A 72,089-nucleotide genomic window follows, 5' to 3' on the forward strand; every position below is an offset into this window, starting at 1 on the left:
CTCCACACCTCTCTCATGCTGTTCTGCTGGAGTTTCCACTCCAGCTTCCTCCTATAATTGTCCTTAGCCTCTCTAATCTTGTCCTTTAGTAACACCTGGACCCTTCTCACCTCCTCTTTGTTACCCTCTCTGAAAGCCCTCTTCTTGTTGTTGAGGAGAGCTTTGATGTCCTTAGTCACCCACGGCTTGTTATTTGGGTAACAATGAACAGTCTGAGTTGGAACAATGGAGTCGGTGCAGAAAGTTATGTAGTCTGTGATACACTCAGTTAGCCCATTGATGTCCTCAGCGTGAGGCTCACAGAGTGTCTCCCAGTCGGTCACCTCGAAACAGCCCTGTAGTTCCACTAAGGCCTCCTCTGACCACCTCCTAATGCTCCTCATGGTCACAGGTTCCCTCCTCACAACTGGCACATAGCGGGGGATGAGGTGAATCAGGTTATGGTCTGACCTACCAAGTGGGGGGAGGGAGGAGGAGCTGTATGCATCCTTTACATTAGCATACAGCAGATCTAGAATTTTCTCTCCCCTGGTGGGACAGTCCACATATTGTTTGAATGTTGGTAATGTATTGTCCAGTGATACATGGTTGAAGTCACCCGAGATCACAATAAAGGCACTCGGGTGCTGAGTCTGTAACCGGGCTATGGCAGAGTGGATAGTGTCACATGCAGCTGTGGGGTTAGCAGAGGGAGGAACATAAACAGCCACCAAGATCACGTGAGAAAATTCCCTGGGTAAATAATACGGCCTGAGTCCAACAGCACACAGTTCAATGTCCGGGTAACAAATCCTTTCTTTGATTGTTATGTTGGCAGGGTTACACCACCGGTTGTTAACTAAAACAGCAAGCCCACCTCCTTTCCGCTTACCGCTAGCGATGGTGTCCCTGTCCGCCCGAACAGTGTGGAAGCCTTCAACTGAAGCATTCTCATTGGGAATATCCTGGTGCATCCATGATTCGGTGAAACACATCAGGCTACACTCTCGGTATTCCCTCTGACTCCGTACCAGCGCTGAGAGCTCGTCGATTTTATTTGATAACGATCGCACATTTCCCATCACGATAGACGGCAGACACGGTTTATACCTCCTCCTCGCTTCTAGCCTCCGCTGTCTCACCGTCTCCTTCTTTTTTCTCTTCTGTCCTTGACCTCTGCATCCCCGATGTGTTTTCCTCCAAATTTCAGCTGGTACTTCTGCGGGCCTGGCCAGCGAGCCGGCCGGCATCAGGGCGATCAGCTGATCTCTGGAGTAAACAGTCCGTGCGTGTAGGAGATGTGCCGCGGTCCTGTTCCTTGATAAAAGTAGCAGTTCCACGGCCACCAGAAGAAGAAAAACTCTCTCAATCCACATGATTGAGTAAAATATAATAAACGGATGAAAATCCAAGTCAGGAAAAAAAGAATATGTAAGAAAAAGAGCTAAACTAAGAGAAAAGGCTGGAGCGACTGTAACAGGCTGCACGCTGGTTGGCGCATGCGCACTGATTTGTATGACATGTATATAGTATGTATATACATGTTTTACAAATGAAATAAAGTAAACAATAAAATAAGATATATAAAATATACAGAGGTTGGTATGTGCAAAACAGTGGTATTTATATACAGTATGGAGTGCATAATGTTGAAGTTCCAGTAGTGAGGGTGAGGTGTCTATGACGTGTTCAGCAGTCTGATGGCCTGATGGAAAAAGCTGTCTCTCAGTCTGCTGGTACGGGACTGGATGCTGCAGAACCTCCTTCCTGATGGAAGTAGTCTGAACAGTTTATGGCTGGGGTGACTGGAGTCCTTGATGATCCTCCCCGCTTTCCTCAGGCACCGCTTCCTGTAGATGTCTTGGAGGGAGGGAAGCTCACCTCCAATTATCCGTTCAGAGCACCGCACTACTCTCTGGAGAGCTTTGCGGTTGTGAGCGGTGCTGTTGCCGTACCAGGTGGTGATGCATCCAGTGAGGATGCTCTCAATGGCACAGCGATAGAAGGTCCTGAGGATGCGGGGGCTCATGCCGAATCTTTTCAGTCTCCTGAGAAAGAAGAGGCGCTGCTGCGCCTTCTTCACTGTTTTGTTTATGTGTACTGACCACGTAAGATCCTCAGCCAGATGTACACCAAGGAAGCGGAAGCTGCTCACTCTCTCCACAGCGGCGCCGTTGATGGTGATGGGGGTGTGTACTCCTCTGCACCTCCGGAAGTCCACTATCAACTCCTTTGTCTTTGCGACGTTGAGGGTGAGATGGTTGTCTTGACACCAGTGGGTCAGGGCGCTGACCTCCTCCCTGTAGGCCGTCTCATCACCGTTGGTAATAAGACCCACCACTGTAGTGTCGTCCGCAAACTTCACAATGATCTTGGAGTTTCTAGTGGCCGTGCAGTCGTAGGTGTAGAGTGAGTACAGGAGAGGGCTCAGTACACACCCCTGTGGAGCACCAGTGTTCAGTGTGATGGGGGATGAGGTGGTGCTGCCCAGTCTGACCACTTGGCGTCTGTCAGACAGGAAGTTAAGGATCCAGCTGCAGAGGGAGCTGCTCAGTCCTAGATCCTGCAGTTTCCTGTCCAGCTTCGAGGGAACGATGGTGTTGAATGCTGAGCTGTAATCTACAAACAGCATTCTCACATACGTGTCTCTCTTCTCCAGGTGTGACAGGGCAGCATGGAGTGTCAGGGCTATGGCATCATCAGTGGACCTGTTGTGGCGGTATGCGAACTGTAGAGGGTCCAGTGAGTCGGGTAGTGCAGAGCAGATGAAGTTCCTGACCAGCTTCTCGAAGCATTTGCTCACGATGGGGGTCAGGGCTACGGGTCGCCAGTCGTTCAATGAGGAGATGGTGGAGGATTTGGGTACAGGGACGATGGTGGCCATTTTGAAGCAGGCTGGGACTACAGACAGAGAGAGGGAAAGGTTGAAGATGTGTGTAAACACTCCAGCCAGCTGAGCCGTGCATGACTTGAGGACGCGGCCGGGAATCCCGTCCGGACCAGTAGCTTTGCGCGCGTTCACCCTCCTGAAGCACTTCCGCACATCCTCCTCAGACACAGTGTGCGCACTGACGTCATCCGCGGTGCGCACACTGTCCGGTCTCATGGTGTTCGCTGTGTCGAATCTAGCGTAGAATACGTTGAGATCCTCACACAGAGAGGCCGTGGTCTGCGGTGTGCTGGTTTTCCCTCTAAAGTCTGTGATCGTGTTTAGTCCCTGCCACATACTCCGAGGGTTGTCAATCTGTTGCTCCACCCTGTCCCTGTACTCACGTTTGGCTGCTTTGATCGTCTTCCGGAGTTGGTAATGTGCGTGTTTGTAGTCCGATGTGTTCGTGGAGGCAAAAGCGGTGCTCCGTGCCGCCAGCGCCGTGCGAACATCTCCGTTAATCCAGGGTTTTTGATTTGGGAAGGATTTAACTGTTCTGGATGGGACGACATCTTCCACGCATTTTCTGATAAATCCGCAGACTGAGTCTGTGTACTCATCAATGTCTTTAGCAGCCACGTGAAACATTTCCCAGTCCGCGTGATCAAAACAGTCCCGCAGCGTAGACTCCGATTGGTCCGACCAATGGTGCACCGCCCTCAGGGTTGGAGCTTCCTGTTTCAGCTTCTGCCTGTAGGCGGGCAGGAGCAGGATGGAGCGGTGATCTGATTGGCTGAATGGGGCGCGGGGGAGGGCTTTGTATGCATCCCGGAAAGAGGTGTAGCAGTGGTCAAGAAGCCGGTCTCCACGAGTGTTGAAATGGATGTGTTGGTGTAGTTTTGGTGAGACTTTCTTCAGGTTACCCTTATTAAAGTCCCCGGTCGTGATAAACGCCGCCTCTGGGTGTGCGGTTTCCTCACTGCTGATTGCGCTGTACAGTTCCCTGAGTGCTCGGTCAGTGTCGGCTTGTGGGGGAATGTAAACAGCCGTAATAATCACTGCTGTGAATTCCCTCAGTAGCCAGAATGGCCGGCACTTAATCATCAGGTACTCCAGGTCCGGTGAGCAGAAGGATTTGACCGGGTGCACGTTCGCATACTTGTAATATCTGCTCGATTTATCAAGACATCACATATTTGCATAAGTGCTCTAACGTTTTGCTCATGCATTAACTCAGCCAGTTAATGCGAGACAAATCCAGCTGCTCATTAAAGCTTTCTGGTTTGATCAGAAACTAAAACATTGGTCCATACACCTGAAAGTCCCAAAAACGCATTGTATCCGTGTATTTCCGCGGTGCTGATGCTGCGCTGAGCGGAAAGCTCCTGAAGCTTTTGAAGTGTTGGAATGTGGAAAGCTAACAACGTCCCTCTCACCGGTAGGCTAAGTGATTTTTAGCCAATTACAAGTTGAGTCTGGTAGTTGGGGTTGTTAGCTAAGATACCGTCATTAAGGAGTGGCACAACTAATTTGTGTATGCGAGCTGATTTGCGATGTGCACCGCTGGCCCGGCCTGTTATTTTTTAATGCACCTTCTCAGATTAATTCACTGCGTGTCGTGCCCAGGGCTGGACTGGGACAAAAAAATCGGCCCGGGCATTTTGACTAGAGACTGGCCCACCAGGTATTAAAGCCATAAAGCCTTTGAATGAAAACAAATGCTGTTGTGACTAGGGATGGGTACCGGTATCCGGTGCCATTATGGTTCTGACACAAACGGTAGTAACCAGACCGAAAAGCAGCGCACATTTCGGTGCTTTATTTCGGTGCTTTTTTTTCCTAAGATGTCATGAACTTTGGATTCTAGCCAATCATTTTATGTTTCCGAGGATAGTAGGCGGGTCCAGGTACATACGTTCTTTTAGTGGAGAGCTACAGATTGAAAATGCCCAAAGCGAAGCGGTCAAAGTCTGGCTGTACTTCACAGCAAAAGATGCAAACTCAGCAGCCTGCAACAAGTGCTTTAAGGTGATACTGTGCAAAGGAGGTAACACCTCCAATCTGATGAAACACCTGGTGACGTATAGCATTTTGTTAAAAGCCGAGAAATGCACCGTATTTGATAGCTTGCTGCGAGACCTCACGTCGTGCACATCTACTGCGGGTGTGGTGCCTGTTATCGGTCCCGGAGTTAGCAACATCCCCCAAGAACCCGAAGAGGAGAGTCCTGGCCCCTAGCCGTGCCAGTGTAGCAGAAATGATGAGGATGATGATGGCAGCAGCAGCCGTTCTTCTCTGCGTGAGTAGCTTCATGTTGTTCGTGTGTAATTTACGTTGAGTAGGCTAACCACGCTATTAAATTAATGCATGTAAGGTGAACTAGCAAACACCCTCATAACTACGAGTAACTACATGCAGCTGTCTTCTTGTTTGATGGCAGATGCTCCTTTCACCCTGGCCAAAAAGGCTAAAATGACCAAAGAAAAAGTGGGAAACAGCTAAACATGAGAGGTTTTTGGACAAATTTGTATTTTATTCCATTGTTTAAGCACTGCTTCCAGCCAAGAGTGATGCCATAAATCCCCTATAGCTGCAGAAAAGGCTAACATTGTTATCTTTTTACAAAAAAAACAGCTGAACATGAGAGGTTTTTGGACAAAGTGTGTGTTCTCCATTCTTTAAGCACTGGTTCGAGCACCGTTTAAGCACCGGCACCGTTTCAAAAGTACCGGTTTGGTACTGGTATCGGATAAAACCTAAACGATACCCATCCCTAGTTGTGACAGTGATGTACAGTCTTGTTGGTATATGTATGATTTCTATACATTTTACATCAGATTAAAACTTTGGGTGTAAGATTCAGATAATTATTTAATAACAGCCAGACATTTTAAATGAGAATAAGAAAGAAAGTATTTCTTTGTGCCCCCCTCTCCCTGTTACTGCCCTACCTGCCCCCCTGGCAACACTTTGCTAGATCCGCCCCTGCACGGTTACCAGCTGTCAGCTACTTAGAAAAGGATCCTGGTGTTATTTGTCTCTCAGAAACAGTTCATAACTTCCCTTCAACTCATCCATGGCACCTAAAAGGTAAACCTGTTTCTCCATCACCTGTTCATCTCTGATGATTCAGTAAGGACATCTCCTGGTGTCATCTTCATGTTTCCCTCTCACCAGATATCCAAACCGACATCATGACCAGCAGCTTTACAGCTGTGGCTCCAGCAAACATCAGCTGATACTAGAAATTAATATTAACAACAGCTGATCAAGCTTAAACGTGCTGCTGTTGTTTAGCGCGACATCCGCTGGTTTCTTCTTTCTGGTGCAAAACAAACAAGAGAGAAAAGCCGATCAGCTGATCATTGATCAGTTTCATGATTGAAGTAGCAACAGGAGAGGGAGGGGGGAGAATGAGAGAAGAAGAGGCAGCTGTGCAGCATAATGACAGAATAAATCCACCTTTGTGTCTTTTTCCATTCTAGCTGAAGTCCGGGACAAACTGCGTCCCCTCTCAGCTCAACACGAAACGCGTAATATTTTCTCTGAATGCGGGACGATTCCATCTTTTTATGGGACGGTTGGCAACTCTACTAACTAACCTTATGAATAAAATAAAGTTCACTATCACATCAAAGCACCCACCCAGCTGTATAGAAACTCCGTCATGCTAGCTAGTACGCAGTACGAGTTATTGTAACTGACTGTAATAAGTGTTACGAGTTCAAAGTATTGGAGATGGATACAAGAGGAAAACCACAATAACAACACTGGTCCGGCCGGGTTGAGTCAAATGATGATTTTAATGAACACACGTGTGGGAGACCCTCACTGTACGCAGACAGCATCAGATCTCAAAATGGTGGAGCATTGCTCAAACTCTTATAGCCTCTAGTGGCCCCCACCTAGTCATAAAAGCCTAAACATTCACATTCTTTCTCTCACACGGCGCCTAAGCCATGACCTCGGCTCCCTGTTTATCTGCTCCTGCTGAGATGGGGCAGAAAATCTCTCTGGCACATTCTGCTCCCTTCTAATCAGACAAATAAGACCATAACTCTCTGAAAACAGTATTTCTTATAATTCAGCCGTATAATGCATCATAAAACAATATCATTCATTCACAATAAATCAACAGTCTAATGTAATGCAAATCAGTTTAACAAATGTAATAGTTATCACCTTCTTCTAATTCAGGAGAATAATGCAACTAAAACTACATAATAATTTCACCATCTTTAATTAGGGGTATAACATGGCATAAGGTAATATTATAATCCCACATTTCCCCCTTTTGAACTCTTTTTTTTTTTAAAAAGAGATCACTTACACCCTGCAATCCAGTGTTGCAGGGTTCATTTCTTCTTACCCCTAAGGCCCTCTGTCCCCCTTTAACGGGTGAACCATATGTGAGATGACCTCTGTGTTTGCGCAGTTCAGATGCAAGAAAAACTATGATTACAACAACAATAGTAGGTACAGATGACACCCCCATCACTCCCCAGTTCTCCCACAGCTTTATTTTGGTGCTACCTTATACCCTTCAAACGTACTCAGACTAGAACCTCTGTCCGAGGGGCTTTTAGCCTTTATTTTATTGCTGCAGCTACCAGTGTCTTCCAGTCGGGTGATTCTCTGCTCTTCTTTCTTCAACCTCAGGGGTTAGACCACCCTTCAGTCGGTGCACAGATCAGGGGATTATTCTGCCCCGATTTCAAACGACGATCTGTGTATTCTGGGGTCACAGCTGTGTCCCCCACAGAAAGGAACAGGAACGTGTCCCCCTTTTTACCAAGAGCCTCTCAAACCTCGTTGGCCTGGTGTTCCTGGATTTCCGCCAACCCCTTCATGGTTATTGCTGTGTTTATGGGATCCATCCTCTCCAGGTCACTAGTCGGAGCCCAAACGCCATGACATTTGAACCCAGTTGGTGTCTTGGCAGTCTCTGTGTCTGTCTCTCCTGCGAAGGATCCTCGTATCTCTGTGACCTCGTCTGGTGTCCGTTCCTTTCTCTGTAAAAGACAGAAAACCAAAACACCTCTCTCCCTAGCCTTGATAATCTAATGTTGTTATCCATTGTTCCTCTAGTGATTCAAAATCGGTTTAGCACATCATGTTCAGGACTTCCTTACCCAGCGACTTATTCTAATCATAATTTATGTGTGTGTAAGCGTGTTTGCATTTAGCCCTCTGCACTCAAGGCATTTCAGTCCGGACATCACGCCGAACGAAGCTTATGACCTTCAAAAGATTGAGCGCCAACTCATCATGAGCACATTTGCAATGTCTGTATGAAAATAATTAAAACCACTCATTTTAATAAAAGACATCAAAAACAAATTAACCATTTTTACTTCTAACATTTGCCCCCCTTTTCACAAAAATCATGTGTTTCCTTCAGCCTACCGTCCCAGGGTTTCCTCTCCAGTGTGGTACTCAGCTTCTTGTGAACACAGGCAGGTTATCTTCTAAACGCTATTCAGTTTATTTCAATCATTAATGCTTAAACATGAAAACAATGATTTATGCTTCTCACTGGTTCTCTAGACAAGTCTGGGATCCTTTGGGTCATTATAAGCTTAAGTTTTATACTTAAATTATTAAACACACAAATAAAGTCATAAAATGTTCATAAACCATTGTTTGATGTTAAAACTCAACTTCCCCCCCTTTTTGACACACTCCCATGTGTCAATTCATCGGAGCTAGAAAATTAAAAGGTTAGTGACATCTTATCTCAGAAAGTATCAGAAATTCTCCTCTCCAGTGTCGTTGCTCCAGTCTTGTCATGCTGTGTTAGGGAATGAAATCAATTTAATTGTCATGTTAGATCTGTTCAACTCCTGGCACCGCCCAGAGCCTGCGTCTGCAGAATTGCCTAGAAACAAAACCTGTATTAATATGAATTTCACATATAAAAATGCCCCTTTTTTAAAAAAAACTTTATTTCCCACTGTTTTTCCCTCACTGACCACAGCAGGGGAATCTATGTCTTGATTCAGCCATGAATCCAGCTCAGCTGATTCATCACTGAGCCCCACCGCCACTGGCACCTGATAGTGTGACGCTGCATATTCTTCCCTTAATGTCACTATCTTCAATCTGTTAATTACAGTTCTTCAACATCAAGTAGGCTGAGTATATAACAAGTCAATACAGCTGTAAATGTGGCCAATTATCAATCTATTACCAATCAATAACAGAATGATAGCTTTTATTTTATGCATGCTTTTAGTTAACAGCTCACCCACAGGATCTTCAATCCCAGAAAATTCCTTCTCCTCATTTAATAAGTCTGTCATCCTTCCATGCCCTGGTAACTGGTCCATCCAGAGCCGTATCATCTTGAAATATACATACAACAAGCCAAACCACACCTTGGTCACACCTTAAGATGTCCAACGCCATCTTAGTCTGGACTGTCAAAAGTGACTTTAACGCCGACTGTTCTGACAATCCATTTTATAACATTTCCCGGTCAGATTAGTCAATCTCTGCACACTGGAATAAACATAATCAACATGGTCAACATGTTACTGCGTGTTACTTTACCATCTTATCGATTCCAACGCTCCATCCTTATGCGGTTTGCTACATTATGTTTATCTAGAACTCCACTCAGTCTCTAAATGTTTGAAGAATTTTTGCTTGGTGTCAAATTTTAAGAATTTGACCATAAGTGAAATTTATGGTGTTATCAGCCCCATCGGGGCTTACCTTTCCCACTTTTGATGGTATTCCTCCCTATTCTTTGCAAGTACCCCCTTTTGGTGGCGAGAAACTGTTGGTGTGGTCAAGTGGGTGCTATAGGAAACAAAAAGCTCAGGACAGAACAGTCATCAGTCATGTACTTCATACAAAATCTGCGTATGTTTGATTTCATATTGACCCTCTGAGTGTAATGGTACATTTTAATTTGAATTTATCAAAACTAAACACAATAGTTTCCTCTTTCTTGACCTTGCTCTTGTTTTTTGCAGTACCACATCCTATCACATGCCCCTGTCGGTTATATCCTACTTTTTAAATTGCCGACCATTTCAAGAAAGAACCTAAATCAAGTGGACCCGTGTTTGTTATTACATATCTCCATTTTGAATGTGACAAGTCCACCATTTCCCTGTTGTTCATAGATATTATTAGAGTTTTTGGCTTTTTTCCTCTATAAAAGTTAATTGACTTTTTACAGTGGCCTGCTATGGTTAATAATAACAGTCATGAGTGAAATCAAACCTTTTCTTCACTTCAGCATTTAACATTCTCAACAATATAATGTGAGACATTAATTGAAACACAGCTAATAAAACACAATTTTCTTATTGCAAACATCAGTAACTCAAAATTAGCCACCAAAGGGTTCAGTCTGCAGTTCCACACTCTCGTGTGAAGCTACATTCTCCCCCTCCAGTCTCTCTCTTATCCTCCTGCTCCTGCAAAAACAAAACAAAGTATCCACCCATCTGTTGCAGGCTGGGTGAATTATTGCTCAACATTTACTAATCCTAAAGTCTGTGTCGTTTTTGTCTCAGTATTGAATCAGTCAAAACTTTTAGTCCGTCCATCACAGTCCAGTCACATGCACACATTCACACACATTCATACCAGATATTGCTGATAATGGAGTCTTTAACTTTTTCATATTCAGTAAACCTGTGCATTTTGTGTTCATAAAACACAATTGAAACATGTTCAGATGAAGTAAGTTAAGCTCTTGTAATATTTTAATCCTTCACAATTCTGTCATTTTATTTCAACACTATTCAATAACTTTTATCCAAATACTACTTGGTCACTTAAATACTACATGTTGTCTTCATATTACATACTGTTCAACAAAGTCTAGATCCTGGTTACCATAAAAATTGAATGGGTCTACAACAACTACCATCCTCCTATCTTTATCCTGGTTGCAGGAGGGCTGGGAAATAACCCTGAAGTGATAGGTTACGAGGCGGGGTACACCCTGGACAGCTCACCAGTCTATCACATAAAGACAAACAACCATTTACACTTACGGGTAATTTAGAATCGTCAATTAACCTAGCTCTAATAACTGCATGACTTTTAACTGTGGCAGGAGACCAGAATACCCAGAGGGAAACCACTGCAAACTAGCCAGACTGTGGACTTGAACCCAGGACCTTCTTACTGTGAAGCAACAGCACTAACCAGCATGCCAACAATCTAGGAAATACAGGAAAGCTATGATTTCCTGTATTGATGCAGAATTCTTTTGTTCTTGCCCTTGACAGGTTAATCCACAATAAATAGCAATAGCATGCATGTGGTGTGTGTGTCATTGTCTGCCTCTTTTTTTTTCCAGTGTATTCCTCCTTCAATTAAGTCTCAATCACAAACATGTGGCGCTCTGAAATAAAACTCACACCGTTAATTCATCATTTTCACTCTGTACCACTGCTCCTTATCAGGCTGTGTAAAGCACAGTAAACAATTCAGTCGAGGCCCTGAGCCATAAACAGCGCTCCCCGGGCGCTGCATTGGTGGCTGCCCACTGCTTCACTGGGTGAATGGGTTAAATGCAGAGAAAGTAATTTCCCTACGGGGACTAACACATTATTATTATTATGTCCATCACATTCAGATAAAGAAATCTCTGAGACTTCATTGGACGTCTAACCCTGCACCTGGTGACCTGGTGGATGTTGACAGGTTAAACTATGTTTGTGAGAAAGTATTTTCCCCATTCCACATTATTTTGCATATTTGTCATACTTACATGTTTCCAATCAACAAACTATTTTTTAATATTGAACGAAGATAAACCAAGACAAGAGTTATCAAACCCACCTGCCCTGTGTGCAAAAGTAACTGCCCCCTAAATCTGATAACTGGCTGTTCAACCCTCGGCAGCAGACCTGCAGTCTCATGTTTGTGATCCATTCAGGGAGTCTTTCACATCACTGTGGAGGAATTTTGTCTTCTTTTCAGGATTATTTGAATTCAGACACACTGGAGGTTTTCCAGCATGAACGCCTGATGAAGGTCACGCTGACGCACCTCAGTCTGATTGAAGTCCAGACTTTGACTCGGATGCTCTTGGAGTAATTTTGGAAGGTCGGTCACTCCTGGCACGGCTCAGCTCTGTTCCAGGTTCTCTCCATGTGTGGATAACGGCTCTCGCTGTGGTTCACTGAACATCTTTATAAGTGATTTCTGACTCAGCAGGTCTGGCTGAACCAGGCCTGGGTGTGGCAGTGAAACCCAGCTTTACAGAAATGTGGTTAATCACAGTTACTTCATGATGTATTAAGAGTAGGACAGTTATTTTTTCCACATAGGGAAGGTAGGTCGGGATAACTTTTTTCTTTTTAAATAAAGTTATCATAAAAAAAAGTTGTTTGCTTCAAAGCACAGGCTGCTTGAAACCAAATCATCTTTTCAAAAAGTCTTAATTCAGTTCTTCAATCGGGATCCTCAGTTGGTTCTAGAAAAATCCAGAATTCTGTTTCATTTTGGAGCAAAAGAGACGTCCAAATTTGTGAGTGTGGTTAATTATTTTTCAACAGTTTCTTTAAACCTGGATTTTCTGCTTCTCCAGCACTGAGAGAAGCGCCATCACGAACTAAACTGAAGAGTCTGAAACAAGAATGAGGTCTGGAGCGGCTGAACAAGTGTTTGCTGTAAGTGAGTAAATGTGCAAAGGTCACAGTGGGAATCCACAGAGGTTCAGTCCTGAATAAAGAAAAGTACAGCTATGACATATTTCTGATTTGAAGGATAATTGTTTCTACGAGGACACGATGAGGGTGAAGTCAAAGCGCTGAGACCTAGACGTTGGTTTCGGTTTGCACGTGAGATTTCTCCATAAATATAAAAATAGAGACACTCGTTCGTCCTGTCTTCCCTCCTTAGCTGAAGAAGTCTTTGGAAATGGCTTGCACAAAGTTGGGGGCGGACATGAGGATCCCGATGGTGCAGAGGATGGTGAAGAGCGAGAACGGCACCAGGCAGAGCCGGTCGATCACCGCCGCGGCGAACTTCCACTCGCTGCAGACCGTCTCCTCCTCGTCTTGGCCGCGGAAACGCCCGGCGATGTATCTCACCTCCTCCAGGATCTGGTTCAGCTCCGTCTCCAAGGCCGAACCCCCAGCTGCTCCCCCTGCTCTTCCTCCAGCTCCAACCTTCCTGCTCTCAGCGCGTCTTCCTCAGCACCGACGCCGCCTCCAATGAGCCGCAAGCACATGAGCTCAGGGTCAGCGGGGGATCCGTAGTGGAGTCCTTCCACACCCCTGAAGCCGACGTAGAGGAGGTTGCCGTTATTTACCTGTGGGTTGTGCTGCAGCGAGCCCTGGCTGACGCTGAGCTCCAGGCTGGACAGGCTGCCGCGCCGACGCTTGGCGGCGTTGTGACACGCCGGCGCATCCTCAGGAACCAGGCACACCAGTTCAACAAAATCACATGAGTCTAAAGAAGAAAGAGAAGAAAGTCATTATTTCAAAGTAAATTTGATTTATTTTTCTGTTATCAGAGTTCCAGTTTTGCGATTCTGTGTTTTGGTTCCTTGGAACTTACGATTGCAGTGCTGCTGTGCACTGTGGACAAACATCTGTGCTTTGTTCAGATGCAGCTTTGCAAACCTCAGCTGTTCTTTCTGTGTCTCAGGTTTAGTTTTTTAATTGAACCATTCACAGTATTTTATTGTTCTCTGATCACAGACATGAGGATGCTCACTAAGAGCACAACCAGTGTGTCAGTCTGTCATTACACCGCCATGAGACTGTGATGGTGAAACAGAGCAGGGCGATATGGCCAAAAATATATATCACGATATATATTTGAAAATTTGCGATAACGATATAATTTCTGCGAGACAAAATACAACTCCACAACTTTACTAGCGCAAAAAAACCCATCCATTTAACAGTGCAAATGCAAATTCCTTGCTGAAACTTTAACCAAAAGGCATTTCCAGTAGAAATGGGCTGACATATCCTGAGCATAACCATGTATAATATCCACTGAAGTTAAAAAGAGTTGCTTTGCAACATTAAACTGCAGTGTGCCAAATAAAAAAGTCAAATACGTATTTTTCGGACCATAAGGTGCACGGGATTATAAGGCACATTAAGCGAAACAAAGCAGTCAGATAAATCAAACTTTATTCAACTCATTCTTTTTGCTTCCTCCACTTCTGTACCATTGATTCATTAATGCTGTATTCTATCACAGCTGCTCTGTTTCCATGTTGTTGCAGTATATTAAAGACTAACCTCGTATTGTGGATGGATTATCTCAGTTGTTCTCCTGACTGAAGTTTGGTCCGTTTACAGCATCCTGCCATGCGATTGCATTTGTCCCTAACCATCAGGAACCTTCATGTTAACTTTTATCGAGTGGAAAAGTGTTAGCGTTCATCCTCCAGCTTCACTGTTTATGTTATGCTAACACAGCTGTGTCGCTAGCGAGCACGTAGCACAGTGGTTCCCAAACTTTTTTTGCTGGGCCCCCTTTGTTTTACAAGAAAAATGTTCACGCCCCCCCGCGCACACACAAACACATCCTCCAACCACACACACCCATATTTTGCTCCATTGCGGTTTATTTCACACCTCAAACATTTAGTAAACAATTAAGCAAATACAAGTAAACTGCAATAAATCACAGGTAGTAATAAAATAAACTACTAACTCTTTTACGCTACGTCCGCACCTACACGGGTATGTTTGAAAACGCAGCTGTTTCGTCCACACGTAAACGGCATTTCGAATCACTGAAAACAGAGATTTTTTAAACTCCTTTTTCGCGTCTACGTGTGGACGAGGAATACAGAGTTCGTCACGCAACGTCAAAGGTATGTGCCTTTTTTCACGTCACGCTGTGCGCCACGTTATTGTTTACATGAGATGAATTGCAGAATGGCAGATAGAGACACAATACTGTTAATCTGACTATCTGCAGGTTTTACACGCTTACATTTACACACACAGTTACTGTCCCTCCATTTACAAAGGCAGAGGCGTCACGGTGTGATTATTTTACATGTAGTTGTTTTTTTCCTGTGTAATAATATTCAACATTGCTGTCAATAGATTTTTCAAAAAATGCCTCTCTGTGGAAATTGGTTTAAAAACATAAAAAACTGTGGGATACTGTTTGTCCGTGATTTGGACAGCGGGGGACAAATCGTGGCAGGATCAGCCTGATATTATTTGTATCCCACTGTAACTTTACTGTATAAAGAGCTAACATCGCCAAAATGTCAGGAGTAGTTAGTCATTACAACAAGTGTTTGTGAACTAAAAATCAAGAATGTGGGATACTGTTTGTCCGTGATTTGGAGAGCCCAGCGCTGCTCCCGACGCAGGGAAAACCAATTCAGCAGATGAGACCTACCTCAGCACTTGTGCAGGTGAAGCCAAAGGGAAGATATGCTTCACCATATTTTATAGTCTTTGCTTAGAATGAAGTTGGTTTGGAAACATATTCAGCGATGCTTCATCTCCTGCTTTGCGTTTGTGTGGGAGCCCCGTCAAAAACCTGTCCATGATGCTAGCAGTGTCCAAGCGTTGTTTTTTGTTTTTTTTCCCCCTTTTCATACCCCCCCTGCAATGGCTCTGCGCCCCCCACACTTGGGAAGGTCTGACGTAGCACATCGTTGTATACCACCTAGTCCAACTTCAGTAACCCTACAAACGTCACTGCTGTTTAGTTTTCTGTCTTCATTCATGTTGGAAGTGACAGCAGAGCTGTACGTTTGAATTTTTTCAGAAATCTCTCAGTCAGAACATGCTATATCATGCTTAGGTAACTAGCGAAACTAGCGAGCTAACTTCCGCTAACTTCCTGCTAACTTCTAACTCCGTTGAATGTAGTAAATTCTGTTTTCATGGATGCCTGGATGTTAAACATCATAGTTACACCTGGTAAAGCAGCAACGCTGATTGTTTTATTAAAGATGGAAGAATTTAGACAGTTTTTAACTCTCAGTGATGTTCGTTTGACTTCGGGACCTTAAAGGACGGAGTTTAGGACCCAGATTGCTCCCAGATTTGCGAGCACCTTAGTCCGACAAATACGGCAATAACGACGGCCTGCTTGCATGTTCTACAAAAAAATGTGCTTTGTTGTGTATCTGACGGACAAACACCAAACCAGTTCAGTTGCACCATTTTTACAAACCAATTCTGGTTCATCCATTTCACTCAACAATCTGCTTGTCACAATCAGCAGGGCTGACTGTGTGTAGAGTGAAGGGTGGACCCAAATGCAGACGGAAACAAAAAAAAAAAGAAACAGAAAACGAGCCGTTTATTGAGGCTGGCAAAATAACTGTAAACAAAAGGCAAAAGGCAAGGCTAACAATAAACTAAACTGGGTGAGCTAAATTAACTTAAAACCTACAACAGGAACATGGACTTGACATGAGGAAACTTGACACAACTTCTTGGCTTGCAAACAAAGCAGATGATCTGACAACGACACACTGAAAACAGAGGACTTATATACACAGGAGGTGGTTAGGGGAAGTGGGAACACATGGAGGAACAGCTGACTGACATGAGCCTAATGACAGGACAGGGGAAGTGAAACTAAATACAATGAACAAAGAACACATGACTCCTTCAAAATAAAACAGGAAACACTGAAACTAGACATGACAACACAAGCTTAACAGACCTAACACGTGATGAACGATACAAGAACTCAAACATAGAAACCAAGGAAACAATAAATAATAACTGCCTTTCCTTAACTAAAGCTAAACAGGAATGACACATAAACTAATCACAAATCTAAAATGAGACAAATACAAAATGAACTCAGAGCGCTGGGTCAGAGACCCAGCCTGTGACACTGCTTTCCCCATTCTCATTCTCCGTTACCGCTGTGCTTTTTCGGCACTGCGCATGCGCGTTTTACCCATATTCTATCGCGATATTTCATTTTCTTATCGTTGCCTAGCATTGTACCGGTATTACCGTGAACGGTATAATATGGCCCAGCCCTATGGTGAAACGAGGAAATTTCTTCTTCAGAAGAAAAATGAACTCATTAACAAGCAGATCCTTTATACCAAAATGTTTTTCCTCATTTGTTAATTACTGATCGGGTATCAGTTTGGATTTACTTGCTTACAGTGTAGAAGAGTTGCAGAAATATCTGGGAAATCAGAAGCTCATTAATATACAAATGCAAGCAGAGAGAAGCTCTGAAGTCTGATCAGATCACCTCCTCCATATGCATGTATGAAGCTTCACATGTTCACACGTTCACGAGAAGTCAGAGAGCAAAAGAGTCACGGAGAGGCAGACTAATTACAGCGTACTTATCTGAAAGTTGACTTTACAGGGTGCGTAAGTAAGGAAATATTTACGTGATTAAAATTCATTTATGCACAAACGTGTTTATGCGGAACAAATGTGCACGAGTGAGAGAAATACGAGCTCCGTGTGCGACGCAGGAGGAGTGGGCAGATAAAAACAGAGCATGAATAAAGTGGGAGGGGGGGCTGCTCACCTCTCCGAGGAAATCTTCTCCAGCAGTCCAATATCTCACTGCACACACACACACTCATTAAATATTTAGCTGTCAAACACAGTGTTGATGGACGGAGTCTGAACATCAGTCGGTCCTCAAACTGCTCAGTCTGAGTCATCCTGAGGAGCACGGACAGCACCTTAAATTACAGCCATTTCATTTCTTTCCTGTCCGCGTCCGTCACAGTCTGCCTGGATTTCCTTTCCTTTCACGTTCTTTAAACTTCTCTTCACTTCCCACAAAAGCACTGAAACCCTCCAGACTCAAACTTCTGCTCTAAAGCCGTTTCCTTCTCCCTGAGACTGATGGTCACACAAACCTCCACAGCAGCCGCTCACACGGTTTGAATGTCAAACTTTCTGCAGGTTTAAAGAATAATGCAACATCTCGAACACCTCTTCTCAAAATCTGCATTCGTAGTTCTGCAAAAGCTGTGTGAAATATTTTATTTCTAAATATCAAATCTGGAGTATTTGAGTAAATATTTGTTTCTTCCTGATTTCTTATTTTTGTATTTGTCACATTTTCATAAACAAACTTTACATTTTAGACAAAGATGATCAGAGTAAAAACAAAAAACAAGACGCTGTTTCCGATGACATTTGATGAGTCATCATGTTTTCGCACTATCAAAAAGCTAATATGAATTTTTTCCCCTCATAACTCCATAACTACAGGCAGGAATATATTTAAACCAATTTTACTTCGACTCCTATCATACTGCTGACTGACAGCTGTGTTTGGATTTTAAATTCTTTCAACAGCATTGGAACTGACCCTCCGGACCCCAGGAAGTGTCCCGGCGATCCTGAGAGGCAGACCGCCACTGCAGCCGTGTATATATGAACCATTTCTGTCCTGACCCCAGCCCTGTGCAACGACACCAGAGCAACACTTTGATTCAGAAAAATGTTGACAAGTCTTAAACCTCAAACGAGTCCTCTAACACAGCGGTCCCCAACCCCCGGGCCTCGGACCGGTACCGGTCCGTGAGTCGTTTGGTACCGGGCCGCGAGAGTTGAGGTTCAGGTGTGAAATGTATGCTTTTCAGGGTTTTTATCGGTTTTCAGCGTTATTTTGTTATCGTTTTTATCGTTAACTCGGTTTTCCTGGGTCTTTTCGCGTGTGTTATGAATAAATCTTCCTTTTTTCGGTACCGGTACTAGTTTTATTTTGTTGTATTTATCCACGACACCTTAAAGGCCGGTCCGTGAATATATTGTCGGGCATAAACCGGTCCGTGACGCAAAAAAGGTTGGGGACCGCTGATCTAACAGATGTGAAAAGACAAGTTTTATAAAATTTCATCACTCTGACGGTCTTACGCTCAGAGAGGTTCTCACAAAGACATCTTAAGCCTTTACAGCATGCTCAGTACTGGAAACTCAGAGTTTCAACCCTTAAAGGGTTTTTGGAGAATTTACAGGTTCAGCTAATAAACATTTAACTTAGTCCCCATCGCTCTACGTGATCCATATGATTCCTGTAGAGACCTGTACCCTCCTGTGCATATGGGGTCGTGCACAAGTTATGTGACCTGTGCTTTGCTCCCATCTGCTCAGCCCTCGGACCAGTTACAGAACAAGACAAACCAATAACGTCGGGTTTGTTTGTTGGGCTCGGCCTCAGTCCGTATCATAGGTCTGACTGTTACTGATGAGAACCTGAAACCTGTCAAGGATTTGACTTAACCTGGCAGTCCAGTCAGGACAGAGCCCAGCAGGACTACATGCTCAGGCTGAACGAGGCACAGGCTGTTTCTAGAAGGCTCTACTCCACCTGGAAACCAAGCAGGAGACCAAGACAACAGCAGTGCTGCATCCTCCTCTGTGGCTCTGAGTGTTGACCCATCACCAAGAAGGGCTTCACTGAATATGCGACATCTTCCATTCAGACCAGTGTTCAAAGACTGAACTGCACAGAAGAACTGTTTGCAGAAACATCTCAGCACTTCAGATTGTTCCAGAAGAACATTTGTGAGAACAGACGCTGATGTTGGACAAGAACACCTCAGTCTGCACTCTAATTTAATCTAAATGTGTTCTGTCGGGTTGGGGCCAGGACTCTGTGCAGTCAAGTTCTTCTGCGCCAAACTGACTCATGGACCTGGACCTTGCTTTGTGCACTGGTGTGCAGTCATGTTGGAACAGGAAGGCACCATCCCCAAACTGTTTCTACTTTACTTTCCACTGACTCTGCAGGAAGTTGGCGACCTCTGCGTCTCAGCATCTCCTGACCCCGCTCTGCGATTTACGTGGCCTACAGCCAGTGTTGGGAAGGTTACTTTTAAAATGTATTCCACTACAGATTACAGATTACATGCCCCAAAATGTATTTTGTAACGTATTCTGTTAAGTTACTCAATGAGAGTAACGTATTCTGAATACTTTGGATTACTTAATACATTATCATGCTTTTTACAACCACATGAATGTACTATTGCTGTGGGATTTATTACTATTACTGAAGGCTACTCACCATACCAATACCAACTAGATGTTTAAATCTTAATATAAATGAGTAACAGTAGGTGGACATTAGGTAAGGCTGCACTTTTAGCAGCGATCTCGTATAAAAACTATTCGGCGCGTATATAAAACAGGTCTGCAGCTCTGAACCGTAGTAAAGGGACCTCTAGCTAACACGTCGGGTTCGTGTCGGGCTCGTAGCTGAAAACTAGCTTTACTTTGTTGTCTGGGTCAACTTTGCTAGCAGAGACAGAGAGAGGCGTTGAAAGGCTGCTCCAACAGAACTTATTGTTTCGGAGGAAAACACGAACACAGTGTACAGTCGAGTCTTAATAGCTTACTTACAGCTGGGCTCGTCAGGCACTCTTCTTGGCTGCAGTGGTTATTATTATATTTACATGCTTCCAGCTCCCGTTTCTGCTCGGTGACAGCTCGTACGTTTCCTTTCTCTCCCTCCCTCGCTCACAGACACATAACGGGTATGGCAGTCCATTCTCCCTGCAGCACGGACTACACTACCCATGAGGCTACATGCTTTAGGGCGATGCCTGTAACACTCTGCCTATTGCCTTCATATTAGATCATTTTGTGAATAATAATTTTAAAAATATTTCTTCACTTCATTATGTGGGGTGTAGTAGAGGTGACATGGGCCACGAGACTGAGACACAGGCTTTAGAGCCTCTTAATGCTGTTTTGTTTGGGGCGTGGAATTACCAAAGATAGAGAGACCATAGCCTAACTTATGAAACAGGAAAAGACCGCCATGTAATCCATTTATTTCAACAGAGTAACTGTATTCTGAATACCACATTTTAAAACAGTAACTGTAACGGATACATTTACTCATATTTTGTATTTTAAATAAATAACGGTGGTACATGTGTTCTGTTACTCCAACACTGCCTACAGCTTGATGGCTGGTTGCTGTTGTTCACAGTCCCTTAATCCCACTAACAGCTGACTGAGGAATATTTAGTAGTGAGGACATTTCCTGACTGGACTTGCTGCACAGGCGGCGTCCTATCACGGTACCACACGGCAGATGCAGTCTGCCTAGTTTCTGATTTTATTCACCTGTGGCCATGGAGGTGACTGGAACCTGAATTCAGTGATACTTTTGGCAATATTTGAATATTATCTTTGGCATCACCATCAGTCATTCATGTCATCTGAGTTTGAGAAACCTGCAGCCAAAACTCTGGCTTTACTTTGAACACACGTTCGGTGAGTTCATCTGTGCAGCTTCTTGTTTGCCTGTGTGTGACACGTGTGGGGGGACGCCTGTGACAGCCTGTTCTCAGGTGTCTGTTCTCCTGCACGCTTCATTCATTCAAACTGAAACAAACAAACTGCTGGACTCCTCGTGTGATCGGAACGCACAGCCTCGTCCTCCTCACAGCTTCACCTTCACACCTCAGCGGTCGTCCCTCCTCTTCCTCAGCAGGAACATTCACATTCATAAGAGGTCACCTTCACACACCCGACCGTGACACACACACACACACACACACACACACACACACACACACACACACACACACACACACACACACACACACACACACACACACACACAGGTAAGAGTTCTGACCTTCAAACTAAATTCTGCTTTAATGGAATCTTGTTCAGAGCCCCAAGTGTGTGTGCGTGTGTGCTGTGTGTGCGTGCGCGTGTGTGTAGTCATTCTTTCTGAAGTTTCTGAAGGAAGCTGCTGTAAAATAAATAGGGTCTGTATTGATAGTCAATCACAGAGCTCGTTAAGGACCTGGAGCTCATTAAAGCTGACTCGGCACAACGTAGAGACCAAACTGGACTCCTCGCTGAGAAATCAGCGCATGCTGGAGCTACATAATTAAAATGGAGAAGAAGAAAAGAAGCGGAGTGACTGACCCACTGTGGCATGTGTTTAACACAGTTTAGAAAGCTCTGTTTATGAGTTGTGGTTGTGGAAGCAACAGTCTAAACTGAGAATCCAAGGCCTGCCTCTACCCAGGGACATGCGGTCACCAAACCAAAAACCATCTGCCCCTTGGTAATGCCTATAAACTATGTCCATAAAAGCTCTAAGGTGAATGAGTGACAAGGGAATACATCTGAGTGCCAGAAATACAGGCACAGGTGCCAAATAACCTATAATAACAGACCTGAGTCTCCATATATACCAAGGGACCAGGTTCACAAAACTCATGTAGTCTGCTCAGGCACCCTCAGGTATCCACGAGAGGATAATGCCAATCAGAAGTCTTGGTCCACGGTTTCACTGAACTCCTCCCACACCTGAAGTTTTGCTTGGCCTCCCAACAGGGTAGCAAACTGTGCAAAAATGTAATAAGAGCTTAAAACATGACCCTATTTTAATTTTCAGGAGGACAGATTTGTTCAGGCAAGGCTGAAAGGAAAATCAGCACCTGTGAGCCTGATTCCACTCTTTGTTCAGCCAATTCCTGTCGGATGTTTTTCAGAGTTTTTGTCCAGCATGAGTAAAATACATCATGGATGTACTGGCAAACCGAAAGTAATGATGGAGAGTAGGCCTACAGCACAGGAGGGATTTTATATGGTGATTATGAGCAGCCAGCAACAGATTTCCAGTGCTGGCTTCCAATTATAACTCCATCACAGGAAGAGATAAGATGATGGAGGGATTAAGGATGAGCAGCGTAATCTGAGGGAGGCTCACCTATGAGCGGAACGGAGTTTGAGGTTGTTGGCATGATCTCGGCCACGAGCAGCATGAAGACGGTCAGAGAGAGCAGCACGGTGATACCTGCAGGCACAAACGTGTCATCAGCTTCATGTTTTTAGTGCGCTCATCAATTTCACAGTGTTCTGACATCTTTTATAATTTTATATTGAATACAAGCTTATTCGTTTTATTTTGTTTTTGTTTTGAACCTTTTTGGAAATGTGGAGGATCTAATCTGCTGGTTTCCATTAACGAGGCTCCAGGTTAGCGTCTCTGTCAGAATCATCCACAGCTCAAATTCATCACCATTTGCTGCTCATTCATATAAGAAACGACTTTAAAGCTTGAGTAAGTGTGCAGAGATCCATCATTACCTTTTCATGCCTTTCTGTTCTCACTTATGATGATGGGTTTGGATTGCAGCGATGGGCACAGATTATGACAAAACAAATGAATCTCCTTCTAGCGCGGCCACTGCTTAGGCCTGTTTTGAGAGGCTAAAACGATCTGCCGTGTCTCCTATGAATATTGTGAGAATTCTGTTTGGATCCTTGTTTCTTCTTATTAAACTCGGCCTCACGCCGTTTCCTCCCAGGTGGAGTCCTTTCTACAGTCTGCTTTTGCAGAGACGATGTGTAAAAGGTCCTGTTCAGTCTCGACCCACTGGCTCAGTGAAAGTCGGATGAACTTTGGGAGATGTGAAGAGTGATGGCCCTCTTGACATTCAAGTTTGATTAAGAGCGTAAATTAAAGTTCCAGTGGAAGATGCCGTGTCTGCCGTCAGTAGCTGGAGGCCTGCTGGCACCTCCAACTTCCTGTTCCAGTACGTTTTATGGCTGATGAATGTCGACTCTGAGACATCAGTCATGTCGGGTTCAGCAGCGAGCAGGCGCACCGAGGGCTCTCGCGCTCACTTTTCGAAAAAACATCGGTGCAAATTATAAGTCTGTATCATAATGTCTGGTGTTTTCGTGTTTGTTGTTTTGTTTTTATTTTGTTTTATTTTGGGGGTGGGTTATTAGATGCTGCTCCAGCCAGAGAATCCCCCGCCGCCCCGCCCTCTCCTCCCTGTGCCGCAAGCAGCAGGCGCACCTCGCAAACGGAGGGCGCCCTTACTCCCAGCAAATGGGCGATAGAAAACCGATCGGTGCCTATGCCATTCCCAGTATGTGCTGGCTGATGTCGGGGCAGCATGAGTATGAGCAAATTTTTTTTTTTTTTTGCCCGTGATGCCGCCCCCCACCACGATGCCGCCCCGGGCAACCGCCCGTGTCACCCGTATCAAAAACCGCTGCTGGAAGCAGGTGTCCAAAACACACCCGCCATCCCCCTGACAGACTGAATACTGCTAGGACGGATATTTGTAAGGACCAGCCTGATCACCGTCCTGTTCTGTTTTCCGCCACTGCACAATGTTCTGTTGCTGCAGTTAAAGTTCCTTCACGCCGCCACCGGATCATCAATACCCATGTACCATCCCAGTTTTCTGCTGCTTTTAGCAACTCTGAGCTCTCCACGGTGGACTGGATTGACTCCCCGTGTGCAGAAGATTTAACTGCTCTTTTTAACTCAACATGCACTTCTATTCTGGACTCCATCGCTCCCCTAAAATCACTCCGGCCCAAAGCTCACGCTGAACCTTGGATTACAGACTCTGTTCGCGCTCTCAGGCGCTCCTGCAGGAGTGCTGAGAGAAAGTGGAAAAAGGACAAGCTGCAAATCTCCTTCAATATCCTGAGAGATTCTCGTTTAGCTTATCAGAAAGCTGCTAAAGACGCTAAGTCCACCTACATATCTAACCTGGTTAGCAGTAATGTCCATAAACCTCAGACATTGTTTCGCGTTTTAAACTCCATTGTTGATCCTCATACGTCCACTTGCCTCACACCTTCTGTCACCCTTTGCAATGACTTTTTATGTTTCTTTGTTAATAAGATTTCCCTTCTGCAGTCTGTCATTCCACCTCCACCTTTAAAACCCTGTGTTCCTCTCCCATGCCAATCTGCCTTTAATCAGTTTGAGCTAATTTCTCTTTCTCAGCTGCATGAAACAGTCTGCAAGGTCAAATCCACCAACTGTTCCACTGATGTTATTCCCTCTCGTCTTCTGAAACAGGTCCTGGACTCAGTTGGACCTTTCCTTCTGGTCCTGATCAATGCCTGTCTCAGCTCTGGTTGTTTCCCAACACTCTTTAAGCATGCTGTTGTTCAACCTCTCCTCAAAAAGCCTAACCTGGATCCATCTATACTCTCTAATTATAGGCCCATCTCCAATCTGCCCTTTCTGTCCAAAGTATTGGAACGAGTGGTCTTCAGGCAGCTCCAGTCATTTTTAGACAACAACAGTCTCTATGAGAAGTTTCAGTCTGGTTTTAGAGCTCGTCATAGCACTGAAACCGCCTTACTGAGAGTTTTTAATGATTTGCTTTTGACTGTAGACTCTGGTCATGCTGCTGTCCTAGTAACCTTAGACCTGACAGCAGCCTTCGACACTGTCGATCACAACATACTGTTATCCCGCCTAGAACACTGTGTCGGTCTGCAAGGTACTGTTTTGAAATTCTTCCAGTCCTACCTGGATAACAGGAGTTTTTCTGTTCACCTTGGTGAACTGTCATCTCCCAGAGCTCCTTTAACTTGTGGTGTACCTCAGGGGTCCATTCTAGGCCCCCTGCTGTTTATTCTGTATTTGCTCCCTCTGGGCGATGTGCTGCGCAAACATAATGTGTCCTTTCATTTTTTTGCTGATGACATTCAGATCTACCTCCCACTGAGGTTTGACTGTAAGGACTCTTTGCAGCCGTTATTCTCCTGTCTGTCGGACATTAAGACTTGGATGGCTCTTAACTTTTTACATCTAAATGAAAGTAAAACTGAAGTCATTGTGTTTGGGCTTCCTAAAGACCCTAACCCTTCCTTTGATTTTATGGTACCCCTAAGTTCTGAATGTACTTCCTCCATTAAGAGCCTCGGTGTTACTTTTGACAGTGCTTTTAAATTTGATAAACAAATCAGCTCCGTAGTCAAGGGATCTTTTTATCACCTACGGATTTTAGCTAAAGTCAAGTCCTACCTGTGCAGGAACGATCTAGAAAGGGTGGTCCATGCTTTTATTACTTCACGGCTGGACTACTGTAACTCCCTTTATGCTGGTTTAGATCATTCCTGTTTGCATCGCCTCCAACTGGTGCAGAACGCTGCTGCTTGCATGCTGACCGGTTCCAAAAAGAGATACCACATCACTCCGGTCCTCTGCTCTCTCCACTGGCTCCCAGTTGCTTTTAGGATTGATTTTAAAATTTTACTGCTGGTTTTTAAGGTTCTTAACGGAACTGCACCTCCTTACCTGGCAGAGCTTCTTAGCATTTACTGCCCTAGGAGATCTTTGAGGTCAGCAGATTTGATGCTTTTAGATGTTCCCAGGTACAGATTAAAGACTAGGGGGGAGAGGGCTTTTGCTGTGGCTGCACCCAGACTGTGGAACAGTCTACCCCCTCACATCAGATTCTCCACAAGCCTAGGAACTTTTAAAACTGCTCTTAAAACGCACCTATTTTCACTGGCTTTTAGCAAGGTTTAACCTATTGTTTTTAATTAATTGTTTTATTTGTGAGGCATTTTATGTACCTGTGTTTTATAGCATTTTTATTTGTATTTTATTGTACAGCACTTTGGTCAGCCTCGGTTGTTTTTAAATGTGCTTTATAAATAAACTTGACTTGACTTGACTTGAAAAAATGACAGAAACATATTTTCTGATTCTTCCAGCTGTTCAGAAATCTCTCGTTTCTGCTCTGATGTGAGGCCTTCAGAAAGCTTCACCTGAACACCATCGTCTCACACCTGCAGAGCACTTTACTGCTCTTTGTGATTTTTCTCTTGGAGTCATACCATGTTTGCTGGTGTCCGTCCCTCTGTGATGGCTGCTGGATCTCCTTCTGTGAGTGTTTTTTGCGGCGGTGGTGACTGAAGGTCGTGTTAGTGTGATAGAAACCCCCCGGTCATTTCAGGCGTCTCCCTTAGATGCCGCGGGGCATGTCAGGAGAACTCCACAGCGACAGTCTCTCTCTGGGGGATAAATCCACGGTACACGACCTTGTGGATGTCGGGAAATACGAAGAGCACGCTTCTGGTTTCATTTGTCAGTTTAAGTGCTGCTTTCAACAGAAAGCTTTAAAAGATGTGCTGAGACGCAGCCCTCATCAGCGATGACCCTCCGGTTCGGTTCACACCAACGAGGCAAACTGGATCTGATTACATACATCGCTTCACGTGTTTCATGTCCTCCTGTGCTGACATCCTCTCTCCTGCATCCTTCTTTCCTTATCGTTCAATCGATGAGGCGTGAGTTTCTCAAAATGGGCTCATTGAGTGCAGCACGGATAAGATCTTGGAAAGGCTACGGCTGCTGTGAATACTCAGAATAAGATCTCTGAGCGCAAATTGGATCACATCTCGGGGAGGCACACTGTCGTGAGTTTTTCAGAATCGGCTCCTTGAGCACAAGAATGACAACATCACAGAACGCAAGTATGGCAAAGCTCACGGCTCTCCAACGGGAGATTGAGAGACCAGTGTTGGACTGTAGAACTGCTTTGAAATTCATATAAGCTGTTCGCACTAAAGTAAAAACCACCATCACTTCATGCGGATGCCTTCTCGGCGCCAGCTGCGGTCGCAAGGCTGGAGCTGAACAACAACACCCTGATAACGACTGTGTTTAGTCTGTTCCTTCCCACTCCATGCAAGGCCACCTGGGTTGGCTGGAAGACTGTTTACTTAGCCTGGCAGGGCGAAGGACGCTGTCTCAGCTGAACTCTGGACACGCACACACATACATATACACTGATATGCACACACTCATCCCCCCTCCCTTTCCAAACGCCTTCGACACTTATTCCCTTCCGATGCTGACGGTGGATCATGGAGACCAGCGCACAGGCTGCAGGCCCGGATGTACTGTCTACATTGGCTGTCTCTCACCCTTTACCCACCCCTGTTGCTTGTCATGTGTTTCTTTGGTGTATTAAGAGTTTTTTCATGTGCTATGTGCAGAGGTGTTGTTTTTTCTGTTCTCAAACTGATCTCCCTGTTGGAGCTCAGTCTGGGGGGAGTTATTTTTTTCTCCTTATCTTTCCTCATGTGGTGCTTTTTCCATGTTATACCCCTCTGACCTGTCTTCCCCATGTGATGTTTTGTGTATTGTATGTATGGTCGGAGGGTAAGATGGCGCTGCCATTGCGTGCAATAGGTCGGCGGCCTTATGAAATTTCCCCCTTGTGGGACTAATAAAGGTATATCAATCAATCAATCAATCAATGATTTAACGCGCAGTGAAAGTGGTCAGATTTCCAGGGAGCGATTTACAGAGAGAAGCTCAGGTATGATTTTTGTCCCTTAACTTTACTCATAAACAATCCTCCAGTCTCCAGTTATAGTTCTAGTGTTGGGATTGAGTGGCGTCTGTCTTTAAAGAAAAGTGCATGCAACATGTTCACAATAAAAGAAGGTGAATATCAGGTGGATGTGAACAGAATTAGCGGGTGACTCTCTCATGTCGGGTAATCGCTGTTCCAGATGGGCTAGGGCCACTTCAGAGAGAGTATAATGGACCCGACTGTGCTAAAGTTATAGAATATGTGCAGTCTCGGGTTATTTCACAGAGTTTATTTTTCTACGCAGGATGTTTAATTGTGACATCATTTTCTGACTGGTGCAAATTTCAGCAAAACGTCGAACTGAAGCTCAACCAGGAGAAGCAGAACATCTTACAGGTAACGACCTCGAATGAAAACACGTTACATCTGTATTCCAGTAATGTATTCTTTCAGATCAGAGCACATTTCTGTGCCTTTGTGTGACTCGATGTTTTGGGCTTTTCTCCATCCTGCTTTGTCTCCTTTACCTGCCTGAAAGCCTTCGTGTTGGACTGTTCCTGCTGCTCTGCTCACACTAAGGTGGAAGCATTTCTGTATCTGAAACCAGCTGTGAGTCTGTTTCTGCTTCTTCCTGTTTAAAAGGACTTTTCCTCCCTGCTGCCGCTGGGCGCTGCTCATTTGGTTTTTCTCTGTAATCTTGTGCCTTTGCCTCTGTTCACACTGAACACTCTCACAGTGTGTGAATTTTACTAGTCTGGAAAGTCTTTGAGGAAGTACTTAAGAATCGGAGTAACTGTCATCACCGATAAAGAGAGCTGAGCGCTCACTCAGGGAGATCTTCTCTCCGGAGTCAGCGGGCAGCAGGAAGACGAGGAGGGCGAGGGTGGAGATGAGGACACAGGGGATGAGGAGGTTGAGCCCATAGTAGAGCGTCCTCCTCCTCATCACCACGGTGAAGGTCACGTCAGGGTACGGCTCCTTACAGCAGTCGTAGAAACGCTCGTTCCTTCGCCCAGGAACCTCGGCGCACAAACAGGAAAACACCGACGGTGACGTCAAAGAAACCACAAACCTCGTTCCTCTGAGGGGAAAATGATCTGCTGCCCCTATAGCAGAGAACATCAACATATCTCAGCATGTCTTTGAATTTAAACCCATGACAAAAATATTAAACTGGAAATGATAAAATAACTTGTTTTCTATAATCATGAAGCCAACAGTTAATGATTACACTTAGCAGCTTAATGCTAAAATTAAATCATTTTTGTATCCACGATTTTTAAAATGTACCTTTTTACAAAAAAGCAGAAAAATTCAAATGCTTTGATTATGTATTTCAATAAGTGCATTTACAGAATAAGAAACGTCATTAAAACAGTTTCTCACAGGCTTCAGAGATATTTGTGTTTTCTTGTTTTTATACCAGGTGATCTAATAAATGTGTTAATGTCATGTTTCTGGCTCATTGAACGCAGCGCTTTGACTTTTCTTGTGTTTTGGTCTCTGTCATGCATCAGTTTAGTTACTTGTGTCTTCGTCCTCTGTGCTCCTCTCTGTGTGTCTCTGTTTGTGTGTCTGGGTTTTCCCCATTTAGTTCCCATGTTCCCCTCCTCGTGTTTAGTCCATGCCTCCTCGATCTGTCGCTTGTGTTCGTCCCGTCCTCTGGACGTGTTCCATAGCCGTTTTCACCTCTCGTCTCCCACTGTCACTTCCCTGTTCCCCTATTCGTGTGTCTTAGTCTGCCCTTTTCCTGTTTTATTTTGACAGTCTTCTGGTCGATGTTCAGTGTGTTTAGTTTTGCTTCAGGTCTTTGTTCAGGTCTTATCAGCAGACCGCGATGATGGATGCAGCTCCTGTGTCAGAAAATGATAATAAAACGCTTGTGCAGAATCAAGGCCAACGTTTGACGTCTTCATTTGAACCAGCGTCATCTGGATCTGCACTAAAATTTAACGAGTTCTCCCGACGCTGGGAAAACCGAGTCTCTCCAACAAACAGACGGCGATCACGCGCCACAGACGAGAAGAAAAGCTGTGACAGGTGTGTGTGACGTGGCTTTTCCTCCAGGTAAACTGAACGGTCGCTGCTCGGCCAGCACGAAGAAGGCAAGTTCAGCTTACAAAAAGCTCGTTTACTCGCCTGCGACGCCTGCTGAGGACGGCTGACAGTAACGAAGTCTCCTCAGGGTTTATCACTGCAACAAGAATCTGCCAGTGACAGGTTTATTTAGAAATATTAAAAACACAATGAATTAAAAAAAGAGCACATGACATAACGGCCTCACAACAACAGCTTCTACTCCTCCCTCTGGATCCTCAGAAAGCTAAACCATGACCCAATGCACTAATCCACCAAAGACTTCCTCCCTCTTTGGGATAAACTTCAGAAAAGTGTAAAATATCAATCATAAAAGCTGTGGCTGCTTTACTCTGATTGGACTGAGCTGTACCGGGCACTCCATGCTACGATATTATTGTGATTATTAACATTTTAATAATGCTGAGTATTGTAATGTGCAAGTTAGTAATTCCATGCAATCAGTTTCTGATAAAAATGCAGTGAGATAAATGAGTGAGAATCACACCTCTGTGTCTGTTGACGTCCACAGAAAGTCACATTTCCCACCTGCACTTGCAGCCTCGCAAGGCTCAATCAGACTGAAGGCAACATGTTGACAGTCTGTCTTCATTAGACTGCAATTATTTGCAAACCTTCAACAATCTCTCTGAGAGTCACTGCAACTATCTGCACAAAGGCTGCAACGCTGCAACAGTAAGTGTGCAACACCTTCAAGCTCTGGCCACTCGTTTTGTTTCGCAGATGTAAGGAGGACGGCGTCCTGGTTTTACTCGTGTGGCGGAGCCGTTAGCTCGCGCTGAATTATGAGGCAGCTTCGTCGAGCCGACTGTGTTCAGCGTCTGAGATGAGCCGTCATAGTATTCCCAGAATACTTTATTTATTTAATAAAACATTGATATCTGGTGTCGCTGTATTGGTACTGTGTACTGTGCTGTAGCCCTTCCTTCACTTCCTCCTCGTCCTTTTCTGCTTTTAGGATCATCTCTGGAGGAAGTGGCAGATAAAAACTGGCGTGCAGTACGCCTGGCTGCGTTTCATTTCCCTCTACATCACAAACATGGCTCACTACATTGGTTTTAATCTCAGCTAGGTGATGGAGGAGAGTAAATAGGAAACATGATGTTGGACTTTTCAATTAAGTTCCCTCTCAACGGCCCATTGGCTGAGCAGGAAGCCTCCACGGAGGCCAGCATTCATCCTCAGCTGTCTCTCTCTCCAGTTTGCACTGAACAGAAGCTCTGAGGCTCCCTGAGACTTTGGGTAACCCTGCGCTCATCCTCACTCTGCAACTTCAGCAGAGACAGAGGACAGAGACGCTGCTGGATCACCTGCAGAAACAACAGCAGAGACAGAGAGCTCTGGACCAGAGGTCGCCGAACAGACATGACAGCATCACTCAGGTCACCTGACATCAGATTTCCTTCATATTGACTGTATTCACTGTCGGGTCTCAGTCACATGTGAAAAAGCCGACAGGCGTGCAGCGCAGACTCCGCCCTCGGGGTTTTGACAAATGTGACGAGATTTGTTAAATTATTTTTAAACACATTTGAGGCGTGATCGAAAACTTAACATAAAACTCCAGTGTGATGATCAAGCTGACCAGATCCCAACAAACTAAATGTGTAGAAGTAAATTTAAACGTCATTTGATACACAAAGAGGTGTTTATGAGGGTTATAGAGCTGCTGATGTTCCATATGGTGCTCACATGTTCTGATATTTACATGTGTACACTCAGAGCAGTAACAAGTATGAGTTGAATATTCCGAGTTGGTTTTCCTGCATCTATCCGAGTATAGGATTTCCAGGCCCCTGAGTGGGCAGTGAAGTATCATGAGGGCCGTAAACAGGAAGTGTTTTTGTTGTTGTCGAGGCGTGCAGAGAGTAAAGCTGCTGCTGAGACGGTTATTGTCTCCATCTAATAGTTCAGAGAGATTCAGAAACACATAACGAACCCTGACGTTAAACCTGGCTGATGCTCCGAACACCCGATGGACACGTTTTATTTCAACGTACACTAGAGGAAGCTCCGCCTTCCCCCAATAACCTTTAAAACTGTTACCTTTTGTTGGAGCTGATGCTTTGTAATCAGTTGTCTTCAGTAGAAATGAGTCCATCAGCTGAGCTGCAGATGTCCTGAAACACCAAGGAGCTCTCTGAGCATCACACTGCGGTTATTAGAAGGTTCCTGCTCTTCACTGTAGCTGCTTTTCTCTCATTTATGGTAATTATTTTACTGCATTTCACAAAAACCTGCAAAGACCTACAGATTTCCACCTCATGTGACCCATCGACCGTTCGCCGGTGGCTGCGGTGACTTTCAAAATCTGTTATCCTGTTTTCTTTGTCCCACATGTTCACACAGCGCTGTGAATTAAAGAGGGACTCCTGCTCACCCACTGGAGAAGTACAAGGACCTAAAAACAGGTCAAACATCATGTGAGTCACAATATTCAACAGACTGGAGCTTTGGATCTGAAACTAAAGAACTTCACACAACTTCTCTTCCTTGGTTTTCCTTGCAATGTTTTGTGTACGGATCAAAGAGGCAGCAGGCGAGACAAAGACATGCATTTGTAAACCTCCAGAGCTGCTCGGGTGATCCTGAGCTTTCTGCAGCACGCAGGCAATCAGGCAGCTTAAAACCTGAAACTGTGTCATCTGTTCAGGAGGAACCGGGACCCCCCACGTGCAGAGTGATGGATAAAATAATACAGTGTCAGTCAGTGCTCGTGTGTGATCTGGTGTGTTGTGAGCATTGTGCGTTATAAAAACGAGCCGATGCAGCGGAGGCTCTGCCTCAGGGTCATCGAGCTGCCTGCCCTTCAGGCCGCCGCGCTCGGAGGAGGATTTAATTACCGGCACGTTAATGCTGCATGGAAGCGCCGATATGAAACCCTGTTTCTCCGCAGCAGACAGACGGTGGAGACACGCTGTCGCTGGCAGGAGGAAGATCCTGGATGTAAACTAATTAAAACAGCTTGTCTGCGTTGCCCCGAACCTGCTGCTGCTCACTCGTCTCAGTGGGAATCCTGCCATGAAATGAGCTCAAAAAGTTCTAATTTTTCTCCTCCAGCTGCTGCAGGTTAGATCAGGACAGCTGGGAGCCGCGGAAACATCTGACGGAGGCTGTTTGCTCTTCCTGCATCCAGCTCATCTTTTACTCTTACCTTAGGTTCGTGCATGCAGTTCTTATCAAAGACGTTCAGGGCTGATGGGGAAACATATCAGCAGACGTCTATCAGGACAGGACGGGTCTTTGTTAGTCTGCTTTAGGTTTGGTCTGTGCCCCGTTTGTCTGACAGGAGCTGAACCAGGGACAGACGGGATCCAAAGCCACACGAGTGTTGTTGTTCTACATGTGTGAAGATGCCGATGTGTCTTACCCACGAGGTCCCACTCTCCGTTGGCGATGTATCCGGTTGATGTCAGCCTCAATCATCTGCAGGTCCAGAGACCAGCCGCCGTACGTCCACGAGCCAAACTTGAGGTCACAGCGCTGTACGTCGAAGGGAAACCAGCGGATGTAACGGGTACTCTTAAATATTCCTGAAGCAGAGATGGACATTCAGACGAGTGCTGTTAAAACAAGCTTCAGTCAAAGGTGGAAAAAAAACAAGAAGAAGACTGAAATACAGGACAGGACAGCCGTTACTGTGCTCGAGGGAAAAGGAAGAGGAGGACGGTGAGCACAGCTGAGATTACAGTTTGTATTTGACACAAAATCTATTTCAAATCACACAAAGCAGCAACGAGTCTCCGGACAAAGAGGGAAACACAGGAACAACAGAAAGCAGCATATGTGAGCGCAGATGTCGTCACAGAAGACAAGCTGTGAAGACAAACCTCACCCACTGATTGATTTTACAGATGCAGAGACCAGAAAGCAATAAAAGGAAGTTATTTCTCATGTAAACAGGAAAAGGAGCGCAGCCTCCCTCGGAGAATCACATCGCTGCTGTTTGCTTTGCATTAACTCCGCGTGGATCAGCTGGAAAAAAGATGAATGTTTAATGATCCCCGGGGAGGAATCAGGACGCCGCCGCAGCACGAGCTGACGCCTACAGCGAGGAAGAAACACCATTAAATATACAGAACACTTGAGGGTGAGACCCGGGGTAAAACACGGGGGCAAATATGGATTAGATTTTTTTATAGGGCAGCAGGCTGGAGCTGAAGGTGCTCTGAAAGGTTTTTACAGCATGTAGAAAGTTCCTATTCATTTATTTATTCTTAGTAATTTCTCAAGTTTGAGTCACACGTCCACAGTAACAAGAGGTTTGTTTGGAGGAGTAAAGGTGAGGCTGTCAAACCCGAGACCAGCGTAACAGCTGTCAGGCATGCTGGTGGTAGCATCGCGCTCGGGGCTGCTACATTAGACCAAGTGGATGGAACGAAGCAGGAGGACTGCCCGCAAATTCTTCTCAAATTTTAGTTTCACATTGTAATCCTGGAGGTTTGCTCCAGGACACTCCAGCAGGACTGTGGTCTCCAAACAGCTGTTACTGATTTCTGATTGGACGATGGCTTTCCTTTCTGCTTCTGGATCATTATAGTTCAGCTTTAAATCATTTGCAGATGCATATTGTTTGTCTTTTACTATAAAGCATCACTTTTTCTCATTTCACGGTGCTCTTTGTGACTGAATCACTTTAAAAACGGGGACAAACATCCCAGAATCATCTTTCAATCAGCGCCGCACTAAAAGACAACGTGAGTCTGTGAATCACGACCATAACTCCTCCAGATTACCTCGGGACCTCATGTTGAAGCCCCCACCAACACTCACTCACTCACTCACACACTTTGATAAAAATGGTTTTCACAGCCCTATTCCCCTCAGGGCTCGGAGGACTCTTTCACTCTTACACGTGTTATTTACTGGCTCAGTAAAAATATCAGTAGACGATGGTGTGACTAGCTCTATGAAATAAGAAGTAACAGAAAACCACTTTGATGTCCAGAGTTTCATTATCTGAATCAAACATCGGATTTAAAATAGAAAATCCAGTCTGTGTGGCGTCCTGCTGCTTCCACCATCACACTGTGAACAACAGTGAAAGACTTAAAAATATTCACCCTGAATTATGAAATTAGATGGATGGAGGAGCTTTTTTCTAAATCTGTAGTCACTTCAGCATCATTGGGTAAGTAGAACCACAAACACCTGTTAATGTTAAACAGCTGTGATTAGATGTGAATTCGGGACTGTGTAGTTGTTGTTGTCATTGTAGCAGTGGGTGTCATGAACTGGCTGTGTGGAGGCAGATGAGGACCCAAACGCAAAACTCACGGAGACAGGAACTGAACTCAAAATCACTGCTTTATTGCAGGCCTTACAACGAAACAGAACTAAACTGGGAATGCTAACAGAAGACCGAGGGAACACAGAAAGACACACAGGTTCGGGGAGGAGACATTGACGACGCGACACTGAACTGAGAGAGACATGCACATAAATACACAGAGGGTTAACAAGGGAAGTGGGAGCACACGGGGAACACAGCTGACACAGATAAACGTAACGAGACATGGCAGGAGAAACACGACACTGACGGGAGACTGTCAAAGTAAAACAGGAAGTACAGAGGTGCAGACAGGAGGAGAGAGAGAGAGAGACAGGAGAACACGGGGAGAGCACAGGCATAGCAGGCTGGGGAAACATGGAATAAAACACAAGGAGGGGAGACGAGGGTTCACAGATACAGAAGGGCACACAGAGGGTAACCAAATAAGGAACATCTTAACTGAACAACCTAGGAACCAATGCATAGATAAAGAACAAAATACAAAAATACACGACTACTAAGAATGCTGGGCCAACATGGCCCAGGATCATGACAGTGGGAGGGGCTTGTGTGTGTTACCTGGCGGCAGGTACTGGCAGTAGCCTGTGGAGTTGACCAGGATGTTGGTGTGGAATGAAGCATCGAACCTTTCATCAGCGCTGTGGGCAGAGACAGATCCACAGTCAGGGTCCATCAGCAGCCATGAGCGTTGAGTAAATCATAGTTTCATCAAGACGACAGCCGAACGCGCACACACGTGTTCTGTACATGTGCAGCCTCGGACACACAGAGCTGTGTATTTATACCTCTGACCTTCATTAGAAACTCTTCACTGAAACATAAACCACATCTCCATCGAATAAAATTCAGATTTAAATAATGTCCACTAATTCTTACAGATGTCATCAGGGTTCATTTCACCTGCAGTGATGCTTATGAGCTGAAAAATATTATTATTAAATGACTTTATTGCTTCCTCCTCCTTTTTAATGTTTTGTTTACAAAATTGCTTTTGTTAAATGTCCTTCCTTGTCACTCTGTGTTCATCAGAGCTCAGCCCACGAGGAGCTCAGACTTTGGGAAGAAGCTCCAAACATGTCAGCTGTTCCTCGTTGGCGAGAGAAGCTCGCTGGGACGGCTCTGACGGCTGAAGAGAGAAATCTTTCAGGGCCTTCTGTGGAGGTTTTATTGTTGGAACTAACTGGAAGGAGAGCCCAGAGCAGACATAGAACATGCTGGGAGTATGGCTGCACAATAAATCGCAAATTTATTGTCATCGCGATATCAGCCTGTGCGATGGGCCCATCGCAAAAGACGGCGTAAACTGCGATAATTGGGTACCTTAAAATGTTTACACACGTGCTCTAAAGAATTTACCAATCAAAGAAACCCCTTTACACATTTGACCAGTCGAATAGAGCCTTTCACGGCATTAACCAATCAAATGGATTAGAGGCCCGCCTTCTACGCAGGTGGGGCGCGAACAACGCTGCAGCAACGAGTCAGAGTTGTAATGGCTGAGAGCGAGACGCGTGACGAGAATGCTACTGAACTCGTGGCTAAAGAAAAAAATAGTACCTCACTTATTTGGAGGTACTTTGGATTTAATAAACACGACGTTCTCCAAACACAGGTACTCTGCAAAACTTGCCGAACACTCATGGCAACCACCAGAGGAAACATGACTAATCTCCACCATCATCTTCAATACAACCACAGAGAACTGTTTGAAGAGTTCCAGAAAGATAGGGCTAGCCAAACAAAGGTTGCTAATGTTAAGACAAAGAGCGCAGCAGTCCAACAGCCGTCTCTGTATCAGAGTTTTTCAAGTGGAACTCCTTATGAGAAAACGTCGAAGCGGTACAAAGAAATAACAGAGGCCATTACACATTTTTTGGCTAAAGACATGATGCCTATAAATACAGTTAGCAGAGAGGGCTTCACCAGCCTGATACATAAAGTGGACCGGAGATACCGCATCCCCTCACGAAACGACTTTTCCCATGTCGCCATTCCACAAATGTACGAAACATGCCGCAAGACCGTCATGTTTGAACTGAGCCAAGCTGAAAACTACGCAAGCACTACAGACCTATGGTCAAGTCATACAACGGAACCATATATGAGCTTCACAGTGCACTTCCTCACCGAAGACTTTGAACTGAAAACACGGTGTCTAGAGACTGTGTATTTTCCAGACTCTCACACTAGTGAAAATATAGCCCATGTATTACGTGAGGTGTTAGCCAGCTGGGATCTTAAAGAAGAGCGACAAGTGTGCATCACCACAGACAACGGTGCCAATGTTGTGAGAGCCACGGAGCTAAACAACTGGGTCAGAGTTGTTTGGTGTTTTGGACACAGGCTGCACCTTGCAATCGGTAAGTTTTATTCAAGGCAGATCTTTTTAGCAATGAAAATGTGCTATACATTATTATCAAATTGATATTGATAAGGATTACCTTTTTTAGACAACTTCAGTTATAAATTTCAATTAGTTTTTAAAAAAAGGTTTTAAACATGACAGTTTTTTTGTTTCCTCTTCTTTCTCCAGAAAATTCTATCAAAGATGATGCCCGCATTGCCCGAGCCATTGGACTTTGCAAAAAGTTAGTTGGACATTTTTGCCACAGCTGGAAAGCAAAGATGGCTCTGAAAAAAGCACAGCAGAAGCTCAACCTCCCAGAGCACACACTCATCGCAGAATGCCCAACCAGGTGGGGTTCCAGGCAGAAGATGATTGAGAGAGTCCTGGAGCAGCAGCGGGCCATTTCTGATGTCATCTCAGCAGACAAGAAATCAAGACACTTGATTCCTACTTGGCAGGATCTTGAGGTACTGGAGTCTGTCAACCAGGCATTACACCCCCTGCAAGACTTTACAGATGCCCTGTCTGGTGAGAGTTACGTTAGTGTTTCATATGTAAAACCAGTCCTTCACCTGATGAAGACGTCGGTGCTTGCAGAGAAGGAAGAACACAGTGATTTGACAAAATCAAGAAGAAAATTAAGAAGAAAATCCTCGAGTACCTGATTACTAAATATGAAAATCCAGCTACCCAGGAACTTCTGGACATGGCGTGCTTCATGGATCCCAGATTTAAAGTCAGCTACATCAGCACTGATCGAGTCTCAGACATCAAGACCAGAGTGATGCGGGAGGAGGGAGGTATGGGGTCTTCACACACCCCCGTTCTCTGCCAGCCATCGGGGCGGGGGGCTGGGAGGAGGTGTTGGCTGACAGATTGGCCTCCCTGCTTCTGCGAGGCCTGGGGCGGTCTGCTTGCCTCCACCCCGGGGGGAAAGGGTCACATCTCTTGGGTCTGGGTGCCGTTTCCCCCTCTGGGGGCGAGGGTACCTGGACCCGGGGTATAGAGTATGTTTGGGGAGTGCGATTGTGTGTACATGTGCATATATGTCTATTCCTACGTTGGATGAGTGCTGAGTGTTTGTATATGTGTGCATGAGGGTGGGAATGCATGTTTGTGTCTGTGTGTGCCTGTTTGTCTGTGTTTATATGTCAGGTCAGGTCTTAGACTCCACCTCCCTGGGAACACCCAGGCCCTCCAAAGTGTGGAGGCCTATCTCCCCTCACCACACTCCCTGCCGGTAACTGATGCACTCAGGGGTCGGTGCATTGGTGGTTCTTGGTGTCCGGGGCTGGGCGCTCAGGTATACACCAGCTCACTCCCGGTGGCTACTTGGCGGGGCCTGGTGCCTGTCGCTCGGTCAGGCCTCTTCCGGGGCAAAGGGGGCCCTCGAACCTCCGGCCTCGGGGCCTGCAGCTCGGTTCACTCTGGCACAGCTGGCTGCCAGCAGAGCCGGCGGGCGCGCCAGTGCAGCCCCCTCTGGCTTCTGCTCCGTGGCTACTGGGTGACCCCTCGTCTGGGGATCTCCTCAGCCCTTCCCAGGAGGGTGGCACGGATGCCCCTCCGGTGGTACTCCTTGGGCTCTCGCACTCTGGGGTCCCTGGATGTCTGGAGCCTGGATCTCCTCCATGCCTGCTTCATGCCCTGGGGGACGGGGCTATGGCCCTCCACACCCTCTAGCAGACCGTTACATGGGGAAACCTTCTGTATACAAGCGCGCTGATCCACATGGGTGTGCACACGGGTGTTCACTGTTCATAGACATAAACTACACCTTTCTTAGCTGCTACTTCAAAGCACATTGTGCGCTGTCTGTGCTGCACAACAACATTCAATATTTAGTATTTATTGCTGTTTACACTTAGCTAGATTAACATGATGGTGTTGTGTTTAGTATGTTGCTTTGTTTTTTTTTTGCTTGTTTTCTCTTCTTTTTCTCTCAACAGGTGATCCAGGAGATTTTTTTTTCTCTTTGTCTTTGTAAGTGCCCTTTCTCACTGTCCCTCTTCCCTTCTGTTTTTCTTTTCCTTCCTCTCTTTCTTTCTCCCTTTCCTATCCCCCAATCATGTCTGTCTCATCTGTAACTACTGAAAATAAAATAAATAATAAAAAAAAAAAAAAAAAAAAAAAGACCAGAGTGATGTCAGAAATGGAAGCAGTGGCACAGAAGGTATTCGTGCATGCTTATATATAAAACCTTTCAATTCATATTTAGTCCAAAATGTTTACTTTTCCTATAATCTGCTTTCTGTTCCAGGAGAGAAGCTCCGCTGAACCAGAGGCCCAGACAAATGATCCACCCAATTGTCCCCTGAAGAAGGCAAAAAAGTCACTGGGCAGTTTCTTCAAGGCAGCTCCAATCCCTACCTCCTCTTTTATGCATCTCTCACAAGCTGTTGAAGCTGAGCTTAACAGCTACTTGCTATCCATGGCCATAGACAGTGAGGAAGACCCCTTGGCATGGTGGAAACTCCACAAAATGACATTCCCACAGCTAAGCAAGCTTGCAAGGAAGTATCTCTGCATACCTGCAAGTAGCTCACCTTCAGAGAGACTTTTTAGTACATCAGGAAACATAGTAACATGTCAGCGCACATGTTTAAAACCTTGGAGAGTAAACATGTTGGTTTTCCTTACCAAGAACTTGCCATAAAAAACATTCACTCAGGAAGGATGAATGCAAGATAGAGAAACTATTTTTTTTTCAAAAAAGTACAAACATACACTACCTACATTGTTCTTAATTGTTGATAATATTAGTCTTGGCCAGTACGACCACAAAGGTAGACAATTGTTCTTTGGTGTGTTCCCACAGCAGACAAGTTCTTACCTATAGTTTAATCTAGTAAGGTTTCCACTCCAGTTTTGACTTACATCATAACTACTTAGTGAGTGGTAAAATGATGAACAACTGCATAGATAATTTGCAGTATAATTTAAGTTATGTTTATTTAAAACTAATTATAGAGACCGGGAAGGATGTCTTTCAGAATTCAAGCCTCAGAAAATTTTTTTATGGGGGCAATGTTTCAATGTTTGAGTGCACTTTGTTGTTACACTGCTAATACAGCAGCTTTCTTTAAATAAACCTGTTGCAGTAAAACGGAAATTATGTATTCGTTTTTTGTTTGTTTGTTTTGCTATTTATTTTATCGCAAGTCATATCGTTATCGCAATATTGATCACAGTTATCGCACATCGCAGGTTTTCCTAATATCGTGCAGCCCTAGCTGGGAGTATAAACCAATCAACCACAACAATAAAACCACCTGCCTAAATTGTGTAGGTCCTGCTCATAACCCAAAACACTCCTGACCCACAGGGGCGTGGACGTGGGCCTCGTGGACTGTCCAGTGTTTCAGGAACAGTTGAATACAAGTTGGGGCGTGGAGCCGGCTTGGATCAGGCTTGTCCAATATCCAGTCTGTAAGTCTGGCGTCATTAGCCATTTCCAGGCCCAAACTCCGCTTCAGGTCCCAACGTTCACTGCGGCATCACTGAGAGTTACAAACTTTTACATCTTTAATAAAATGATCAGCGTTGCTGTTTTACCAGGTGTAACAATTAAGTTTAACATCCAGGCATCCATGGAAACAGGATTTATTACATTTAACGGAGTTAGAAGTTAGCAGGAAGTTAGCTCGCTAGTTTCCACCTAAACATGATATACAGTCAGGTCCATAAATATTGGGACATCGACACAATTCTAACATTTTTGGCTCTATACACAACCACAATGGATTCCAAATGAAACGAACAAGATGTGCTTTAACTGCAGACTGCCAGCTTTTATTTGAGGGTATTTACATCCAAATCAGGTGAACAGTATAGGAATTATGACAGTTTGTATATGTGCCTCCCACTTCTTAAGGGACCAAAAGTAATGGGACAATTGGCTTCTCAGCTGTTCCATGGCCAGGTGTGTGTTATTCCCTCATTACCCCAATTACAATGAACAAATAAAAGGTCCAGAGTTCATTTCAAGTGTGCTGTTTGCTTTTTGAACCTGTTGCTGTCAACTGCCAGGATGAGATCCAAAGAGCTGTCACTACTTCAGTGACAGACTGCTGCATCCTAGATGCATGAAGGAGCGTTTCCGCAGGTCCTTCCTCCCTGCAGCTGTCAGACTGTACAATCAGAACTGCTCCCAACAAACATAGATGTTTACATCAGCACTGTAACTGCAATAAGTTAATTAACCGAGTTGCACTACAACCTGGTTTGCCTCTTATCTGTAGTTATTTTTATTTAATTTAATAACTGTACAATACTCTGTATATAGTAACCATTGTCCTTAATGTAAATATTTAAGAAAAATTGTGTATGTTTCTGTTCTGTGTCCTGTGTACTGTTTGTTTGTATATGTGTCTTTTTGCTGCTGTTACAACCAAATTTCCCCTTGTGGGACAATTAAAGGATTATTCTATTCTATTCTATTCTATTCTATTCTATTCTATTCTACCAGTGAAGCAAGCCATCATTAGGCTGAAAAAACAAAACAAACCCATCAGAGAGATTGCAAAAACATCAGGCGTGGCCAAAACAACTGTTTAGAACATTCCCAAAAAGAAGGAACGCACTGGTGAGCTCAGCAACACCAAAAGACTAGGAAGACCACGGGACACAACTGTGGTGGATGACCAAAGAATCCTTTCCCTGGTGAAGAAAACACCCTTCACAACAGTTGGCCAGATCAAGAACACTCTCTAGGAGGCAGGTGTATGTGCGTCAGAGTCAACAATCAAGAGAAGACTCCACCAGTGTGAATACAGAGGGTTCACCACAAGATGTAAACCTTTGGTGAGCCCCAAAAACAGGCAGGCCAGATTAGAGTTTGCCAAACGACATCTGAAAAAGCCGTCGCAGTTCTGGAACAACATCCTATGGACAGATGAGACCAACATCAACTTGTACCAGAGTGATGGGAAGAGAAGAGTATGGAGAAGGAAAGGAACTGCTCATGATCCTAAGCATACCACCTCATCAGTGAAGCATTGTGGTGGAAGTGTCATGGCGTGGGCATGTATGGCTGCCAGTGGAACTGGTTCTCTTGTATTTATTGATGATGTGACTGCTGACAAAAGCAGCACAATGAATTCTGAAGTGTTTCGTGCAATATTATCTGCTCATATTCAGACAAATGCTTCAAAACTCATTGGACAGCGCTTCACAGTGCAGGTGGACAACGACCCAAAGCATACTGCAAAAGCAACCAAAGAGTTTTTGAAGGGAAAGAAGTGGACTGTTTTGCAATGGCCAAGTCAATCACCTGACCTGAATCCGTTTGAGCATGTATTTCACTTGCTGAAGACAAAACTGAAGGGAAAATGCCCCAAGAACAAGCAGGAACTGAAGACTGTTGCAGTAGAGGCCTGGCAGAGCATCACCAGGGATGAAACCCGGCGTCTGGTGATGTCTATGTGTTCCAGACTTCAGGCTGTGATTGACTGTAAAGGATTTGCAACCAAGTATTAAAAAATGAATGTTTGATTTATGGTTCTTATTCTGTCCCATTACTTTTATTGGTATTATATTAGTCTTTATTACAGGTCCAAGAAGAACCACTTTAAACTGTTGAGTTGAATCTATAATTTTAAAGGCTTTTGAATGTTTTTATATTCTTACACTGAAGTCTTCAGTGGGTGAGAAACTGAGCTGCAGGGACAGGAAATACTCTGTGCCAAAATGAGACAGGAAACACTTCTGCAAGGCATGCTTCTGCAGAAGCGAAACTGAAACCAGAGTCTAAGTGCAAGTTAAGAGTAGGGTGTCTTTTATGCATTTATCGCTGATTAAGCTTTAAGTAGTTGTATTAGATTGGAACATTTGTTTTATACATTTTACATATAAGTCAAGATCGGCACACACATAGTTTCAGTTGTGCTGGCCTTCTGTCTAGTGGAAAGGTTAAGGTCTAGCTGGGGAGCTGAGAGGTGAAACAAAGTGCAAGCAGAGGCTGACACATACACACACACACATCGTAGATAGGCTCAGTTATATAGGTAAAAGTTAATCTTATGTTTTGCTTGCAACTGCAAAAATTGTGCGTGCATATGTGACTGTTTGATGAAGAAGCAGGTGCAGGATGTTCCAGAGACAAGCGACAGCGAAGGCGAGCGTCCGGGGACAACAGGAAGGCACCTGGATGGAGACGAGACGATGTTCTTTTTAAACTATGTTAAAAGTCATTGTGGTTTTGGTTTCTGCCTGGCAACAGAAAGGGGGGCTGTACTGTTTCACCCCTATAAATATTGGGTTCTGACTATTGTAAGGGAGTTCAACACTGAATCTGTACAGTGTTGGCTCCACGCTGCGTGTATTCATTAAAATGCCGTCTAATTGCACACGGCCGGATCAGTGGTCATTATTTTGGTCTTCCTCCTCAATTCCTGAACCCAACATTTGGGGGCTTCGTCCGGTGAAAAAGGGGGATTTTGGAGGTGTAGACGGAGAGATCCGGGGTCCGTGGTGATTAGACGGGCAGACGCTAGTCAGTGGTGAAAGTGAGGAGGCATTCCCCGGGGCATTTAAAGGTAAGACATTGCCTGTTGAAATATATTTCCAAAAGGTGTCACATTGGGCATGTCAAATTAAAGCCTACTCACTGAAATTACTGGTGAATGTCTGTTTCGATTTTGGTGAAAATCTCATGAGAATTGAAATTGAAATAAGGATAATGAAAGTGATAAAGTACAGTACTGAGGTTTTAAAGCAGTTGGACTGCTGGGAAAGTTAAAGCAGTTGGACTGCTAATTTAGTGTGGTAGGGAATTTGGTCATTTTGTGGGTGAGAATCCCCATTGGTCAGACACGTTGGACGTGCTTCAGTTATACCCTTTTCTGGGGGGTTAACGGGTGTTTCAAAGTATTATAAATTTTCTAGAATGGCAGCTGGGCTGCTAAGAAGCGCATAGCCCGGACGTTGCGATCCCTCCTCGATGTGGACGCGCATTGTTGACCTATCGGCGAATAGGATTAGCTTGGTTTGGCTTGACCGTGGGGTACAGGGCATCCTGAGATAAGCTAGTGGTTGGACCACTTTACCGTTTGGAACGGTATCTGCGCTTTTTTGGCCAGCAGAAGTTGGACTTCGGGCATGTAACTTTAACTTAAAACTTCGAGGAAGCCTGGGATGTGAAATGCCCAAAAATAGAGCTTCAGGCAGAGTTTGGGTTGGTTCACGCTTTTAAATTGAGTTAGGGATCTTAGAAATTGGGCCAGAAACTGTTGGACAGATACTGGTTAATTGATTACAAAAAAGTTGGACTTTATCGGTTGGACCGTTAACTTAAATTTGTCAAAATTATATAGGTTTTTAAAAGGCCTAAAATCTGTGCAGTTGTATTTATAAGATCTGTGTAAAATTATGTATAAACAGTGGTGTGTGATGAGTCTGACTGAGTGACAGGATGCTACAGTCCTGTGAGTTATTTTTAGAGAGCCTGTGAGAATGCAAATGAGGAGCGGTGGAGAGTGTTGCTTTCAGTTTAGAGTGTGATTGAGCTTTATAACTATTGTCTGTAAATTTTGCTAAATGTCTGTGACTGAGATGCTGGTTTTGCTCACTAGAATTGTATAAATAGAGTGTGAATTGATTACTGTAGATGTATAGGTGTTGGCTGACTTTTGATGGATATATATATATAGATTGAGTGCATTGTACAGTATCTAAGACCAATATATTATTTTAAAGTAGTAACCTATCTTGAGCCACAAATGCTGGTGTGTTTTATTTTTTCAGTTATGTGTGTGCTGTGAGAATGATTAGAGGTTTAAATTGTTTTTCTTTGACTTGCTTTTATGATTATGAAAAGCATGTCTAAAATACTCTTAGGAGAGTGTATTTTGAGTGATTTTAACTGTGTGAATGATGTAAGTATTTGAGTGACTGTGCGTGATTTGTATAAAATAAGTAAATAGGTAATAATAACACTCAGGAGGTTGATAGTAGAGTGAGTGAAAAAGTGGAAGTTTGAGAGAAAAGGCAGTGTGTGTGAGACGATTCATGATGTCTGAAAGAGGTTAGAATAGTTAAAAGTGTGCAGGAAATAAAGGTGTATTTTAGATTAAGATTTAGTAGAATTAAAGAGGGTCTGTAGACTATAAATACGATGAAAAACAAAAGAGTTAGATTAGTCTGAAGAAACAGGAAATATGGCTCTGTGTGTCTGTGTGTGTGTAACCGGGGCTGCATGCCCATAAAAGGAACGGAGTGTGTGAAGAGAGAACCCAGAGAGAGAGACGAGTTAAACTCTGGGTGGAGAAAGCACAGAAGAGAAAAGAAATGAAAAGGATATTAATTGTATGCTTTAGTGTGTTAATACAGGTGGAGTTCTCTAAACCTGGAACCCTGAGTACAGCAGCAAAAGCATAGATCAACACAATTGGGAAAACAGGCCAGTTTTTTGGCTAAAAGTTGATAGCTTCACCTGTCACTTTGTCCGGACTCTGAGAAGAAGCTTAAAGGACAGTTAATCTCCTGAGGAAGACCGACAGAACATCATGGAAGAATTGACTGCAGCCAAAAGGCAGTGCAAGTGAAAGCATTAACACTGACGACGACTGATGAGTCCAGCAGTATGAATGAAAGCACGTGATGCAATATGCCCCGTTGCTGGTGAAGAGCAGTGTGACTGGACTGGGGGGCACTGAGTCGAAGGCACTGAACGTGATATTTTGCCAGACTGGAACTCAACTTAAAAGAAGAATACTGAAACATCAAAACAGAGAAGAAACAGACTGTGTTTGTTGGAGCTTTGAAGGCCGGACAGGACACTGTGAAGAGAGGGACCAAGGTCAGGTGAACCAGGACGAGTTTGACTGCGAGTATATAGGATATGATTGGGTTGAAATTGAAGGCTGGACTTGTGATGGTTTAGGGAGGTCCACCACGTCACAACAAACAGGTAAACAATAGAAAAGGTAAAATAATGAAAGTAAATAACTGACAACTACATTAATGAATAGAAAACACACATGCACAAATTGTTACATGTGAAATTATTTTTGGAGAGAAGCAGAAGTGAGATAGTTTGAATCCAGAACTCAGAGGAAAGACGCATTAAGTAAAGCTGATTACAATTTAAGATGCAATGAAGAAACAGCTTACACTGCATTTACATGACCCCATAACGCAAGGAAGAACACGCTTACATACATGACATAAGTTGGTATTTCTGACTAGAGGAAGAGAAATGGGTCTTTAGGTACCCGTGATAATAATGAAAATGTCTCAGTTTTGTTATTTTCAGGAGTAAAGCAGACCTGGACCAATTCTCCACAGCAGCGGTCGGAAGAAATTATAGGTTAACATCAATGGATATGTTAAGGCAAGTTTCTGGTTGAATTGTTCACAGCATGATGTGTCCAGGAACCTGAAAGCAAGCCCTAACTCCTGGCTGAAGACTAGGAGGGCTGTTATTTAAGGTGGGAAATCGAAAAGTTTGGGCTAGTAATTCGGGGAAGGAGAAAACTGACTGTTTAACTGGAGAATTGTGAAGGAGTCTGAATCACTGGAAAAGCAACACATACAAAATGATACATACAAACAGAAAATGCACTAACCTTAAGAAAATAGAGACAAGCTTGTGAAGAGGAATGCAAAGACAGTGATTAAACTTGGCTAAAGGACACAAACACATGCAATTAAATCAGCTTGCTAATTGTATGAGTGATAGAATGGTGTGAATGTTTAATAAGATAGATTAAAGCTTGAAGTTGACTCAAAAGAAGCTGTATGACAAGGGAGTGAGTTATGGAAAAAACAAACAGAACAGTGATTAAAGTAGTTTTTATAAGAGTGAGTTAGGAGTGCTTTTGCACTGAATGATCAAAGCAAGTGATTAGTATAGAAAGAAAATGAAAATAATTGAATGATGTGATAAGGTTTAAACATGCATTTTTCTTGTCACAGTAACTTCTTGAGATATGACTCAGTATGCAAATTAGCTGGAGTGAGTGGTGAAGAAGACACTTCCTGTGTGCGTGTGAGACTCAGGCTTTCAGTGAGCAAACAGAGCAGTGACTGAGAAGGATTATTGGGCGAAATATATAATGGTAAAGTAACAGGATAATTGATTACGGTGGTCAGGTCTGTTCAGAGATGCAGATTTGGACAGGATATTTATAATGTAGTGATGATACGTTGTTGTAATGGGTGTATATCTTATGCTGAATCTAAGTATGGTGAAGTGTCTAGGGAGACGTTGTGTGGAAAACGGTGCAGCTTTTGACGGGGTTTTCGGTGTGTTGAATGGGTGACATTTGGGATTGGTTAAGATTTGTGAGGTTGCGGTTTTTATTTTAATAGAAGGAGTTTTAATAAACATGGACATGTCGAAAAGGGCCCATAGTTTTTGTAGTAGTGCACTTAGAAAAAACCTGTCAGGTGATTTTGTTTTGTACTTTGATGAGCTAATAAGCAGCTCTCTTTTTCTCATTTTTGTTCTGAAGCAGGCCTGGAAGAGGGTGAGCAGCGCTGACAAAATTCTCGGGAGAACAAAATGTAAGGTGGGCTTTTCAGATTGTAATTGGCTGAAGAGGAGTCCATCGTGGGGACCTGATTGGCTGTGAGTCTCTCTCTAAAAGGATTGTAGCGATTCAATCCAGTCAGAAGCCTAAAGGACTATTTTCCTAAAAAGGACAATGAAAGAAAACAAATGCTTGAGCTCATTTTGCTGATGTGGAGTATCTGATTATTTGGAGGCTCGATATCAGCAAACATCATGTGTGAATGCGTGTGAGTGAATGTGAGTGACTGGACCAAAGAGGGGATGAATGAATGTGGACAAACAGTTTACCATGCCAGGAAGAGAAATGGGATGCTTTGTTTTGCTTTTGTCATAAGCAGGACGAGGGGGAGACTTAATTCGGGGACTGCTGATTTTTGAGTTGCTTTGAGGGAATTTCTGTTTTACTGACTGGGGTTAGATTCGTATTTTGCTGATATTTCTGCTGCTATTTTTTATAACCCATGTTACCATTAACGGAAGAAACACATGATTCATATTTTGCTGCTATTTCTGCTGCTATTTTTTATAATCTATTTGTTTGATGATTGTGCTGTTTTGGGGTTTCTTTCTTATAACACAGATTGGATCATAAAGGGGGAGAGTTGGTTATGAAATGTAAAGTACAGGTTTTTGTTTCCAGGAAGTTCCAAGAATCCAGACTTTGCATGGAGCAAGGAGTTTGAGAAGATTTGACATAATGATTAGATTGATTTTATTCCTTAAACACAGGTTTTTAGGGCAAAATACCTGGGAGGAGGATGGCTGTAGTGTTTGAGTGTTTAGAGAGATGATATGACTAACCTTTTTTCCCTTTAATTTCTTAAGCCTGGGTGATGCATTTTGAGTTTTATTTGGACACACATGGGAAGTCCAAATAAAAAGGGGGATTTAATTTGAAATGGGTTTCAGTATGATTTTATAATGATTGGGGTTGATAATTTCGATATGGTAAAACTGAGGCAGGAATTGTTATTTTCATGTCTAAGCTGAAGGAGTAAAATGAACTGAATTCTCTTCAGAAGATAAAGGGTGTCCATAAGAAGTTGTACACCAAACTTAAAGGGAAACTGTGGGAATAACAATAATAACGGGAAGATTAGTGAAATTTTGATGAGCAGAAATGTGTGATTTCTTTTGATTTGTAGAATAAGCTGTTATAATGTAGGCTTTAGAAACAGATATTAAATAGATTTATTTCTAGGGTAGAGGAGAGCTTTTTATGAGGATGTTAAAAGTGTCACTGACCCAAAGGAATAGCATTGAAGATTACATACATAGAAATGATTTCATACACATTGCATTTTGTGCTTATTAAAGAAATGTTGCTCAAGTCAATAACTGAAGGTCAGAAGCTTTGTTTGGCGCGATGTCCAAGCAATTTATTGTGCAAGATGACAGAGCATGGAAGGCCGCACACGCTTACAGACATATAGAGTCCATAACCACACATGACAGTATTGATTCCAGGCCAAAGGCCTCAAATCCATTTAGCCTCTGTTTGAATAGGAGTTTTGCCTGTAACTAAACTGTGTGACATGTAAAATATTGCGATAACACATGCAGCTCTAAATTAGTCTTATTATATAAAATGCAGTTACAGAATAACAAATGCTTGTTGAAGTGACCAAGTTTTTGTTTAAAACAGAAGCAAAAGGGGAGAAAGCTTATATATTTTGGTTAAGTCTGATAAAGTATAGATTAGAGTGTACCATTACATTAAGAGCAGAAAAATGAAATAAAATGTTATACCAAGAACAGGTTGTAACACAGGAAATGTGAGTTCTAAAATACAGTTAGAGTGGTTTTAAGCAGCTTTCAGCAATGATGAAATTTATTTAGGAGCTATTGATTATATGCTTACACTTAGCTGATTGAAGTTTTTGATTTTGTAGAAGAATAAGTTTAAATGATGATATTTCTTGTGAAAGGTGACTTACATGCAGCTGCAACAGCACAGGATGTTGATGATCAGATAAGGGAGAAGAGAGCGTGCAACAGGAAGTGGATGTGAAAGCAGCACTTTGAGAGTTTTATACATGATGAGTAAGGTTGAATAATATATGGAAATAAAAGCCGAAAACGTAATTAGGTACATGTTTTGAGTAATATTAGGTTGGATCAGGGTTGAATAAAGATAACAATTGAGGGACATAAGGTAGGGAGTAGTAGTAGGGAGAAAGTGTTTTCTATCCCTTAGAGGAGAAGATGTCCACTAGAGAGGGACCCAGAAAAGGAGCAGAGACCACTTAAGCATGAAGTGTTTTCAAGTAGGAGCTGGCATTTTATTACTGGACCACCTAGATGACATGAGAATGTCTGATTTGCTGAGCCAGAGGACGCCTAGAGAGGGTCAAAGCGGGAACAGTGACCCCAATGTCCATTACATCATGGGTGGACAGGGAAGCAGCTGAGAGGGTCAGAGGAAGGCCACAGATGAAGTGTGGTGACCCTTTTTAAGGGTCACCAAGAGAGGGAGTGTCAAGAGGAGAAATATTTACTGCTATTATTTGCTGCTATTTTTATAATCATCATTACCATTTCATTATTAATAGTGATGTTGCATGCGGATGCATTCAGATGTTCAAACATATTGGTATTATATTAGTCTTTATTACAGGTCCAAGAAGAACCACTTTAAACTGTTGAGTTGAATCTATAATTTTAAAGGCTTTTGAATGTTTTTATATTCTTACACTGAAGTCTTCAGTGGGTGAGAAACTGAGCTGCAGGGACAGGAAATACTCTGTGCCAAAATGAGACAGGAAACACTTCTGCAAGGCATGCTTCTGCAGAAGCAAAACTGAAACCAGAGTCTAAGTGCAAGTTAAGAGTAGGGTGTCTTTTATGCATTTATCGCTGATTAAGCTTTAAGTAGTTGTATTAGATTGGAACATTTGTTTTATACATTTTACATATAAGTCAAGATCGGCACACACATAGTTTCAGTTGTGCTGGCCTTCTGTCTAGTGGAAAGGTTAAGGTCTAGCTGGGGAGCTGAGAGGTGAAACAAAGTGCAAGCAGAGGCTGACACATACACACACACACTCAGTTATATAGGTAAAAGTTAATCTTATGTTTTGCTTGCAACTGCAAAAATTGTGCGTGCATATGTGACTGTTTGATGAAGAAGCAGGTGCAGGATGTTCCAGAGACAAGCGACAGCGAAGGCGAGCGTCCGGGGACAACAGGAAGGCACCTGGATGGAGACGAGACGATGTTCTTTTTAAACTATGTTAAAAGTCATTGTGGTTTTGGTTTCTGCCTGGCAACAGAAAGGGGGGCTGTACTGTTTCACCCCTATAAATATTGGGTTCTGACTATTGTAAGGGAGTTCAACACTGAATCTGTACAGTGTTGGCTCCACGCTGCGTGTATTCATTAAAATGCCGTCTAATTGCACCCGGCCGGATCAGTGGTCATTATTTTGGTCTTCCTCCTCAATTCCTGAACCCAACAGTCCCTCAAGAAGTGGGAGGCACATTTGCAAACTGTTGTAATTCCTACACCGTTCACCTGATTTGGATGTAAATACCCTCAAATAAAAGCTGACACTCTGCAGTTAAAGCATGTCTTGTTCGTTTCATTTGGAATCCATTGTGGTTGTGTATGGAGCCAAAAATGTTAGAATTGTGTCGATGTCCCAATATTTATGGACCTGACTGTAGCATGTTCTGACTGAGAGATTTCTGAAACAATTCAAACGTACAGCTCTGCTATCACTTCCAACATAAATGAAGACAGAAAACTAAACAGCAGTGACGTTTGTAGGGTTACTGAAGTTGGGCTAGCTGGTTTATAATGATGTGCTACGTGATCACTAGCAACACAGCTGTGTTAGCATAACATAAACACAGTGAAGCTGGAGGATGAACGCTAACTTTTTTCCACTCGATAAAAGTTAACGTGAGGGTTCCTGATGGTTAGGGACAAATGCAATCGCATGGCAGGATGCTGTAAACGGACCAAACTTCAGTCAGGAGAACAACTGAGATAATCCATCCACAATATGAGGTTAGTCATTAATATACTGCTGCATGGGCTGGGCTGGAGTTACACCTAAGGGTTTAAAAACTGAGCTTTAAAATGAAGAGCGATGATAAAAACTGAGAGAGGCCGACAGTGATCACTGACTGTTTTTAGGGGCTTTTTGAGATTAAATTGAACAACATACAAAGCATTACAACACGTTAAAAACACAAACGCAGAGTAGTTTGGGGCAGAAGCAGGATTCATCAGATCATCACTTAAAGATTGGATAATGCTGACGCTTATTTGACTTTGGATCTGATGAGTTTAGAGGCGCGGCCAAAGATTTGGGCTCTTTGTCGGGTTTCTTTCTCTGCTGCAGAAGATCAGTGTTTGGGTTGTTACTCAAAGTAATCTCTATTTGACATGTTACTCATTACTTTTCTTAAAAGTAACACAGTGCAGTCCTTTATTGCTATTTATTGATTTATCACCTTAATGACCCAGGAGTACACACGGTCTTCAGAAATATTTAGATGAATTGGATCTGTTAGTGACTAAGTAACATCTTAGATCCCCGATGATTTTCCAGCAGACAATAGTTTGGGAACACGAGTCATCGCCCTGTCAGTGGTTTTGAGCGTTTGCGTGTCATTCTGTCAGGATGGCTGGAAGAGTTTTGTTCAGCGAGATCTCAAAGGTCAACTTAAAGATTCATTGGTGGAAAATTGACAAAAAGCTTTAAAACTTAGAAACTATGATTGTGCAGTGTATTGTCAATATATAGAACAGGGGTCGGCAACCCTAGGCACGCGTGCCACAGTTGGCACGCGAAGGGTTAACTGATGGCACGACCATAGCTGGACTGGCCATCGGGCATACCGGGCATTTGGTTGGTGGGCCGATGATTTTTTTAATTTTTTTTTGTAACTGTATAAACAATGAAAGGTGCGTAAAAATAACTCAGTTGTTTGGTGGTGACTATGGCGGAGCTTCCACAGATTCAGTAACATTAGCAAGTGGTGGAGGCCAGCAGGTGGATGAGAGAAAGGGGAGGCAAGAGGAGAGACCTGAGGTGGCCGCTGGTCCGAGTGTCAGGTGAACTGAACTTCAGGTAAGAAGTTATGACCTGCAGTCTATCTGGGTCAGATATAAACCAAGTTTAGGTGGAGTTTATTTTCGTTGTGCTGACTTTTGTGGGATTATAATATTACCTTATGCCATGTTATACCCCTAATTAAAGATGGTGAAATTATTATGTAGTTTTAGTTTGCATTATTCTCCTGAATTAGAAGAAGGTGATAACTATTACATTTGTTAAACTGATTTGCATTACATTAGACTGTTGATTTATTGTGAATGAATGATATTGTTTTATGATGCATTATATGGCTGAATTATAAGAAATACTGTTTTCAGAGAGTCATGGTCTTATTTGTCTGATTAGAAGGGAGCAGAATGTGCCAGAGAGGTTTTCTGCCCCATCTCAGCAGGAGCAGATAAACAGGGAGCCGAGGTCCTGGCTTAGGCGCCGTGTGAGAGAAAGAATGTGAATGTTTAGGCTTTTATGACTAGGTGGGGGCCACTAGAGGCTATAAGAGTTTGAGCAATGCTCCACCATTTTGAGATCTGATGCTGTCTGCGTACAGTGAGGATCTCCCACACGTGTGTTCATTAAAATCATCGTTTGACTCAACCCGGCCGGACCAGTGTTGTTATTGTGGTTTTCCTCTTGTATCCATCTCCAATACTTTGAACTCATAACACTTTTTACAGTCAGTTACAATAACTCGTACTGCGTACTAGCTAGCATGACGGAGTTTCTATACAGCTGGGTGGGTGCTTTGATGTGATAGTGAACTTTATTTTATTCATATGGTTAGTTAGTAGAGTTGCCAACCGTCCCATAAAAAGATAGAATCGTCCCGCATTCAGAGAAAATATTACGCGTTTCGTGTTGAGCTGAGAGGGGACGCAGTTTGTCCCGGACTTCAGCTAGAATGGAAAAAGACACAAAGGTGGATTTATTCTGTCATTATGCTGCACAGCTGCCTCTTCTTCTCTCATTCTCTCCCCTCTCTCTCCTGTTGCTACTTCAATCATGAAACTGATCAATGATCAGCTGATCGGCTTTTCTCTCTTGTTTGTTTTGCACCAGAAAGAAGAAACCAGCGGATGTCGCGCTAAACAACAGCAGCGCTGCTGCACTGGGCCCTGGTCCGGATGGGCCTGGGCCCCCTTTCCCTGGCGGGTTGCGGAGCATGGGGGTGCCTACTGGGATCAGCGGGGGAGCTGGCCCCAGGGAGGGGTCACTTGCCCCTCCCTTCCTTCCCTCCCCATCTCCAGCTGCCTCCCTCTTCCCGCTCCACCACAATCACCCACACATGCAGGGCCTTGGGGTAGGGGTGTGTCACCAGGGTGCAGAGGAGGCATCCCCCCCCCCCCCTCTGTCCCCTTCTGGCTGCCTCTGCCTCAATTTTATCTCACAACTTAGACATTCACATTACTCACACTCTCATAACACATACATATAGGATCTTGGGGGTGGGCTCACAACACGGACTCCAAATTACCATCAGGGTGTACACCTCACCCCTGGCGTCGTTGCCCACCTCTCAATTTTAAATACACGTAGACATTGAGGGCTATCAGGAGGGGCTATGCGCTTACCTGCTGCTCTCTGGCAGGTAGCTCCATGCCCTCCTGGGTTTTAATTGCACCTTAGAACACATATACATCAACACTACATATGAGCGGGTAGAGGGAGGTTTGGAGTCTTCTCACACCCCCGGTCTCTGCGGCCTGCTGGAGCGGGGGGGCTAGGAGGAGGAGTTGGTCGTCCGACTGGGGTCTGGTGTGTGGGGCCTCCCTGCTGCTGCGGAGTCGGGGCAGTCTGCTTCTCCCCACTGCAGGGAAAAGGGTAACACCACCTGTGTCTGGGTGCAGTTTCCCCCTCCAGGGGCAAGGGTACCTAGACCCGGTTCTTAGAGTACGCTTGGGGAGTGTGATTGTGTGTACAGCGTCTCTTTATGTCTGTCTCCACGTTGGTTGAGTGTGGAGTAATTGCCTATGAGAGCATGAGGGTGGGAATGGATGTTTGTATCTGTGTGTGCCTGTATGTCTGTGTCTATATGTCAGGTTGGGTATCAGACGCCACCTCTCTGGGGACATCTCAGGCCCTCCAAGGTTTGGAGGCCTATCTCCCCCCACCACTTCCCCTGCCGGTGGCAGACGCCCTCAGACATCGATGCGTTGGTGGTTCTTTGTGTCCGGGGGTGGGCGTCCGGGTACACACCGGCTCACTCCTTGGTGGCTGCTTATCGGGGCCTGGAACCTGGGGCTCGCTCGGGCCACTTCGGGGGTGGGGTGCCCTCGGCCTCTCGGCCTGGGGCTCGGTCACTCAGGCACAGCTGGCTGCCGGCGGAGCTCACGGGCACGTCACTGCAACCCCCCCTGGCTTCTGCTCCGCGGCTGCTGAGTGATCCCTCATCTGGGACTCTCCTCAGCTCTTTCTGGGACAGTGGCGCGGCTGCCCCTCTGTTGGTCTTCCTTGGTCTCTTGTTTTCTGGGGGCCTCTGGATGTCTGGAGTTTTGATCTCCTCCATACCTGCTTCATGCCCTGGAGGATGGGACTGTGGCCCCCCACACCCTCTAGCAGATCATTACATTAAGGAACCTTTTAAATACAAGCGCGCTCATGCTCACAGGTGTACACACAGGTGATCACACACACAAACTACACCCTTTTTGGCTCCTACCTCAAAGCACACTGTGCGCTGTCGATCTTACGTGCTGCACAATAATGTTTAATATTAAGTATTTAGTGTTATATTCCCATATATCATTGTGATGTTGTTTATTCTATTACTCTCGTTTTCTTCTGCTTGTTTTCTTTTTTCTTTCCCAACAGGTGATCCAGGTGATCGATATATGTATTTTTTGTCTGCTTATTTTGTTAGTTTTTGTTTTTTGCCCTTTATCCCCGTCCCTCTTCTTCGCTGTTTTTTTTTCTTCTTCCCCCTCTTTCTTTCTCCCTTTTCTTTTCCCCTGTCCCGTATCTAGCAAGTAAAAAAAATAAATAAATAAATTAAATAAAATAAACAATAAAAGGTAAATCAAATGGACCATTACGGCAAGGCTGGGATGGTCCATTTGGTAAAGTAAATCCGTTGGGCATCTTTCTTCGCCTTTAGACAATAATTCTGATGGCAAAAGAACCAAACGGGACAGGTTTAAAAAAAAACAAAAAAACAACAGCAGCACGTTTAAGCTTGATCAGCTGTTGTTAATATTAATTTCTAGTATCAGCTGACGTTTGCTGGAGCCACAGCTGTAAAGCTGCTGGTCATGATGTCAGTTTGGATATGTGGTGAGAGGGAAACATGAAGATGACACCAGGAGATGTCCTTACTGGATCATCAGAGCTGAACAGGTGATGGAGAAACAGGTTTACCTTTTAGGTGCCATGGATGAGTTGAAGGGAAGTTATGAACTGTTTCTGGTAGACAAATAACACCAGGATCCTTTTCTAAGTAGCTGACAGCTGGTAACCGTGCAGGGGCGGGTCTAGCAAAGTGTTGCCAGGGGGCCAGGTAGGGCAGTAACAGGGAGAGGGGGGCACAAAGAAATACTTTTCTTTATTATTCTCATTTAAAATGTCTGGCTGTTATTAAATAATTATCTGAATCTTACAACCAAAGTTTTTATCTGACATAAAATGTATAGAAATCATACATATACCAACAAGACTGTACATCACTGTCACAACTAGGGATGGGTATCGTTTAGGTTTTATCCGATACCAGTACCAAACCGGTACTTTTGAAACGGTGCCAGTGCTTAAACGGTGCTTGAACCGGTGCTTAAAGAATGGAGAACACACACTTTGTCCAAAAACCTCTCATGTTTAGCTGTTTCCCACTTTTTCTTTGGTCATTTTAGCCTTTTTGGCCAGGGTGAAAGGAGCATCTGCCATCAAACAAGAAGACAGCTGCATGTAGTTACTCGTAGTTACGAGGGTGTTTGCTAGTTCACCTTACATGCATTATTTAATAGCGTGGTTAGCCTACTCAACGTAAATTACACACGAACAACATGAAGCTACTCACGCAGAGAAGAACGGCTGCTGCTGCCATCATCATCCTCATCATTTCTGCTACACTGGCAGGGCTAGGGGCCAGGACTCTCCTCTTCGGGTTCTTGGGGGATGTTGCTAACTCCGGGACCGATAACAGGCACCACACCCGCAGTAGATGTGCACGACGTGAGGTCTCGCAGCAAGCTATCAAATACGGTGCATTTCTCGGCTTTTAACAAAATGCTATACGTCACCAGGTGTTTCATCAGATTGGAGGTGTTCCCTCCTTTGCACAGTATCACCTTAAAGCACTTGTTGCAGGCTGCTGAGTTTGCATCTTTTGCTGTGAAGTACAGCCAGACTTTGACTGCTTCGCTTTGGGCATTTTTAATCTGTAGCTCTGCTCTAAAAGAACGTACGTACCTGGGCCCGCCTACTACGCTTGCAAAGGTAAAATGATTGGCTAGAATCCAAAGTGTATGACATCTCAGTAAAAAAAAGCACTGAAATAAAGCACCGAAATGTGCGCTGCTTTTCGGTCTGGTTACTACCGTTTGTGTCAGAACCATAATGGCACCGGATACCGGTACCCATCCTTAGTCACAACAGCATTTGTTTTCATTCAAAGGCTTTATGGCTTTAATACCTGGTGGGCCAGTCTCTAGTCAAAATGCCCGGGCCGATTTTTTTGTCCCAGTCCAGCCCTGGGCACGACACGCAGTGAATTAATCTGAGAAGGTGCATTAAAAACTAAAAGGCCGGGCCAGCGGTGCACATCGCAAATCAGCTCGCATACACAAATTAGTTGTGCCACTCCTTAATGACGGTATCTTAGCTAACAACCCCAACTACCAGACTCAACTTGTAATTGGCTAAAAATCACTTAGCCTACCGGTGAGAGGGACGTTGTTAGCTTTCCACATTCCGACACTTCAAAAGCTTCAGGAGCTTTCCGCTCAGCGCAGCATCAGCACTGCGGAAATACACGGATACATCCAATGCGTTTTTGGGACTTTCAGGTGTATGGACCAATGTTTTAGTTTCTGATCAAACCAGAAAGCTTTAATGAGCAGCTGGATTTGTCTCGCATTAACTGGCTGAGTTAATGCATGAGCAAAACGTTAGAGCACTTATGCAAATATGTGATGTCTTGATAAATTGAGCAGATATTACAAGTTTACACAGGACCATTCTCGCATGAAAATATCTTAAAAGTTTATTCTGTGACACAGAAATAGTAATATTTCAAACTCCACCACTCTGTGTTCCTCCGCCACTGCCTCGTTTGAGTTTTGGACGAAATGGATTCTGGGATATTGCATTTCGTCATTTCGAGCTGATTGGAGACCAAAACAGCCAATCAGATTTTTTTGCATCCAAGTCTGTGATTGGCTGGTTTTGTGGCACAAATATAACGCTGTACAGAAAGAGTTGAGCGCGCACGGGCAGAAATGTTGAGAGCGCGAGCAACACATTGCGAGCGCAAATGCAAAAACTGAGCGAGAGGGGCTGCTGTTGTGTGTGTGTGTGGATAATAGCAAACACTGAAATACATTTTTGCACGCAGCAATGAATTTTGTTCACTCAAATTTAGCTTTTCTTCGCTCAAAATAAATTTCTCCTCAAAATGCAACACTTGCACCTGCAAATTTTTTTTACGTGTGCTCAAATTTTTTTTACATGCGCTCAGAATAGTGGCACAAAAATAACGCCATAGCCGTGAAGGGCTCTATTCGACTGGTCAAATGCGTAAAGGGGTTTCTTTGATTGGCAAATTATTTAAAGCATGTGTGTAAACATTTTAAGGTACCCAATTATCGCAGTTTACGCCGTCTTTTGCAATGGGCCCATCGCACAGGCTGATATTGCGATGACAATAAATTTTCGATTTATTGTGCAGGCCTAGTACACAGCTGACAGCTCTATTTGACAACTGTTAGAATTCATATTATGGCAAGAACCAATCAGCGAAGGAAACAACAGTCTGTACTTACTTTAAGAACTGAAGGTCAGTCAGTCCAGGAAATTGCAAAAACTTCACAAAAACCATAAAGCGCTACGAAGAAACTGGCTCACACGAGGACCGCCCCAGGAAAGCAAGACCCAGAGTCCCCTCTGCTGCTGAGGATACATTCATCCACCAGCCTCAGAAATCACAAGTTAACAGCTACTCAGATTAATGCCACATAGAGCTCCAGTAACAGACACATCTCTACATCAGCTGTTCAGAGGAGACTGTGTGAATCAGGCCTTTATGGTCAAATAGCAAGCAGAAGAGATTAGTTTGGGCCAAGAAACACAAGGAATGGACATTAGACCATCTGTGCTTTGGTGTGATGAGTCCAAATTTGAGATCTTTGGTTCCACAAAGGTGAACGATGGTCTCTACATGCATGGTTCCCACCATGAAGCATGGAGAAGGAGTGTCTGGTAGTGCGTGCGCCAGTGAACATGAACTTTTAAAACTCAAAATATTTTTTTATATACTGGTTCAAAGTGTTTGTGAAACACTTTGTTTTTTATGCTCGACTAAAAAACTGCAGTCACAAAGACTGACTCTGAGCACTTTTCGGTGATTACAGAGTCATAATAACGTGTCATATATGAGATTATCACCATGGCATGACATCACATCATGTATGTATTTGCAATATTAAAAAAAAAACAGCTGACAGTGTGTTTTCATATTTTCATTCTGTGCTTAAAGGGAGAAAGGTTTATTATTTATGCAGTATTGCTGTCATTGATTTTATCTATAGTTTGTTTTTGTTTTTTTGAGAATAACAGCACCAAACCTGAGAGTGAGTCAGACTGCAGGATGAACACTGAGCTGTTTGTGCCCCCCAGTGGTCTTTGACCACAACGTGCTTCCAGTGAATTCCTGAATCCAAGCTGGATGATGAGCTGTGTGTCATCAGCAGCCACTCCACCTTAAAACTGACTTCACGTATAAAACTTGGGACATTTATTTAAGATTTTGCACCATATCCAGCCTTCTTGTGCCCCCCTGTACAGAAACTTAAATGTTATTTTCAGACTTTTATTTTAGGAAACCTTACACCTGTACACATGATACACATTCACAAATAACGTTTCCTTTCAAAATCTGTAATAGAGGGGAGGACACATATGCTAATGTAATGTTAATAAATGGGGATTTATGAACACTAAACTTTCATGTTAAGAGAACACTCTCAGGTATATCTTGAGGATCTGAGTGTTCATGTGATTTATATTATTTGCTATATATATGCAACAGCGTCCAATGTTACATGTTAGTCAACTTCATTCACATTAATTAACCTTCAGCTTTCGAAACCTAAGTTTTCATATTTCCTTGAACCACTTAAATGCACCTTTTCTAATTCGTGTTTTACCGGGGGTCCGCGAAGGCGCTTCGTTGGCATTTTACGGCCTCCGATTGGTTCGATTTATGTTATTTGCACCACGTGACACCAGACATCGCCGCCAGCGAGCCGAGTAAAGACAGTAAGTGTGACTTTTTAAACGTGTCCGCGGCTATAATGCTGATATCTGGTGGTCTGCGTGCAAAGGTTTGGGTGTCGGTGACTCTCCGAGTCTGTGGGAATTCACAATCAGCAGAAAAAAGGCTAAAAAAATCAGAAAAGCAGGCGGGAAACCGCCCGGCTAAGCTAGCAGGCTAGGAAATAGCTGGGCTGCTAACTCTGATTATACAGCAATCTCTATATTCAGTCAGTACACTCAGTCTGACAGCTGTGAAGTTTATTCAGGATTTAACAGCGTGTAAAGTCTGAGCTCGACTAATGAGTTATTTAATTAATTAATTAATTTTTTTTAACTTTTAGATCATAGTTTTGTCCCCACGGGTGATGAAAAAATAATTGTATACAGAGAGATTTTTGTAGATCAGGGAGAAATGCTTCTTCATGCCAGGCTGTACATTCTCGCTTCCACTTGGTTTTGACTCACCTGGTCTGGAGTAGAGTGTGTGTGTGGTATATAAGGTGTAGTCTCTCTTCTGCTTTCTCAGGTAAGGACACCATTCTGGAGCCGCTGTGTTTCCCCGATCAGCCTGCTGACACCTCCAGCCCTCCCGGTGTTCAATGTCCCGGCTCCGAGCCGCTGGTCTGCCTGCTCTGCTCTGAGTCCGTCCCACCGCCGCAGAAAGACGTCCTCCTCAGACACCTGCTGATGGAGCACAAGCTTGTCATCGCAGACGTCCCAAAGTACGAGCCACACATGCTCCGGCTCACTCGTTTAACTCTCGGGAACACGTTTGGATGTTTTTAGCATTTGGAACTCGATCATTTCACCAAAGACTTACTGTAATTATTTGGGGTGATGGGGGGAAACCCTTACCTTACAAGTATACATATATACAACAAGTCCAGCATGTCCACGCCTGTTAGTGCGCTGCTTTTATGAACCGTGACGAAGTGTTTCTGTGCGCCGGTAAACCTGGCTGTGAGTCGGTTGCGGTTTTTACTGACGAGTTTCCTCCATCAGGTACTTGCTGTACTGGAAGGGCAGATTCCTCGAGCAGCCGGTCACAGATTTCTGCAGCGTCATCAAAACCAACTCCACGGGCCCAGTCGGTGAGTTCACTCAAACCCACAGAGGACCTGACCTTTCAAAGTGAACCACATACACTTCCTCCAGCTCTGATTAATGACTCATTAAAAACTCTTCTTCCTCGCTGACCTGAGAGAGAAGCAGGAGGACTACTTCCTGCTGTGTGACGTCCTTCCAGAAGACAGAGTCCTCCGAGAGAAGCTGCAGCAGAAACGACTGGTGAGGAGACGTGACACTCGGAGCATCCTGAGTGAATCTTGTGCTGCTGGAAGTTTCGTTTCTTTTAAACTTTATTTTGAGGCAAAGTCTGAAAATCAGGAAAAATCAGAAAAATTGCAGATTTAAGTGATGATTTTACATGCTTTGTGTCGTTGTAACCTCTGCACTTTAAATATCTGAGCACTCTGAGGTAGCTTTCTGAAGAATTCCTCTGAGCTCTTCTTCTGTGCTCCCACAGGAGGAGGTCCTGGAGCAGCAGCAGAAGGAGCGAGACGACAGCAGCTTCCATCGTCTCTGCATGTTCTGCAGCGAAGAGTTCACGGGAAACCGGTAAAGCGCCGCAGGATTCCCATCATTCCTGGAAACCTCACGTGTGTTAGATTAGAGTAGACAGAAGGTAGAGCTTCCTGAAATCATGTGACTAAAAGCTTCTTTGCTTCCTGTAGTCATCCTCTTATGATCCAACCCCCAAAAAGCTGCTTTGATGCATAATTCCATAAACATCATTCAGTGACATGTCTGAGCCTGAACCAAGAAGCTGATCTGAGACCAGTGCAGCTCCTCATCCTTCTTCCTGTTCTACTAAGGGTCAGGTCTCAGACCTGTGCAGGTGTGCGCTGGTTCATGAATGGCATGAAGGTGTGACTGGCTCCTCACTGGTGTTTACCACAGTTCTTGTGTGGATCTGTGTCTTTACCTCCAGTTAAGCTTCCATCCATCCATTTTCAGTCACTGTGTTGGTTCGCAGATGCTCGGCCTCCCTCTGCACAGCCACCACCTCCAGCTCCTTGTGGGAGGACGCCGAGAGACATAACCCGTGTCCGCTCCGGGTCTCCTCACATTTGGACATACAGCGGCCCATGGCGAGAGAGGTTGCTTCCCTCTGTCTGCCACTATGGGCACGCTGTATGGATCTTGAAGTCTTGTCCAAATGGGAACTTCTGGACGAAGCCCAAAGGACTGCAGCGCAGTGCTAACAGTGATGATGTCAGCTGATGTTTTCTTTTGTTTATTAAAAATGGCTCCACGTGCTGTTTCCAGGTCGTCTCTGCTGAACCACATGGCCAGAGAGCATTCCTTCAGCATCAGACTGCCGGACAACATCGTCTACTGCAGCGAGTTCCTCGACACGCTGCAGGACAAACTGGACAGGTACGCTAATCGTTGCTTTTTATTCACAGCGTTAACTTTTGTTTTGTTTCGCCCGCCTTTTCATTTTGCTCCCCTTGCTTCAGTCTGCAGTGTCTGTACTGCGAGAAAACGTTTCGAGATAAAACCACGCTGAAGGATCACACGAGGAAAAAAGCTCACCGCCGCATCAACGCCAAAAACCACGAGTACGACCGCTTCTCCGTCATCAACCACCTGGTAAAACCCAGCGACACACTCGCCACACGCTTCCACATCAGGATAAACGAAGCAGTTCTGTAGAAGCAAACGCGCTACCTGAATGTATTGTTCCGATTCTGATTTTAAAGCGTCCCTCCTGTCCTGTCAGGAACTGGGAAAAACGTGGGAGGAGGTGCAAAGCAAAGATGACCGTGAGCTGGCGGATGATGAGGATGAGTAAGTATCCTCTGTGAGGACGGCATTAACTAAAGTGTCCTGATTCATATCATACAGACTGCTCTGTGTCGTGTTAAAGGCAAAAACCGGGCCGGGCTGCACTTGCGTGTAATACCAGTTTTTACCACCAGATGGTGCAGTTACTGGGTGTAACGTTTATTTTAAACCAACACGACATCACCAGTCTGAGCACGCTTGATCTCGAGAGCTAACCAGGTGCTGAACCAGGTGCTGTGAGCTCGGGGTAGCTGTGGATCAGGAGGTACAGCGAAAGGTTGGAGGTTTGATCCCCGGCTCGATCCCAGATACTGAACCTTGGGTTGTCCCTCCTGAGAATATTCTTATTTACTGTGTCAGCCTGGATGCAAAAGTTTAAATCAAGTCCACTTCCTACTCCTCCTCTGATCCTGTGTGAATGCTTTCAGTCTGCTCGTTTCATCTCCGTATCGTCATGGGAGCGCAAAACTGTCTGTCTGTGGTAAAAGAATGACAAAACCTGCAAGGCGTGCCATTTTATGTGCAGAATATGCTATTTTAATTCAATTCAATTCAATTCAATTTTATTTATATAGCGCCAAATCACAACAAAAGTCGCCTCAAGGCGCTTTATTTTGTACAGTAGATAGCACAATAATAAATACAGAGAAAAAGAGAAAAACCCAACAATCATATCATATGACCCCCTATGAGCAAGCACTTTGGCGACAGTGGGAAGGAAAAACTCCCTTTTAACAGGAAGAAACCTCCGGCAGAACCAGGCTCAGGGAGGGGCGGCCATCTGCTGCGACCGGTTGGGGTGAAAGAAGGAAAACAGGATGAAAGACATGCTGTGGAAGAGAGACAGAGATTAATAACAGATATGATTCGATGCAGAGAGGTCTATTAACACATAGTGAGTGAGAAGGTGACTGGAAAGGAAAAACTCAATGCATCATGGGAATCCCCGGCAGCCTACGTCTATTGCAGCATAACTAAGGGAGGATTCAGGGTCACCTGGTCCAGCCCTAACTATATGCTTTAGCAAAAAGGAAAGTTTTAAGCCTAACCTTGAAAGTAGAGATAGTGTCTGTCTCCTGAATCCAAACTGGAAGCTGGTTCCACAGAAGAGGGGCCTGAAAACTGAAGGCTCTCCCTCCCATTCTACTTTTAAATACTCTAGGAACAACAAGTAAGCCTGCAGAGCGAGAGCGAAGTGCTCTAATAGGGTGATATGGTACTACAAGGTCATTAAGATAAGATGGGGCCTGATTATTTAAGACCTTGTATGTGAGGAGCAGGATTTTGAATTCAATTCTGGATTTAACAGGAAGCCAATGAAGGGAAGCCAAAACAGGAGAAATATGCTCTCTCTTTCTAGTCCCTGTCAGTACTCTTGCTGCAGCATTTTGGATTAACTGAAGACTTTTCAGGGAGTTTTTAGGACATCCTGATAATAATGAATTACAGTAGTCCAGCCTGGAAGTAATGAAGGCATGAACTAGTTCAGGTCAGACACGCCCAGAGCTCTGTTTCCTTCAGCCCCGTTTGTCACTCTAGTCCGTTTATAACCAGGGCTGTGTTTTGTATCTGTCATCCCTACTGTGTGGTGCTGGAGTCCCTTCCTCTCCTGCTCCCTGAAGGCCTGACAGAAGCTCTGGATGTGCTTGTCCATCTTCTGGGCGTGGCGGCCCAGGAACTCCCTGACGTCCTCCAGGCTCCTCAGGCTGTAAGAAGACGGCGTGCTGACCTCGGACAGGCTCGGGTCCACCTCCATGGGCCTGGAGACGCACAGGATGCTGTAGCTTTGCTCCCGGTCGTTGTAGAAGGTCTCCTCGAACAGGATGGGGATCGACACTGGAGCCGGGAACCCGCATCCCAGCAGGACCTGCCTGTCCTGGATCTGGACCTCCTGTAACACACCCAGAGAAAAAGAAGCTATTAAACAGCCTCTTTTTATATGTAAAAGTAGGACAGCGGTGCATTTAAACTCAGCCTCTGGCAACAATGAGCAGCACAGACTGGCTTGTGTTGAAGACAGAGCTTCCCGACCGCAGTCTTATAACCGTCCTCCACGGGCTGCAGCACATAGCTGTCGAAGTGAGAGTCCGAGTAGCTGCTGAGGGTCAAACTTCCACAGCACGGCACCAGAACCTGCAGGTTCAAAGCCACACGCAGCGTATTCAATTTATGAACCACAGGTCTAATCTGTGTTAGGAAGCAGAAAATAGGATGAAATGGTACAAAGAGTGGAGTCTTCACTGTATTAACAGTGGTTAGGCGGACGTACGAAGATGATGAACAGCACTGAAAAAGGCTCTTGGACTCTAACTCACTTACGCTTTTAAAATAGTAGAAGATGTTATTGTGAAGTATAATGCACTTCGGTGTGTAGTGGGAGTATTAAAATTTTAGTATTAAGTATTAAGATTTTAGAGCCGAGGCTCCACAGTGTTTGTAGGTTTGTGTTTAACCCTCTCTACAAATTCAGGTATCCGATGGTCTGAAAATAGCGCAGAAACACTGAAATGAAACAGGCGTCATTTGTTTTTAAGATGTTCACGTGAAGTCACCATGGTAGTGCCACACCATGGCACTACCATGTCTGTGTGACATCACCATGGCTGTGTGGCATCACCATGGCTGTGTGACATCACCATGTCTGTGTGACATCACCATGGCTGTGTGGCATCACCATGGCTGTGTGACATCACCATGGCTGTGTGGCATCACCATGGCTGTGTGACATCACCATGTCTGTGTGACATCACCATGGCTGTGTGGCATCACCATGGCTGTGTGACATCACCATGGCTGTGTGGCATCACCATGTCTGTGTGACATCACCATGGCTGTTTGTGAATGCAGGTAGATGCTGTCAGCCCTGCAGTCTGTTCATACACTCGCTGACAACGTTTGTAGCAGAGGAGGACGGGGTAATACCTGGTGCTGAAGGTTACCCCAAACCAAGCTGACCTCTCCTCCCATGATTCACAGCTGGAAAGGGATCGTCTGAGCCCGCCCACTTCACCCCTCTGAGCCCGCCCACCTCACCCCTCTGAGCCTGCAGCTGCTTTTAATGAGTGGCGTGTGCGAGCCTGTCTGTTTCAGTTCTGACATCCTGTCTTTGTTTCAGGCCTCTCGTCCTCCGCCATCGTCGCCAGTCAGCAAGCGTCCGCCCCGTCCATGTACCCGCCCGCACGGAGGTGAGAACGGTAAGACACACACACACAGGAAGTGTTTTAGTTTTTTGCTATTGCTCTTTCTTGCTCCTTTTTTTTTTAACACACCAAAAACTCACAATTAATAAAAAGCAGTTATGTGTGAGTAATGCGCAGGTGCTCATCACATCCATGAACATGCTTGGACTTCTGTGCCACTCCTCTCCACCTGTACTGAAATTCACCTGCCCTGCTTCAGGTGTCTCAGTGCAGCAGCTCCACCTACTGGTCAGAGCAGTGAATCTCAGTGTAAAAAAACCAGAGTTACTGAACAGGACATCAGCCTCCTCATCATCATCACCTCCTTCTTCTTCTTTGTTTTAATTTCAAACCATTCCCTGGTAAAATCTTCTGACCCGTGATCTCCTCTCACTTTCCACAGGCACACCTGATTGGCCAGCCTCTATGCCTCTCCGAGTCATGTGACTGGATCACGTGAAGAAGCGTTTCTGTTTCCATGACATCAGTTCTGTGGTTTTCTGTGTATGTTTGATATCTCTGCCTGGACGTCCAGCCAACTGCTCCGACCTTCGCTGGACCGGATCCTGGTCCCGTTGGGTTTTGCTGGTTCTGGGCGGTCCCGTTGGCCAACAGGTGCTGCTGGGATGCAAGTGGGCAGAGCTCACAGTGACGTACCTGCAGGGACGACTAGGTGACCTCTGACCTCTTTCAGAAGGACGGGCTCAGCTCCGGATGACATCACACCGTTACCTGGATGCGTCTCAGCTTCACATGAAATAAAGAGAACACTGGATGAAGGAGGGCCGGAAAATCAGAGGGCAGTATTCAGACTGCTTCCTTGTACTGACTGAGTGACAGGCTCCTCCTCCTCAGTGTGTAGCTGTAAACGTGCTCAGTGTGTGTGTGTGTGTGTGTGTGTGTGTGTGTGTGTGATGGTGTGTGTGTGTGTGTAAATACTGTACAGAGGCATTATTTTAAAGAGCCTGTTGGATGATGTTGGATTTCCTACTCTTCTTTTTGTCTGGTAGTCTCTGCCTCTGTTTTTCTACTGTTGTTGATCTGATATTAAACCTGTAGCTGGTGGAGTAGCGCTCGAGCTCAGTGTCCCCATTTATTCCCTGAAAACACCAGAGAGAAGCTGATGTTGTGAAACGTCTTCAGGTCCTGGGATGATGGGAGGCAGGAGGGATTCGCTCAAATTCTTCTTTCAAAACAAAAAGCTTGCAGACTCTGGTTTCATTGTGTAGAATAAAATATTTCCTGGTTTAAAAACGTAAAAAACAAATGGAGAAATGTGCTTATGGATGTGGAGCCATATATTATTCACTTTATTCAGTAATATGTGGCCTCGTTAATAAAGAACTGACCTGCCTAATGTACTGCAAAGCACATGCACATATAATTCAGGATCACTGTAACCTCAGTGGCTTTTAATAAACTTTATTTTGCAGTTTCATATTTTGATTTAGATTTTTCTAGCCATTCACATTTATTTAATGTGATAAATTAAGTTTTGGGCTTGTGTGGCACTATGATATAGATGAGTACATGAAAATTGCAGCCTCCCATTTTATTTTTAGGCTTCAAGTCACTTTCTTTTGGGGAAAACTACCGTTAATGTCTGTAATATAAGTTCCGCCAGCAGAGGGCGCTCGGTGTCTTACGCATCAGTAGCCGACACCTCGCTAGAAGAAGAGTGGTGCCGAGCTGGCGCACAGAGTAGTTCTTGTTACCTGCTGTGTGTCTGTTTTTACAGGTAAGCTGGGTTACAAATAATACATATGTGATAGACAACAGTAGCAATCGAAACGTAAAAGCTAGAGAGCCAATTCACGAGTTTAAGGGTTGATAACAATGAATCACCACCAGCTGTTGCTAAAAGCACCTTTGTTAGATAGCAAAGTATTTACAAATAATTCTCCCGTTCATTGATCTGAGCATGCGCAGAATGATCCACAGCGCTCCTTTGATCCTTTGATCTTCTCAAACGATCATCGTGATGTCACGGCGACATCACAATGATCCTTTGATCTTCTTAAACGATCATCGTGACGTCACGGTCGACATCACGTTCTCTGCCACACAAGTCCTTAAATAGAGGCGCACCTTTAACAGTTTAGACAAAGCTAACCTTTGCATTTAAATCATTCAGAGATTTAACTTTTTTGACACTTTTGAGCTTTAAACCTTTAAAGAAATGTCACAGGGACGCAGAGATCAATCAGACCCACTGCAGCGTACGGCAGATGAACTCAGGCATGCAAACGCACAACTCTGGGAAGAACAAGAACAATTTACTGAACTGACCATACAACTCAATCGAGTAATCACAGAACTCGATCGAGAAAAAACACAACTCACTCAAAAATACACACAACTCAGTCGAGAAAACACACAATTGAGGCAAGAAATCGCAGAACTCAGACAAACTGTGGAAAATCTTCAGCGCCCAGCGGTACATGTACAACAGACAACAGAAAGAGAATCCCAAGGTTCGTGGTGTCTAAACCTACTTGAAGTAGGTTTAACTGTTGCCGGATGTGTCATTGCTCTTCCTGCAGCTTTCTGGGTTGCCTCTAAGATTTTCGGCTGAAGCGAATGTCCTCTTAGCCGTTTTTGCTGAGTTCTCATCGCTTCGAATCATGTGTCCATACCACCTCAGGCGGGATTCGAGCATCTTTTGAACTCGAGCCACAGTCCACCGACCTGTCATAAATACGATGTGCTCTCCTTTATGTTTGATTTTATTTTGCCCCTCACCTCCCAACCAGTCATGGCAGAAGACCGCCCCTCCCTGAGCCTGGTTCTGCCAGAGGTTTCTTCCTGTTAAAAGGGAGTTTTTCCTCTCCACCGTTGCCAGAGTGCTTGCTCATAGGGGATCGTTTGATTGTTGGGGTTGAATTTTTGGATTTCATTTCATTGGCTTGAACTGAAAAACCTAAAAATTCAGCTGAGGGGTTCACATAGTGGAGAGCACTACATTTGTTAACTGCACTTTTTTTATTTGTAGATTTTGTAGTTCTTCCTACTACAAAAACTACAAATGAAAACAAGGCAGTTAGCAGCAAATGAAAATAAATAAAACACATTTAAAAAAATCTACTACTGCTCTGTGTGTTTACTTCAGTGAACACTGTATGTTTTTGTGTTAGAAGATTATAGATTGTCCAAAATATCCTACACCTTGATGTTGGTGGGGTTCCAGAGGCACCAGCAGCTTCAAATATGTGTTTGCTGCTTTGTAATGGCCTTTTAGCAGCTGCTCTCTTAATCTGATGTATTTGTCCTGCAGAAACCTTCCTCGTTGAGCCTTTATCTGCACGAACCCGTGTGTGCTCTGACTCAGCCACAGATCTCCTAACGTTACGGTGATCCCGATTAAGTTTTCATGAAATATCTCAGGTTTTCACTACGTGTCCAAGGCATTTAGCTATTTCACACTTTTCAGCAGCAGAGAGATCCTTTTATTTTTCCATATTGTTAACTGTCAGTTTGTTCATTTCCTCAGTGTTCTTTAGTGTTAAAGTGTTGGAGTGAAGCACAGCCGTTTCTAAAGTGTCTGCAGGCACTGACGTGTCCACAGACGTGTGGATTTGTGTGCTGCTGTGTTCACTTGTGTGTTTTTGTGCACTCGGGAGGACGGTACCTGTCTTGTTGTCATCTCGTAGACAAATATTTGTCTAGAAGAGAAGTCTGAGTCGCCGTCCAAAAGTCTGCCTGCAGCACAACCTCCGTCTCTCAGCGCTCGGCATGCACGCTGATAGAGCCCTCAGGTGAACTTCTCTCACCTGCATAAACACTTTGCATCGGTTTCTCGACTGCAGGTCCATGAAGGCACTTTTGGAGGAATATATATTGGTCTGACCTTCATCCTTCAGCTCACTCTGAACTCTCTGAGCAGCTCTCTGGCGTCTCTGTGAGGACCTGCAGGAACACTTCTCCAGACTTCTTGAAGGACATTCAAAGCTCTTCTGCCTTCTGTTGATGATGTTGATGACTCCACACTGTTTATGTCCTGCTGAGCTTTGTGCTCTGGGAATGCCAGACCATGACTGATAGTGTTATTGTCTTATATCTCACGTCACTGCTTATATCTGAAGTCCTGCTGGCAGAAATGCCCTTCAGTCAGAAAGGTTGATGGTCAGGATGAACCTGGACACTTCTTTGTACACACGTGTGTCGTATCTTTTGTATGATAAGTACTGATAGAGACAGACGTGAGTCTGTATTTATATTTCTTGCAGCCTGTTAGCACTGTACCTCCTGCCTTTCCAAATAGCTCTTCTGTGTTACTGTCTCATCATTCTGCTGATGAACATTTGTCGCCCACCGTGATCTCAGCACGTTGTCCTGGTTCTGGAGAGCAGACGTGTGTTGATCTGAGTCCTGTGATTTCCAGTTGTCACGGTTCTGGGTCAGTTCGACCCAGCTCTTTGAGTTGGTTTATTTTTGAATCATGGATTATTCTTTATGTTTCTCTGGTGCCTTGTGGTGATGATTATTATGATGATGATTATTATTATTAGAGTTCTATGTTTCTGTTTATTTGTGGTTAGGATTTGTGTTCTCATGTTGTGTGTGGGTTTAGTTCCATGTGTCATTTTCTGTCTGTCTCTCTGTGTCGAGTCTGCGTCTTTGTGTAATGTTCTTGTTTCCTGTTTTATTGTGAAGGTCTGCGTCTCATGTGAGTGTGTTCAGTTTTACCTCTGTCTCGTCTTGTTGATTACTCCCAGCTGTGTTCCCCACCTGTGTGTAATCTCCCTGTGTTTCTCTGTGTGTATTTAAGTCGCGTCTTCTGTCTTTGTAGTTACCGGTCCGTCTGTGTATCCACCATGTCTCACCCGTGTGTTCTCCCTGCTGTCCATCTTCATTCTCCTCTGCTCGTTCTCAGTCTTGTTCAGGTTCGTGTTCTGTAGTTAGTTTGTTCCCAGTGTAGTTTAGTCCTTCCTCCGTTTGCTATTTGTCCATTTTTAGTTTTGTGCTTAATAAAACACCTTCTCACCCTTACAAGTGCCTGCAATTAGGGTGGCTGTAGCTCAGGTGGCAGAGCAGGTCAGCCACTAATCAGAAGGTCAGTGGTTCGCCCCCTGGCTGCATGCCAAATATCCTTGGGCAAGATGCTAACCCCATGTTTGCCTGCTGGTGGCGGTCAGAGGGCCCGGTGGCGCCAGTGTCCGGCAGCCTCGCCTCTGTCAGTGCGCCCCAGGGCAGCTGTGGCTACAATGTAGCTTGCCATTGCCAATGTGTGTGAATGGGTGAATGACTGAAAGTAGTGTCCTTAGGGGACTTTGGGGTCCTTAGGGACTGAGTGAAATCGCTATACAAATGCAGGCCATTTACCATTCCATTTCTGAATGATGGCTTGAACAGTGCTCCGTGGGATGTTCAAGGCTTGGGAAATCTTTTTGTAGCCTAAGCCTG

At 44.4% G+C, this 72,089-nt stretch overlaps 2 protein-coding genes across 2 annotated transcripts; one reads left to right on the top strand and one right to left on the bottom strand.

Moving 5' to 3' along the window:
* Positions 1-12,717: 12,717 nt before the first annotated feature.
* On the bottom strand, positions 12,718-35,944 carry LOC134634461 (neuronal acetylcholine receptor subunit alpha-7-like). The gene is made up of 8 exons (XM_063483678.1): positions 35,830-35,944; positions 33,353-33,511; positions 33,133-33,173; positions 31,226-31,288; positions 28,709-28,901; positions 22,499-22,585; positions 13,097-13,273; positions 12,718-13,013 (listed from the first exon to the last, which is right to left on the bottom strand). Exons 1-8 carry the CDS (start codon positions 35,942-35,944, stop codon positions 12,718-12,720), a joined length of 1,131 nt encoding a protein of 376 aa, XP_063339748.1.
* A 23,639-nt stretch (positions 35,945-59,583) lies between these two features.
* Positions 59,584-68,124, top strand: LOC134634467 (zinc finger protein 277-like). Its single transcript, XM_063483691.1, has 11 exons — positions 59,584-59,601; positions 60,564-60,660; positions 61,184-61,379; positions 61,660-61,748; positions 61,862-61,944; positions 62,183-62,274; positions 62,986-63,096; positions 63,180-63,312; positions 63,443-63,510; positions 66,623-66,701; positions 67,090-68,124. Exons 1-11 carry the CDS (start codon positions 59,584-59,586, stop codon positions 67,144-67,146), a joined length of 1,023 nt encoding a protein of 340 aa, XP_063339761.1. The 3' UTR covers positions 67,147-68,124.
* The last annotated feature ends 3,965 nt before the right edge of the window (positions 68,125-72,089 follow it).

This window comes from Pelmatolapia mariae, linkage group LG2 (assembly GCF_036321145.2).
Source record: "Pelmatolapia mariae isolate MD_Pm_ZW linkage group LG2, Pm_UMD_F_2, whole genome shotgun sequence".
NCBI lineage: Eukaryota > Metazoa > Chordata > Actinopteri > Cichliformes > Cichlidae > Pelmatolapia > Pelmatolapia mariae.

Excerpts from the sequence above, each read along its gene's own strand:
- LOC134634461 (XM_063483678.1), bottom strand. The coding sequence starts at position 35,944 with ATGGACCCTGACTGTGGATCTGTCTCTGCCCACAGCGCTGATGAAAGG. Across the intron at positions 33,512-35,829 it reads CTGCCAGTACCTGCCGCCAG|GAATATTTAAGAGTACCCGT; the intron begins GTAACACACACA and ends TCTCTGCTTCAG. Across the intron at positions 22,586-28,708 it reads CGGAGAGAAGATCTCCCTGA|GTATCACCGTGCTGCTCTCT; the intron begins GTGAGCGCTCAG and ends TTGTGCCTGCAG.
- LOC134634467 (XM_063483691.1), top strand. Across the intron at positions 61,749-61,861 it reads CAACTCCACGGGCCCAGTCG|AGAAGCAGGAGGACTACTTC; the intron begins GTGAGTTCACTC and ends CTGACCTGAGAG. Across the intron at positions 66,702-67,089 it reads CCCGCACGGAGGTGAGAACG|GCACACCTGATTGGCCAGCC; the intron begins GTAAGACACACA and ends CACTTTCCACAG.